The 61,040-nt window shown below is 40.4% G+C and overlaps 1 protein-coding gene and 1 pseudogene across 2 annotated transcripts; one reads left to right on the forward strand and one right to left on the reverse strand.

Annotated features, from left to right (window-relative positions):
* Window positions 1–25,783: 25,783 nt before the first annotated feature.
* On the reverse strand, window positions 25,784–52,064 carry FAM161A (FAM161 centrosomal protein A). Of its 2 annotated transcripts, XM_030310672.1 has the most exons (7): window positions 51,848–52,064; window positions 40,573–40,811; window positions 37,430–38,590; window positions 36,908–37,075; window positions 34,795–34,894; window positions 26,801–26,955; window positions 25,784–26,361 (listed from the first exon to the last, which is right to left on the reverse strand). In XM_030310672.1, the coding sequence occupies exons 1-7, from the start codon at window positions 52,031–52,033 to the stop codon at window positions 26,223–26,225; spliced, it is 2,148 nt and encodes a 715-aa protein (XP_030166532.1). In that variant the 5' UTR covers window positions 52,034–52,064; the 3' UTR covers window positions 25,784–26,222. The 2 variants fall into 2 exon arrangements, with proteins under 2 accessions (XP_030166532.1, XP_030166533.1); XM_030310673.1 differs by lacking the exon at window positions 36,908–37,075.
* A 1,618-nt stretch (window positions 52,065–53,682) lies between these two features.
* LOC115511242 lies at window positions 53,683–60,718 on the forward strand (annotated as a pseudogene).
* The last annotated feature ends 322 nt before the right edge of the window (window positions 60,719–61,040 follow it).

The raw sequence follows: 61,040 nt of genomic DNA on the forward strand, positions 1-61,040 counted from the left end.
ACGCCTGGGCAGCCCAGTTGGTTAAGCGTCCAACTCTTGATTTCTGCTCAGGTCGTGATCTCACAACAACGTGGAGCCTGATAAGGATTCTCCCTCTCCCTCTCCCCTCCCCACACGTTCACTCTCTCTCTCTATCAAAAATAAATAAACATGTAAAAAAATTTTTTTAAAGAATGAAAAAAATGGAAATGCTGAATATGTCTGTCAGGCACTGCATCTGGATGCATGTAAACAGACACCCAACTACAAATGGCTTTACCAAATAGGGATTTGTTTTTGACATGGTAAGAGTTAAAATGTGGGCAGTCCAGTCTGCTACAGCTGCTCAAGGAAGTCACTAAGGGCCCAGGTTTCTCCTAGCTCCGTGGTCCTCCACTCTTAGGATGTTTCTCTCATCTTGTTGGTGGCAAGATGGCTGCTCCACTGTCAAGCATCATGTCCATGAGTCAGGCAGGAAGAAGAGGGGAAAGGCAATGGGTATGTCCCCAGTCCACTGTTTACAGAATTGAGAATTGGCCAGAACCATGTTATATGGTACCCACAACTACCAGACAGTCTGAGAGTTCAGTATTTTAACTGGGCCCAGAATAGAATTGTACTGTGAATAAAAACAATGGCTATTGGGCAAGCCACTTACAATGTTTGCCACACTGGCATAGTATGTATCTTAAGGATGCTAATCACAAATCTCATATTTATTGAACTCGAATTTCTTAGGAGGACTTAGGGTAGAAGCTCACAGGACACATTAATTCTTCTCATTGGGAAACATTAAAGAACACCACTTCAAAAATTACCGGAATACATTCTGCAGACTCAACTAATGTTGATAAGAGACTTAGAGCAGTGTCACCAGAAGGACTATAGGAATGTAACATAACTTTAAATTCAGAATCGAAATGACACACAAAAACTTGTATAATTTGCATTTTCCCTACAACTCTGTATTTATGAACTGTATTAAACTGAATCAAAATACATAAGATACATAAATCAAATTGAACTTTCAACCAGAATAAAACTACTAACATGTTCTCTGGGTAAAATTTACTAATCCCTGAAAACTTGCTATAAAATGAATTTCTGGGGTGCCTGGGTGGCTCAGTCAGTTGAGTGTTCAACTTCAGCTCGGGTCGTGATTTCGCAGTTCGTGAGTTTGAGCCCTGCATGGGGCTCTCTATTGTCAGAGCAGAGCCTGCTTTGGGTCCTCTGTCCCCCCTCTCTCTCTGCTCCCCTCCCCCACTGGCTCTCCCTCTCTCAAAAATTAATAAAAAAAAAATTTTAAATGAACTTCTCAAATGTAACTTTGTTATAGCATGTTCCCTTAAAACAAACTACATTTGATTTTAAGAGAACTAGATTTGAGAATCAGTTGGTGACTGTAGGGGACACAGTACTGACCCAGGATGCATTCTCACCTTGCTCTATCCCAGTAGCACCCCAGTCTTAGGCATCTGTCCTGCCCCTCCTGTGCAGCCCTGGTGCCTTAAGAGCAGCCGACTCCATGCCCAGCACCATGAGTGGTTTGGTCAGAAATGGGCATTTGTCAGTATAACAGGATTTCTATTATTAGTGGCCAAATACACTCTAACTAATAACATGAATGTTGAACAAATTACTTAACTGCCTAGCATCCCAATGTTTAATCTCTAAAATGGGGGTGATATTGTCTTCCCTATCTATCCAGCATAATCACTGTAAAAGTGCTGTTTTATTTTTAAAAAATGGACTCTATCTAGAAGGGGGTATTATGCCAAAATAAATAAAAATAAAATTAGATTGCGTAGCTTGCAGCATTTCCTATAAACTATCATATTATTACTGTACTTTCAAATTATGGAAACTATTTTGAAAAACAAGTATTTCAAATAGATGCACTAAATGAATGTCAGGATCTTTGAATTCGTACCACTGTGGACGTTTGCACTTATTTATTCATTCAACCAATGTTTATCGAGCACCCGCTGTGCACCAGTCACTAGAGTAGGTACTAGGGGTACAGTAATTGGCAAACTGCTTACAGACAGTGCCCTGGGGGAGGTGCAGCTGCCCAGTGAGGCTGCTGCAGTGCCCAGAAATCTTTGGGCACCACAGACTCATCTCAGGGGCAGTGTCTGAGCAAGGCGGAAACACCACCAGTCTCATTATTTTTACTGCTAGGCTTTTTTTGGCTAAGCCAATGCCACTGGTACGATCACCCATCTTATTCACGAGTTACATTTCATTGAAGAGAAGTTGTTATAGAGTTGAATTTTTTCTTTTTTTATTAAAAGATTTTAAGTTTATTTATTTTGAGAGACAGAGCGGGGGAGGGGTAGAGAAAACGGGAGACAAAGAATTCCAAGCAGGCTCCACACTGTCCGCACGGAGCCCGACATGGGGCTCAAACTCAGGAAACCGGGAGATCATGACCTGAGCAGAAACCAAGAGTCAGATACTTAACCGACTGAGCCACCCAGGTGCTCCACTTCGGTCAGTTTTTTTAAAAAAAATTAACCCGTACTCAAAAAAGAAATACGTAGCACTACTGAGATACTCAAAAGAATACACCCTGGGCTCAGAAATCAATTTCAATCCAGAAAGATGTTTCTGTTTTGATCCACAGGGGCTGAAAATATATTGAGGACCATTCTTATGAAGGAGCCACCACTACTTAAATTTAAGTGCATGCTGAGGTTCTATTTAAAATTTTACATAATTTTTCAGTTCCAGTTTACGAATCCGGCATTACTTTACAATGAGTCGGCTTCAGGGGCACCTGGGTGGCTCAGTCGGTTGAGCTTCCGACTTGGGCTCAGGTCCTCAGGTCATGATCTCACGGTCCGTGAGTTGGAGCCCCGCATCGGGCTCTGTGCTGACAGCTCAGAGCCTGGAGCCTGTTTCGGATTCTGTGTCTCCCTCTCTCTCTGCGCCCCCCCCCCCCCCACTCATGCTCTGTCTCTCTCTGTGTCAGAAATAAATAAACATAAAAAAATTTAAAAAAAAAACAATGAGTAGGCTTCAGATGTGGCTCTGACAGTAGTTGGCTCATCTTATTCTATCCCTGTCATTGTGAAATGTTCAATTTAAACACCTGGGAAATGGGAAAATTAACCATGCCTTAAAATCAGGTAAAAGACCAGCAGCCTTGAATATTTAATACTGAGTCTCAGATTTTATTTAGAAGTAAATCTAGGGAAAGAAGATTTTGTGGGTAATTGATATTAAACGGTTTAAATCATGGGTATGTATTTTTCACCTGAAAGCAATTTTACCTTTCACGTCTTCTTGTTTGAAAGAATTGAATCTCACGTTTGTCAGATGAAATTGCTACCTAAATTATCTAAGATGATTTTCACATTCTTTTGTGGAAATCAAATTTTTTAAGGTTGTAGAATTAATTTAGAAATGACAGTGGTTTGTGTTTTCTTCCAGGAGAGCTTGCTAATTGAACTTGAAGCATTAAATGTCCTCCTGAAAGTACTAAACCCAATGAAGTAACAAAAGCCCCGAGGACAAAAATTAAGCAAAGAAAGTTAGTTCTTGAAATGAAACTCTTGAAACCCCACGTTGAGAAAATAAAAGAGCAGGAAAAGAAAAAGAAATTAGAAAAAAAAATGACAGAATATGAGGCACTCATGAAAGGGAATGTTTCCTTGTTTAATTATCTATTTGGCTTTTCGATTACATGCACTGCAAAGATTGTACAAATGGGTTTTGAAGTTGTAAAATGTGTGTCTTTTCATTGTGTCTCTTCTCTCACTGCTTTAAAATGTCAAAATGAGGGGCACCTGGCTGGCTCAGCCAGTAGAACATGCTACTCTTGATCTCAGGGTTGGAAGTTCTAGCCCCACATTGGGTGTAGAGATCAGTTAAAAATAAAATCTTTTTTTTTTTTTAAGTTTATTTATTTACTTTGGGAGAGAGAAAGCACAAGCAGGGGAAGGGCAGAGAGAGAGGGGAGGGAGAGATTCCCAAGCAGGCTCTGCACTGCCAGCGCTGAGCCCAACGCGGGGCTCGAACTCATGAATCATGAGATCATGACCTGAGCCGAAGGCAGACGCTTAACCGACTGAGCCACCCAGGCACCCAGAAGTAAAATCTTTTTTAAAAAATGTAAAAAGGAAAGGAGAACTCACCTTAGTTGTGTCTTACATGTGCCGGATTGCAAGCCCAGATGTCTATTTGGCCTATCCCAGAGACGGCTGTTCAGATTCCGGGCACATGTGGCCACGGAAGGGTCAGCTGCCTCTGGAAACCACTGTTTGTTGTCAGGTGAAGTGTGGGCTCAGCACTGGTAGACGTTTCAGGTATTCAGAAGGATACCGTTTGGGTTTGGGCTCCCCCAAAAGCAAGGCCTGAGACAGGGTTTGGGAGCAAGGGTTTATTTGGGAGGGGATTCTAACAACTTGTGAAGAAGTGGGGAAGCCATGTAGCCGCTGCCATCTGGAAGGAGGGAGAGGGGAAATTGCCTTGTCTTTTCAAAAGAAGTATTTTGAAGGTTCATTTATTAACAGTAAATGTACTTAAAGCTTCTTAGTAATTGTTTACAGACAATGGAAAAAGTTTTCTTCTTTAAAAAAAATTTTTTTTAACGTTTATTTATTTTTGAGACAGAGAGAGACAGAGCATGAACGGGGGAGGGGCAGAGAGAGAGGGAGACACAGAATCGGAAGCAGGCTCCAGGCTCTGAGCCATCAGCCCAGAGCCGAACGCGGGGCTCGAACTCACAGACCGAGAGATGGTGACCTGAGCTGAGGTCGGACACTTAACCGACTGAGCCACCCAGGCTCCCCAATAATGGAGAAAGTTTTCTAAAAATGCTCTGAGCCCAGGATTTAAGGTAGGCTCTTTCTTTCTTTTAGGCATGGTATGTCCTATTCAGCAAATTATAGTATTATTATATCTGAAATGCATGACAAGAATAAGTTTGGGAAGTCATGGAAGGGGAAAGGTAAATTGTTACTCCGGACAAAGGAAGAGGACAAAACCACTTGAAAACGAGGTACAGGGGTCCCTGGGTGGCTCGGGTTATGATCTCATGGTCTGTGGGTTTGAGTCCTGTGTGGGTCTCTGTGCTGGACAGCTCAGATCTGAAGCTCCGTGCTTCAGATTCTGTGTCCCCCTCTCTTTCTGCCCCTCCCCCACTCACACTCTGTCTCTCTCTCAAAAATAAGTAAACATTGAAAAATTTTTAAAAATAAAAGAAAATGAGGTACATAGTTGGCTGGTTAGCTCACTTGGGTAGAATGTGATGCTGACAACACCAACATTGCAGGTTCGATCCTATCCCCAAACAGGCCAAGAAAGGCATGAGTTCAGATCTTTGACAAAAATTAATTTAAAATAAGATGAATTGCAAACAGGATTTGGCAGAATAAATTTGGTGGGTGGTGGTAATACCTGATCACCAACTAATTGTAAACAAGAAATATAATGCTGGTTTTCTCTTAAGTGTGAAATTTAAAATGGTTTGATCCTCCACTTCCTTTGTTTCTTAAAGGTTTTTCCTGATTTATTTAAGGAATCTCTACACCAACACGGGGCTTGAACTCACAGCCCCAAGATCGAGACTGACTTGCTCTTCTGACTGAGCCAGCCAGGAGCCCATGGTAGCTCCTGGATTTAGGACTGGGTACTGTGCTGAATCTGCGGACCTTTGCCCCTCCTTGGCTTCCTTCTCAACTCCATCTTTACATACCTGCCCCCAAATGTAAATGTTCTGCTCATCTCTGTCTTTGAGTTGTAAAATAACTCACTTATAAGTGAGTTAATAAAAATAATGAAGATGGATACTGCTAAGTAACAAAATTCAACCGAGTAAATTTGAAGATCTAATTGGCTGTATTAAACCATTCATGGATCGGGCAGCATCCCATCTAGTGAGTAGAGACATGCTCCAAGGAGTTACACAGAATTGGTTTTTATAGAAAGAAGGTGGGGGTAAGAAAGATGTTTGGAAAAGAAACGAACTGTTCCAGGAGAGGCTGCTTTTTAGAGGGAAAAGCATGGTGTCTTATCATGCAGATGACTTCATCTTCTTTGGGAGATGGAGGGGCCCTGGTGGCAGACTCACTGGCAGGGGCTGAAACATTCCTGGCCACTGCCAACAGGTTAAGACTGTGTTTCTAGGGGAGGTTGAAATTGCAATTAGATTATGTATTCAGGGGTGCTTGGGTGGCTCAGTTGGGTAAGCATCTTGATTTCGGCCCAGGTGATGATCTTAACAGTTTGTTTCATGGGATGGAGCCCCGCCTCGGGCTCTGTGCCGACAGGGTGGAGCTTGCTTGGGATTCCCTCTCCCCCTCTCTCTCTGCACCCCCCCACACTTGCCCACGCACCTGTTCTCTGTCTCTCAAAATAAATAGACATTAAAAAAAAAAAAAAAGATTATGTATTAAGTACCAGTGTGGGAACTCAGACTAAGTAATGCCACTTTGGGCCTGTGGGGTTTTTTTTTAACAATAGAAAATGCTGACACATATGAAACAATGACCCCAGGACACCTTATACAGAGTATATGGAAGCTCCTCCCTGTCACTGTTTCTCTCTCGTCTTGGAAACACTCTTTCCTTGGCCTCTAAGGCACCACTGGCTGCTCCTTCTCAGCGTCCTTTGCTGACCCCTCACCCTCTCTTCAACCTCTCATCACTGGAGTAGCCCAGGACTCAGTCTTCTGACCTCTACACATGTTCTTTCTACACATGTTCCCTTTATGCTCTTGTCCGGTCCCATGACTTTAAATATTTATGTGTATTTCAGTGACTCCCAAACTGAGTATCTCTAGGCCAGACCTCTGTTCTGAATTCCAGACTCATATATCCACTGCAAATTCAAAATCTCTCTTTGGATTTCTCCAATAAGCATCTCAAACTTTGCATGTCCAAACCTTTGATTCCTACCCACCCCATCTTAGTTTTAATTCCCCAAAGTTCTGAAGACAAGAACTTAGAGCAGTAGCTGACTTGGGGAGTGGGGAAGATGGGTAGATTGTTTGCAAAGATCATGATCGTGATCCCTTCCTGTATGTCTGCTCCTCTGCAATGTGACTCTGACGTCCCTTCCATTAAGAAGTGGGATTTATCACTTCACCCTTTGAATCTGGCCCTGCATTGTGACTTGCTTTGACCAAAAGAATTCAGTAGAAGTGACACCATGTGACTTCTGACCCCAGGCCTCATGATGCTTTGTGGCATCCACTTTTGACCCCTTAGGACGCTGCCCTGAGACTGCCACGTGAAGAATCCCAGTCTATCTTTTAAAAAGTTTTTTTTCCCAATGTTTATTTATTTTGAGAGACAGAGCACACACACACGGGGGAGGGGCAGAGAGAGATCGGCGCTTACAGAGCCCAATGTGGGGCTTGATCCCACGAACTGTGAGATCATGACTTGAGCCAAAATCAAGAGTCCAAAGCTTAACCAACTGAGCCACCCAGGCGCCCCAAGTCCCGGTCTATCCTAGTGGAGGATGAGAAGGCATGGGGAGTAGATGAGCCACTCAATCTGAAGCCTCTTAAATCAACCAGCTGACAACTAGCATCTACCATCTACCAGCAGAAATCATCTTAAACTATTCAAGCTGCCAGATGATTGTAGGCATGAAGTGACCTCAGCAAGGCCAGCAGAAGAGTCACCCAGCTGAGTCCAGACCAAATTGCTGATCCACAGAATTGTGAGCAAAAATAATAGTTTTAAGCCATTAAATTGAGGCAGTTTGTTATGCAGCAAAAGCTAACTTATACAGGAGGTTATCTCAGGATGTATAAGCAAAGAAATAGAGGAAATAAAAAAGAGGAGTGAGAAAAGTTAATAAAGGGTGTTTTAAGGAGCAGGTTACTACTGTGGGCAATTGAAGCTCAGCCTAGCTGGACACCCTCTGAGGAATCTTGTAGCAGGCATCTCAGAACTGTCCCATCCAGGAAGAGAGAAGCTAGTTTATTTATCCAATAACCCCTTTCCCATTCCTCACTGGTAGAGGCATGCCTGGGAGGTTGAGTTCCCCAGCACTTTAGCTAGGCTGAATAAGTTCCCCGGCAACGGAGGAGTCCCTGAGGCAGGGAAGTAGAGGGGTGAGGGCGAACTGTGTGCCAAGCTGCAAGTGAACTCAGAAGTTGGCCAAGGAGAGGTGGAATAGGGCATCAATAGGGTCTAATTCCCCAAACCCATTTCTTCCCAAATCTTCTCTAATCCAGTAAGTGACAACTCCATCCTCCTGTTGCTCAAGGTAGAAACTCCATCCTTGGACTCATCAATTTATTTCACACTCCACACTAGAATCCTTTTAATGTTACCTTTAATGGATCCAGGATCCAAATATTTCTCATTATCTCCCCAACTACAACTCTAGTCGAAGCCACTATCATGTCTCACTTGGATTATGGCAGCTACCATCTCAGTGGTCTCCTATGGAACAGCCAGAATGACCATTTAAAGATGACCCTGGGGCAAGGAGGGAGAGTCCTAGGTTGATTCTACATAGGCCTGAAATCTCTTCACTTTCCAGACAATCAACATTTTTCCTCCCTCTAGAGATACATGGGGGATTAGCACACTATAGCTATAAATTATTGTTCTCTGGTAAGTCACACCAGGTTCCGGGGGGAACTTTCTCAGATTCCATAGAATTACAAAGTTATGTGGAAAAAATTTTGTCCACAAACCACCACACCAGCGTGCTGCTTTACCATGTGCCGGGAGAGCAGAAGGGAACCTGTCTGTTGAACAAGGGGATCAGTTAGGACTAACATCTTGGAGACCAATTGTCCTACCCCAGGAGAGCACTCACAATGGGTCCAGAAGCCTCTCCTCTCTGAAGCCATGTGCCCACCCTCTGAAAGGTGTGTGTGTGCGTGTTTCTACATCTATTCAGACATTTGATGATAAACAGATCTTTCTGCAGAGAGTGGAAACCAGGTGGTAAAATCCAAACACTATGTACTATATTTTGTGTAGGTAAGGCAGAACAACTGAGTAATCCTTTGACTGGTCTCTAGGTCTCATGCTGTCCTGAAAATTCTACCATATTATTTTTCTTAAGGGAGATGGTGGGGGCAGGGGGGAGAAAGAACTAAATTAGGTTTAACTGAGGAATTTTGGCAAGTGTTTATAGATTACCTCCGTGGTGGAAAAACACACACAGAGAGCTCCTGACAAGGTTTAAAAGGTTCTTTTCCAAGTAAAGTAGAGCAGGGAATGGAAAATCAGGCCCTAAGCCATGCTGTCTTGGATCTGTAAATGTTGGTTCTTCAGCTTTTCTTTCCCTTATTTCCCAAAGTCCCTCCTTTAACCTCTCCCTATTTGCTGTCCCTTCTTCCCTCCTACACCCTCTGTTACCCAAGGCAAAGCAGTACTCCCAACAAAAAATAATGGAACTCCTATCACCTTCTTTCTTCTGTCTTGCAAATTTTGCATCCTTGGGCTTCTCCTGAAAATCAGTGTCTTCTCCTGAGCCCTTAATCCCATTTCTTCCAGATCTACAAAGAGGAAAGGGGAACTCAGGCTTTGCTTCTTCTCCCACACCCACCTCTTGAGGAGGGATAAGCTCTGGATCCATTCCACGTTGGCTTTTTCCAGAGCACAGACTCAAACACCTCTCCACACCTAAAGACACATGTTCTTCTGAAGACCCACAAAGAAGTCTTATTCCTATCAGCATATTTCCTCATCACATTACTTTCTATTTGCCCTCCCCCTTGCCTGGGTCACATTAAAGCACTCTGACCTTGAATGGCAACAAAGGCCTCTTTTCATTCTTTGCCCAAATCCCTAAGTATCACCAGGATCAGGGGTGGACTAGGGAGCTCTGGTTGACCCTACCTCTACGCTGCCCCATTGTAAACTGGGTTTATCAGCAACTTTGATGATATGCGCACCCTCCTTGACTTAGAACAAGTGGCTCTTCATGGTCTGCCCCATTTGCTTGGCAACCACATTCTTACAATCACTCTTTATGCCAGCCACACTGACAGCCAGAGCAAGAGAGAAAGCAGGGGCCCAGACCAGTCACTTCCAAAATGGGATGCACACACTGGAATGGGGGGAGAACAAGACGCCCCACAGGTGCAGAGAGAAACTACTGCTAGAAAATTTCTACTAATTTTGTCTTAAAAAGAAATAAAGCTTTACCAAAACTTAATATGTGGATTATCATTGGCTCCTCACATGATCCGGTCCTCGGACACCTAGAGCCGCAATGGGACAGGACCTTTAAATTTTGTTCACGTGGGGCACCTGGGTGGCTCAGTCTGTTGAGCATCTGACTTTGGCTCTGGTTGTGATCTCGCAGTTCCTGAGTTCAAGCCCCACATCGGCTTGCCGCTGTCAGCCTGTCAGTGCAGAGCCTGCTTCAGATCCTCTGACCCTCTCTCTCTGCCCTTCCCCCGCTTGTGCTCTCCCAAAAAATATAGAAATATTTTAAAAAATTTTGTTCACGTGGAACTTGTGGCTATGTGTCTTAGTTTGTGTGTGCACTGTTAGGTAGCTTCATAGATTATATTAGCTGCTTTCCAAAACCAAGCCTCACAAAACAGACAAGCAGCTTTAAAAGAAAATCCTGCAAAGAAACCTCCAATTAAGGATAATAGTCTTAACACAAGCACAAAGGAACAAGAAAATACCAGAGTGTTTCCCCTGTACCTAATATGATCTCTTAATCAGCCACATAAGGGGGGAAAAACAATGGTGATCTCATCAGTCTTTCTTAGAGTAAGCCAAAAAATTCAAAATTATCAAGAAGACTAGTGAAATAAGGAGTCATATCCACTGTAAATAACAAAATTTATCATATGTGAATATTGGATACTGAGCATTGAGCCTTATAGGGTATCTTTCTTAGCAAGACAGAAATTTAAGCCCAGCACTGAGATGCACTCAACTTGGAACCAATCTTTTAAATTGTTTTGTCACTAAGTATTCAACCAACATTTCCAGAAATAAGGAACCATATTCAATCACCTTCCTCTCACAGAGCAAAAGTTTTTACATGATTATTACATTAAAAAATTACTTTTAGGATAATGTTATATTCTAATCTTAATGTTTTAAATATCTATTTGTACACATTTCATAATTATATGTTAGCATAGTAGCACACATGCTAAACATTATATAAAAATATAAATATATAAAATAGGGGCACCTGGCTGGCTCAGTCTGTAGAGCATGCAACTCTTGACCTTGAGGTTTTACGCTCAAGCCCCATGTTGGGTACAGAGATTACTTAAAAATAAAATCTGAAAAAAATATATAAAAAATATTTATAAGCTTTAAGTATGAAATGAAATGTAATATTTAAATGTAAAGTTATATAAAAATGAAAATACATTGGAGATGCATGGAGATGGAGATTCCTTTTCCTCATAGGGCCCACAATCATAAAAGGCTGCATTCCACTGCTGTAGGTGAGAGGTGACAATGATCTGGACTAGAGCCAGAGCAGTGGAAATGGAAAGAAGCAACCTGATCTCAGATATATTGTGGAGGGAGTTCCAATAGGACTTGCTGAAGGCCCGGATATAGGAGGTAAGAGAGAAAAAAGCAGGAACCAAGGATGAAAATTCCCAGGTCTCTAACTTGAGCAACTGGGACGATGGCAATGCCACCTAATGGAAAAGCAAGAAAATCTGAATTAGTTTTGGACATGTTGCATTTGACATGTATTTGAGTCATGAAAAGGTAAGGCTCTGGAGAGGGGTCTGAGATTGAGGTACAGATTTGAGAGTTTTCAACTGTAGATACTATGGGAAAGGACAGTATCACCTATGGATACAAAAGAGGGCAAAGAAAGCAGAAAACCAGGACAATACCCAAGAGAAGAGAAAAATATTATGGAAGGAGAAATTCTTTGGCCATCTGGTCTCCTGAAACTCCACCAAAATGGCATTAAAGGAATAAAACAAGTATAAAACCACAAGAACAAAGAAAGCAAGAAAAGAAGCAAGTGGGGATGAATGTAGATAGACCTTGATAACATTTGGAAAGATGTAAACAGAAAAGAGATGTAGCAACTAAGGTAGAGGTCAGTAGCAGTTGTGGTCTTCATAGTGTGGGGTGCAAATGAATGATTTTGGTATTTCTAAGTGAGGTGGAAGAGTGGAGTCTCAGGGGGTGAGGCAGTGCAGGTCTGAAGTCTAAGAAGTCTGGGAAAGGACAGGTGGTCTGCAAAGAGGTGACATCTCTGAGAATGATGCAGATGTTGGCAGGTATATACAAAATCTGACATCATTCATGGGATATAATATAGAATTTATACATTATAGAATATATTACAGAATATTTATATAAATATACATAACATTTCTGGAAGAGTACACACAAAGATGTTTTAAAAACTTAGACCCTTCTATATTATTGAGAGTATTTACCATGAACATGAAGTATACTTTTTTAAAAAAGACTCCTAAATACTGAGAACAAACTGAGGGTTGATGGGGGGTGGGAGGGAGGGGAGGGTGGGTGATGGGTATTGAGGAGGGCACCTTTGGGGATGAGCACTGGGTGTTGTATGGAAACCAACAGCACGGTAAATTTCATATTAAAAAAAAGTATAGCACAATAAAAAAATAATAATAAATAAAGTTTATAAGTGATCTCTATGCCCAACACGGGGCTTGAACTCACGACCCCAAGATCAAGAGTCGCATGCTCCACCAACTGAGCCATCCAGGTGCCCCCCACCTCTTTTTAAAAGATGTTATTAAGTAATCTCTATGCCCAACATGGGGCTCAAACTCACAACCCCAAGATCACGAGCTGCATGCTCTACGGACTGAGCCAGCCAGGTGCCACCTAGGATACTTTTTAAAATAATAAGTTTTTCAATAATTCCTCCTGATAGTTTTCGTATCATGACTGTAACAACTTTCTTACTTTTACCTACCTAACATTACATTTGGGGTAATGTGTAATTTTCTAGATTCTGAAGCTTTTGAACACACAAGTTCCTGTATACCTTAAGCGGGATCTATTCTATAGACCAAAAAAACCTGTACCTTCCTTGAACAAAACTATTGTTCTGTTTCTAAGTCAACTTGGAACATGAATTGATTGTGTCTTCTGTTTTGAGGGTAACATTCCTTAAAGTGTAGGGTAGGGCAGTTGACCCAGCAGAGGACTCTGGTCCAGGTTTTGTCATTAACTAGTTGCATAATATTGCCTGGGTTATTTAATTTCTTCCTCTGCAAAATGGAAAGGATACTCTACCTGCCCCACAAGTTGGATATGAAAATCCATTGATATAATGTGAAATACTTTAAAAACTACAGTTATACAAACAAAAAGATTCTTGTTTCTTATTTGCTGCTTTTAAACTCTCCTTTCCTCCTTTCTTAAAATGTCTACTTTCCAAGTGGTTCCAGAAGTGATGGTAGGGCCTGGAGAGCCTTCTCAACTACTGAACTCACCCAGGTGGTCTGGGATCAGAAACTAGGAAGGTTGGAAAGAGGTGGAACTAACAGCAGAACAGCATGAAATATTGGTTCACAGTCTCCTTGTGAGAGAAAGAAATGCTGAGGCAAAATACAATTTCTCTCCACTCCCCCAAGAATAAAGCAAATTGACAAGATCTCATCAAAAATATAGGACAAAGAGAAGTTCTGAAAATGTCTTGACGAGCAAGGAATAACAAAGAAAATGAATTGTATGGCACTCATTATTAATTCCACGAATATGTTCATAATGTCATTGATGTTACCTTTATTTAGTGGGCTGTTTTATACTGGTGAACATTTTTAGAAATGTACTTCATTTGGCTTCCTCCTGGCCTATTTTGGTTCCTCTGTCTCCATGTTTCTCATGAAGTATTTCAGTCCCTCATCCACACTTTCCCTTGGCATGGTTTTTAGGAACATAACGTTTAAGGTTGGCAAAAGGACACTGTGGCTTACTCAATCCATCTGAGCATTATTACAGTGCCGCAGGATAGCTTATTTCCATAATAAAATACACCATGCTTCTCTTTATTAATAACTCAGGATGATCAGGGGCACCTTGGCTGGCTCAATCGGCACAGCAGGCGACTCTTGATCTCAGGGTCGTGAGTTTAAGCCCCACACTTGGCATAGAGATTACTTAAAAAATAATAATTCAGGAGGAAGGGAAATATTTGTTTGAGAAGGGCTCCCTTATTGTTTTTCTTCGTAATGTTGATTTCCTGTTTTGCATTTCTTCTCTCAAAGATAAACATGGGGAATACTTTTCTTCCTGGAAAAAAGCAAGCATTCTTCAAGCAGAAGTAAAATATTGACCTCAGTGTACATGTTTAACATCACAGGCATTTGTAGCTTGTGGCAATTCAGAAATGTTACTTCTTTTCATAGTATATTTAATGGTGGGTTGGGTATATCTCTTGAATTAGGAACTGTGTTCTGCTACATTTAAGACAAAACCCAAATGACTGAGGCTTAAACAGGAAACAACAAGGCTTAAACAAGAGTAACACGGCATCTCGAGGTTAGCAGTTGCTTAGTTGATGCTGTGGCTTAAAGGTGTGAGGACCTGAGTTTCTCAGATTATCCTTGGCTTTTTCCTCATGACACGATGATGACTATGCTGGCTCTAACCATCACATTCAAGTTCCAGGAAGGGAGAAGAAGAAGAAGAGAAAAGAAAAAGAGCAAAAGGCCAAGCCAACCAAATCTTTCTCTCCTGAAGGCCTTTCCTAAAAACCCACTCACTTCTCTCTGCATAGGACGGTATCACATGACCACCTAGCTGCAAGGAAGGCTGGCAAATATGATTCTCTTTTGTCTCATTTTCACCTGGGCATATTGCCACCTCCAGCAAAAGTAGGGGACTAATAATTAGGAAGAAAGGGAAAATACTTGGCCAAACAATTGGCAGTTTCTACCCTACCCTCTTTTTGGAAAAATATCATTATTTCATGACCATGTCTACAACCTAATAGTTATCTTCTAATTATAGCAACTACAAAAAATAACCTTCACAAAATGGTCTGCCTGCTGCTTTCAGTCCCTAGTGGACAGAGGTGTAGGGGCTGGTTTGAATTTCTCAGTGCTATCACTAAAGCAAGTCAGTTATCCTTCTTTTTGAGAAATGGTTTCTGATGGAAAAATTATATACTCAAAACTCATCAGTGGGTCTTAACAGGATTTTTGTTTTTCTTTTAAAAGGATATTTTCATGGCTTATTTGTAATAGAATAAGCCATTCTGGGGGGAAAATAAGCCATTTTGGGGGGAAAAAATAACAGCCCATACGTTAGAAGTAAGAATCTCCCTTATGAGCGCTTTGGTACATAATGGAAGAAGACCTGGCTTTGAAATTAGACACACTTGGATTTGCACCGTGGGCTATTTACAAAGTCTCATAAGTGACCTTCCTGCTTTTACCCTTGCCACTTACAGACCACTCTCATCCAGCTGCAGAATGACCCTAAATGCTGTCATGTCATTTACCCAGTGGCTCCCCATCTCACTCAATGCTTCCAAGATCCCCTCCTTCTCTGTGCCCCACCCCCTGCCCCACGTCTTTCTGATCTCATCTCCAGCCTTTTCCTCCTCTTCCTCTGCTCCAGCCACCCTGGCCTCTTGGCTGTTCTTCAAACATCCAAGCACACTCCACTCAAGAGCTCTGCACTGGCTCTTCCCTACCTGCAGTACTTTCCCGGCTGAAAACCCCTGAGCCACCCCTTACCCTTTCAGGGTTTTGTTTGAAGGTCACACAGTCTAACCACTTCATTTAAATTTGTAGCTTGAGGGGCACCTGGGTTGCTCAGTCCATTAAGTGTCCAACTTCGGCTCAGGTCATGATCTCACAGTTTGTGGTTCCAAGCCCCATGTCAGGCCCTGTGCTGACAGCTCAGAGCCTGGAGCCTGCTTTGGATTTTGTGTCTCCCTCTCTCTCTGACCCTTCCCAGCTCATGCTCTGTCAATCTCTCAAAAAAAAAAAAAATTTAAATTTAAAAAATAAATAAATAAATTTGAGCTCCCCCTCATCTCCCTTCTCTGCTTGTTACCTATAGCACTGGAATTTATCACCATCTTTCATTTCATTTCAGTGGTAAAAGGTGACCAACACTTTTACTCCAGTCCAGTATCTACTTTTAATTATTTTTTTCTAAGTAATACAGTAAAAAAAAAAAAAAAAAAAAAAAAATCAAACAGTTCAAAAAGTACACAGGGAAAATGGGTCTGGAGAAGAGGTAGTGGCAGTAGTCTAGTGTTTAAATCTTTCCATATCCACCCACATAAATTTTTTTTAATGTTTATTTATTTTTGAAAGAGAGAGACAGAGTGTGAGTCGGGGAGGGGCAGAGAGAGAGAGAGGCACAGAATCTGAAGCAGGCTCCAGGCTCTGAGCTGTCAGCACAGAGCCCGACGCGGGGCTAGAACTCACAAACCATGAGATCATGACCTGAGCCGAAGTTGGACGCTCAACCGACTGAGCCACCCAGGCGCCCCCCCGTATCCACCCATATAAACAGACAATGACAAAACCAAAAACCTTCAGCTAACATCTACAATAAAATCAGGTGATAAGATACAGTCACAGATTCCAAAATGGAAAAAGAACCTCGTGTTGTCAGGAAGACTGTAAAAGGAAGTAGAGAAGTCAAAGGCACTTTTGAAGGCACTGAGGATCTGAGAGTCCTAAAATTGCCATCAGGTACTTACCTGACAATTGAGCAGGCTGTTCTGAGAACAGCACAAGAAATGAGGACAGAATTTGCAGGCTCCCATATGAAGGTAAGTACGAAGATGACAGGAAGGTCTGAGAATGCTGGAGTGATTTGCGGGCCCGATATGACCAAAGGATTCTCCCAGGAAAAAGTCCCACATTGAGGAGAAAAAAATTTAAGTAAACGCTACCCTTGATGTGGGGCTTGAACTCACCACCCCGAGTCCTATGCTCTACCGACTCAGCCAGCCAGGAGCCCGAGGGGAAATTTTTATGAGCAGGGACAACAGGAGCAAAGGAAATAGAAGATCCAGATGGAAGCTCATGGGTAAGCAGAGTAGAAAATCTCAGAGAATTCAAGCCCTTATTTTATTTTAATAACATCACACAAACAACAGAGTTTAAATCTGTTGGAGGAGGCGATCTGCCCCGGGCCCTGAGTCCAAACACATTCTTACTAGACATGCCAGAATGCAGCGTCCTGACCACTCTTTACCCGGGTCATTTTCTCAGGGTTTTGTTTGCAGTAAGCAACCTTGAGGGGTGAAGTAATGTCTCTCCCACTCTACCTCCAGACAAATTACAGTCTTGTTTCCACCTACTACAAAAGTTGCAACTCCCCCAATGTCAGTGTTTTTCTCTTATAACACGGGCCACTGCAATGTGAAGGTACACAGAATGGTCCCTCTGCATCTTCCCCATGGAACTTGGGGACAAAGGGAGCCAGCTCAAATGAACATCATGCTGACACTTCAGCTATTGCTTGCACCATGAGTAACAGTCCATTCTCTTTGACCCAGGATTCTCATGTCTTCTGTCAACATCCATGAAATTGTGACATGCTAACTCATTAACATATAAGAAGGGTAAAATCCTAGACCCTGCACAGTTCTTAACAGAAGCTAGAAAAGCTGTCCTGAGTTGCTTCTCTCTTCTAAGAGTATGGTATAACTCATGTCACTTAAAATATTAGCAAAGGAAAAGGATCACAATTGAATCCTATTCAAAGTTGTTTTTTTTGTTTGTTTTGTTTCATTTTAAATAAAAGAACAAGAGAAGAATAATGTCTCTTTGGACGATAAAGGCACATGAGAAAAAAATACACATTTCATTTCCACAAAGGAAATGAAAACTATAGCCATCATATTTCAGAATGAGCTAAAAGAAAATGCTAAAAGCTATAAGAGAAAATATTAATTACAATGAGAAAAATTCTGAAATAAAGTGATATGAAAAAAGATTTTTTTTTTTTTAAATGTTTTTATTTATTTTTGAGACAGAGAGAGACAGAGCATGAACAGGGGAGTGGCAGAGAGAGAGGGAGACACAGAATCGGAAATAGGCTCCAGGCTCCGAGCCATCAGCCCAGAGCCCGACGCGGGGCTCGAACTCACGGACCGCGAGATCGTGACCTGGCTGAAGTCGGACGCTTAACCGACTGCGCCACCCAGGCGCCCCTGAAAAAAGATTTTAAAAGAAAGGTTAAACACCCAGGAAACATCAGAAGTAAATGAAAACAATCATTTCAAAAATGAAGACTAGAGAGAATAAATACAAAAAAATAATGTGTTAAGGGGCACCTGGCTAGCTCAGTCAGGAGAGCATGTGACTCTTGATCTTGAGGTTGTATGTTTGAGCCCTGTGTTGGGTGTAGAGGTTACTTAAAAATAAAATCTTGAAAAATGTATTAAAACAAATAGGAAATAAAAATGAGAAAAATGTTAAAAATAAACTGGAGAAAAAATAAAAAATTCATGAAGAAATGAAATCTTTAGAAGGTGTGCGCGCGCGCGCACACACACACACACACACACACACACCCCAACATATATAAAGAGGTTTTTTCCCTTTCTTTTTGAGAGAGTGAGTGGGCAAGAGGGACACAGGGAGAGCGCGCGCGAGAGAATCTTAAGCAGGCTCCACGCTCAGCACGGAGCCCAAAAGGGGGCTTGATCCTAAGACCCTGGGATCACAAAATCGAGAGCAGGACACTCTACTAACTGAGCCATCCAGGCACCTGTATAAAGAGGTTCTTAAAGCAATGGAATAGAAAAAATATTAAAAACCATAATCCAAGAAAACTTCTCTGAGACAGAAGAAGACTTGAAACTAAATACTAAAAAGGTACACCACAGGGGCGCCTGGCTGGGTCAGTCAGAAGAACATGTGACTCTTGAGTTGTTGTGAGTTTGAGCCCCAGGTTGGGTACAGAGGTTACTAAAAAAAAAATAAACTTAAAAAAAGAAAAAGGCACACCATATACCTGGGGAAACTGGGTCAGGAAGCCAACACTGAGACGCAGTATAGTAAAAGTATTGGACTTCAACGAAAACAAAAACTTTGGCTATCAGGCAAAAAGACAAAGTTGTATACAAGGGCAAGAAAATAAGATTTCTATCAGACCATATGATATTTTATTCCAGAAGACAACAGAGACATATTTAAGACACTTTATGAGATAAAGCTTTTATATCCAGCCAAATTGATTTTCAAATATGAACACCATAGACAAGCAGTTGCGAAAATGTTCAGGAATCAGAGAATATTCCCTCCATAAGCCCTCCCCTAAGGAATCTACCAGAGATGAGAGCTTCAGATAACCAAAGCAAGTGAAGAGACAATGGCATGAGGAATTGTAGCAACAATCAGCAATGGTGGATCACACTGCCAAAGGAAAGATCATTAGATATCACCACCACCTATGAAGTATTCTTGTCAAAAACATCAAATATGGGGCTTAGTCGGTAGAGCATCTAACTCTTGATTTTGGCTTACGTCATGATCTCACGGTTCATGGGATGGAGCCCAGCATTGGGATCTGCGCTGACAGCACGAAGCCTGCTTGGGATTCTCTCTCTCTCCCTCTTTCTCTGCCCATCCTTGCTCACACACACATACTCTCTCTCAAATTAAATAAACATCAAATATGAATCTGATCAAGCCTAGATGTAACTACTAATTTACAGGAAAGACAAAGAACAAAGGAGCAGGGGTGCCTGTGTCACTCAGTCAGTTAAGTGTCCAACTTCATCTCAGGTCAGCATCTCACAGTCCATGAGTTCAAGCCCCGCACTGGGCTCTGTGCTGACAGCTTGGAGCCTGGAGCCTGCTTCAGATTCTGTGTCTCCTTCTCTGTGTCCCTACCGTGCCCATGCTCTCTCTTTTAAAAATAAATAAAAACATTTAAAAAATTTACAAAGAACAGAGGAACACATTAAATGACAAAATTCATAGTGGGATACTCTACAGGACAAAAAAGGACCTGGTCTCTTCACCAACAAAATTGTAAGTAAAAAAGAGATGTATTTAAAAGAGACTTCTATTAACCAACTGCAGTGTTTGGATCCTGATTCAAACAGACTATAAAATGTGTAAGACAATAGGTTAAATGTGAACACTAGTAGATAACTGGTATTAAGGACTTATGCATTTTGTATGTGTGTTAAGGCATGAGAATTATTTTACAGGGAGAGTGTTTACCTTTTCAATTTTGAAAAAAATGTTTATTTATTTTTGAGAGGGAGAGGGACACAGTGCAAGTGGGGGAGGGGCATAGAGAGAGGGAGACAAAGAATCTGAAGCAGGTTCCAGGCTCTGAGCTGTCAGCACAGAGCCCGATGCGGGGCTCGAACCCACAAACTGCGAGATCATGATCTAAGCTGAAGTCAGATACTTAACCGAATGAGCCACCCAGGCGCCCCGAGTTTTTACCTTTTCAAGATACATACTGGAATATGTACACATGAAATATGACTATGATTTGCTGCAAAACAATTAGGGAGTAGTAGATGGGAGTATAGAAGAAATAATTGTGAGTGGATAATTATTGACAATTGGTTGATGGGGATGTGGGGTTTGTGACCATTCACCCCACTTTTGTATATGCCCAAAATATTTTATAATAAAGTTTTTTTTTTTTTAGTACCAAGAAAAGATAGGTGTTTTACTCCTTTCTTGATACCAGGATACTCTAAATCTATGACTAGAAAATCGCTTCGAACAAGGATAAAGACTCATTTATAGGGGCGCCTGGGTGGCGCAGTCGGTTAAGCGTCCGACTTCAGCCAGGTCACGATCTCGCGGTCCGTGAGTTCGAGCCCCGCGTCAGGCTCTGGGCAGATGGCTCGGAGCCTGGAGCCTGTTTCGATTCTGTGTCTCCCTCTCTCTCTGCCCCTCCCCCGTTCATGCTCTGTCTCTCTCTGTCCCAAAAATAAATAAAAACGTTGAAAAAAAAATAAAAAAAAAAAGACTCATTTATATTTTTCTTCAATATATTTTGAAAAGGAAAAACAAAACAAAACAAAAAAAAATAAGTCTTTCACTGCCCACACCCAGACTGTTTCCAGAGGCAAATTCTGCTACCACTTTTTGGTAATACCATCTTTTCAGAGTTAAATATAAACACGTATATTATTTCTTGACTCTTGACAGCTTTATGTCAGATTTTATTATTTTTATTCTCAAACTTTTATCTCCTTCTCTTATTGAGATTTAGAACTTGGTAAAGACCACAAAGTCTTGGTTTTTACAGAAAGGACAAAAGTAGATGGTGGGGGAACTGGAGAAAGCCGGTCAAAAGGCACAAACTTTCCAGGGGCACCTGGGTGGCTCAGTTGAGTGTCCAACTTCAGCTCAGGTCATGATCTCACGGCTCGTGGGTTCGAGCCTTGTGTTGGGCTCTCTGCTAACAGCTCAGAGCCTGCACCCTGCTTCAGATCCTTTGTCTCCCTCACTCTCTGCCTCTTCCCCACTCATGCTCTGTCTCTCTCTCTCTCAAAAATAAATAAATATTAAAAAAAAATTTTAATGTACAAACTTCCAGCTATAAGTACTGGGGATATAATGCATATGGTGACTATAGTTAACAGTACTATATGGTATATTTGAATGTTGCTAAGAGGGTAAATCCTAAAAGTTCTCAACACAAAGAAAAAAAAATTTTTTTTTTTTTTGTATTCATATGAGATGAGTGTTAACTAAACTTATTGTGGTAGTTATTTCACAATATATGGAGGTCATTATGCTGTATACCTTAAACTTATACAGAGCTCAACATAGACCTTATTACAATAAAACAAAAAAGACTAAAAAAATAACGAAATAACTAGAGAAGCAGATATTCTAAATATTAACATATCTGCTCTCAATGTTAGGAAATCTTACAAACCATGGTTTTGTTCTTTCATTTATTCAATCTATATTAGTTGCTAAGCAGATTCTGGATATTGGGATTTTTTTTTTTAAAGTAGAATTAGAAGAACATACTGTATACTGGGACCCTGGATTATTTTCCTCTGTAGAAACAAACAAAAAAATGTCTATGAAAGTTACCCTTTTAACTTTTCTAAAAGATGATACAGGTAAATTGGCCAATCACAGACCACATCAGAACAACTCATAAGCTGTAAAAATTGAGAATACCTAGAGCATTTAGGACAAGGTAATCACTTTCTTTAGACCTTAATATACTGATAAAATTTTACTGACTAAAAGTTCATTTCATAAGACGTTTCCTTCTGAAACAACCACTGAGACACACATCTACACATAGGCACATGATGGTGGAGAAGGGTAAAAAAAAAAAATTTTTTTTTAAGCAGTAAGGCAATATTTTAATATATAATCATATATAATTATGATTATAAAAAATTTTTTTTGTAATGTTTATTTATTTTTGAGACAGAAAGAGAGCATGAGCAGGGTAGGGGCAGAGAGAGAGGGAAACACAGAATCTGAAGCAGGCTCCAGACTCTGAGCTGTCAGCACAGAGCCTGACACGGGGCTCGAACTCACAAGCCATGAGATCATGACCTGAGCTGAAGCTGGATGCTCAACCGATTGAGCCACCCAGGTGCCCCAATACTTATGATTTTTATTGCCTAGGTCTAAATATTGAAATCTTTGCTACTCTCAAATTATTAGAGATAACTTTAAAAATATTGTCCATGGATAGAATGCCTGATATCCTTAAAGGTATGTGAATTTGTTTTATTGTATAGTCTAATAAAGGGAGTAAAAGTAATTTAAAAAAATATATTTTTGAGAGAGGAGAGCAAGCGCAAGTGGGAGAGGGGCAGAGAGAGAGGGGGACAGAGGATCCAAAGCAGGCTCCACACTGACAGCAGCCAGCCTGATGCAGGCCTTGAACTCACGAACTATGAGGTCAGGACTTGAGCTGAAGTGTGACATTCAACTGACTGAGCCACCAGGGGTGGCTAAAATTTCTCAATTTTTCTACGTACATATACATCTACATATGTGTGTGCCATACAGTATACACAGTATAAATTTAAATATACTATATATTATATGAATATAAAAATTTAATATGTATATTTAAGTATATTAATTATATTAAGTGTATGTATATATATACAGAGAGAGAGAATCACTTAATCCTCCATTACCCAGATGATTTCTTCTGAAGAAATATGTGTTTGAGGTCAGTAGGTAACCCAGTAATATTCTTCTTATTTAAGGGGAAAAGATCACCTTCTTGATGCTAGGCTAATCATGAATAACAGACAATCCTATAAGTGAATAGAATTGTGGAGCAAATTCTGATGATCCAAATGCACAACATTTCCAGTTACCTACCACATGAAAACTATATTTGACTTAATCATTAAGACTGACTCGTGGGGCACCTGGGTGGCTCAGTTGGTTAACCGTCTGACTCTTGTTTTCAGCTCAGGTCATGATCTCACAGTTTCTGAGTTCAAGTCTCGCGTCAGACTCTGTGTTGGCAGCACAGAGTTTGCCAGAGATTGATTCTGTTTCCCTCTCCCTCTGCCCCTCCCCTGCTCTCTCTCAAAAATAAACAAACAAACAAAATTTATATATAAAGACTGATTTGTGCCCATCACTGTGTAATGCCACACACTAAAGAAATCTTCCAGCAGCTATCAATTTGATGTTTTCTAAAAGAAAAACTGTGATTTTACATACAGATTTGAAACTGCCAGTGTCTTTTAAGTTTGGCTCCATGTTTACCAGACTACTGTCTTTAAGAAAATGGCTCAAACATTTTTTTTTTCAAGTTTATTTGTTTTTAGTCATCTCCACACCCAACATGGGACTCAAACTCGTACCTGAGATCAACAGTTGCACATTCCACCAACTGAGCCAGACAGGCACCCCCAAACATCATTTCTAATACAATACTTAAATCATTTTGTAGCTAGTTGAAACAAAAGTATGGTTAGTTAAAAAGTTTATTCAGGAATATTCTGTCTTCTGACATTATCATTTGAGTAGCCTGGTTTCCAAAGAGCTTTTTCCATACATGATTTCATCCAATCCCTCCTACAGCTACCCAAATAGACATTATTCCCATTTTTAAAGAAAAGAAAGCTGAACATTGGTACTAAAACCAAGTCCCACAGTGTCCCCATGAAACTGAGAAGGGACAGAATGAGGAGAAAATCCTTGGAAGCAAGTCATGTTTTAAATATTACAACATGTGGATTGTGTTTCACAGGCTTTCAATAAATTAGAAGGGAGATGCTTTAAATCCCTTGTGTACGCATGCCAAAATAATTATAATTAAAAACCATATTCATCTACTTATTCAAGCCTTTATTAAGTGCTTACCATATGCACAATCCTGTACAAAATATTAAAGGAATACAAAATGAATTTTAAAATGGTGCCAACTCTCAAAGAGTTTACAATCTAATTATAGTGACAAATAGTTTTGGAACAAATGATAGGAAAGGGATTATAAGTAAACATGTGCCCTTGAGAAAAATCACCTTATTTTTTAATTAAAAGCATAAATTTCCAGTTGGGAATCACTGCTATTCTATACACCTTAATTAGTTCATCTTTAAAAAAAAATTTTTTTTAATGTTTAATTTTGAAAGAGAGAGAGACAGAGAAAGAGAGAGAGACAGAGAGACAGAGTATGAGTCGGGGAGGGGCAGAGAGAGAGGGAGACAGAATTTGAAGCAGGCTCCAGGCTCTGAGCTGTCAGCGCAAAGCCTGACACAGGGCTTGAACTCACAGAGTGCAAGATCATGACCTGAGCCAAAGTCGGAAGCTTTACTCACTGAGCCATGCAGGCGCCCCTAGTTCATCCTCTTTAAAGGAGGTTGTTTTTAGAAAAGAAAATGTCTTATCCTATCACATCTTTATGTCTGGTTTGAAGTTTTAAAACAAAAACTTGCTTAGAGAAGAAAAATAATAGATTCATAAACTCAAATTACCATAATTACAGAAAGACAAAATATGTTTGCAATTGTGTATATAAATTTGAGAACAACTGGGTCAAGTATTAAAGAGTTAAGTCTGGGGGTACCTTGGGGCGCCTGGATGGCTCAGTTGGTTGAGCGTCCAGCTTCGGCTCAGATCATGATCTTGTGATCTGTGAGTTCAAGCCCCATGTCGAGCTCTGTGCTGACAGCTCAGAGCCTGGAGCCTGTTTTGGATTCTGTGTCTCCCTCTCTCTCTCTGCCCCTCCCCCACTCATGCTCTGTCTCTCTCTGTCTCAGAAATAAACATTAAAAAAAATATTTTTAAAAAAACCTGGGGGTACCTGGGTGGCTTAGTCAGTTGGGCATCCGACTTCGGCTCAGGTCATGATCTCAAGGTTCGTGAGTTCAAGCCCCGCATCTGGTTCACTGCTGTCAGCACAGAGCCCACTTCAGATCCTCTGTCCCCTTGTCTCTGTCCCTCCCTGACTGTGCTCTCTCAAAAATAAATAAGACATTTAAAAAATTATTTTTTTAATAATAAAATAAAAAAGAGTTAAATATGAATTTCTTTGGAGATTTTCCTTGAACAAGTTATTATGCACAATTTCATCATATACACAATAGGGTTGATATTTACCTTCAATTAAGATTATAACTCAGATGCTTACAATTATTTCCATCATAATACACAGAATTAAAAAAATACTGATATAAAAACTTTTCTAATAATTTACACATCAAAAATAATTTGGAATAAGACTAGGGATAAAAAGAAAAAGTAATGATATAGTGTGGATAATTTAACAGCAAACTCTCAGTGCAGAAATGTATGCAAATTTGCAAGTATGTATTTTTTCTGTGTTTTATTATTTTTAAAAAAATGGCTCAGATAAGACTTAAAATACCCAGTAAAACAAGTGTGAGGATTCATTTTGTGAGATGGATTGCAGAGGAAAAGAATGGGCAAATAGTGTAATTTTAAGATATTTATTGATTCAGGCTTCCGAGAAAAATGTTTTCAAATCACCAAAAGCCAATACTTCTCTCTGCTCTCAATGCTAAGCCATTTTTTTCCACCCCAAATAAGGAAGTAACATATATTTTTATAACTAATCAGTTTGTGACAGCTGTGATTCTCAAATGCTTTTTAAAAATACAAGTGAGATCAAAGTTACACACAGACTATATGTAGCGATTAAAAAACCTGAATAGCCAAAGCTTTACTCTAACTGACCCAAAAACCATTCATTTGGCTGGATTTGGCCTTTTCCGGCTACACATGACTTTGCTCAAGAGCCCTGTACATATCACAAGGTTCCCACTGATGTTCTGAACACCACGAGCATGGATGCTAATGCCCAAGGCTGTAATTGACTGCAGGGGCTCAGACAGGAGACCCTACTGATTCCATGTTACTCCTTGACAGATTTCTCCTCTCCACTCTCTTCATCAGCTTCCTCTTTTTCCTTGTAAGAATCCTGGCTGTTGGTATCAATAAAATAATTTTCTTCCCCATTCTCTCCTTCTTCTGTTTTTTCTTCTTCATTAAGGCTGGAGGAAGAAATGTATCAATCTTTCACAGGAAAAATGATTTGGTTTAAAGGTCAACAAACTCTTTGCAATGTATGCCATCAAGTAGTCAGTCTTCCTCAAGTGTACGAACTCCGATTTATCAAGAAAACTCTATAGAAGTGTCAATTGGGAACTAACTTATTTCAAACCTTGATTGACTCTCAAAACTCCATTTGAAAGCATCTTAACTATTTTCATTATTTATGTCAGTCAGAATTTAAATTATTCTGCTTTAAAAACAAGATACCTCATCACCATGTAATGTTCTGAATGTGTCAAATGTTAAAATATCAATGTTTTACAACAATTCACATATGTTAGGTTAAGAGATCTTTTAAAAATACAGAACAGTTTTATGCTTTCCAGTAGGTAAGAATTATTTCAAAGGTAAACCATTTAGACATCTTATATATGTTACCTTTCTTTATCTTCAGTGAAACTTTTCATCTCTTGATTGCTGAAGTACTCAAATATTTTTCTACTTTGGCCTTTCCTTGAAACAAACTCATCAGATAGTCCTACTGCTTTTAGGGTGTTAGAATAATGCTTTTCTGCTGCCATTCTTGCATTTTTCTATAGGAAAGACAAACCTTTTTAGATGAGAACAAAAGACTTTAAATTTCCATTAAAGATGTATGGGTTAAAAGCTCCGGTGAAAATTAAATTCAATAATCACAGTTGGCTGGAAACAGGCAGACCCTCTGACGAGCAAACCCACTTGCAGGCATATTTCCAGAGAAAGTCCTATAGATGTGCCCCAAAAGACATGTACAAAAACGTTCCAGATAATATAGTTTGTAACAACCCCAAACCAGAAACAACCCAAATACCTATCAATAACAGGATGGCTAAATAGTGGTCTATTCACACAACAGAGTAAAATAAAGCAATGACGATGAGTGAACTCTAGTTGTCCATGACAACATGGATTGATCTCACAAACATAATACTAAGCAAAAGAAGTAAACCACTAGACAATACATACAGAACGTATGATTCATTTACATAAAGTTCCCAAACAGGCAAAACTAAACTATACTTGTAGGGATAGGTACATAGGAAGGTAAAACTGCAAAAACAAACAAACAAAAAAACACAACAACAGTAATGACAAAAACAAGGAAATGCTTATCTCAGAAGTTACAATGGTGGTTACCTCCAGGGGAGTGGGGGAGGGTTTCGATCTGGGAAGGGCACACAAGGTTTCTGGGGTGCTGGCAACGTTCTATTTGTTAAGCTGGGTGGTAGCCACATGAGTTTTGACCTATAGTTATTCTTTACACTATACCTGTTTTATATATTTTTAAAAATAGGCTTTTATGTTCAAGGATATCTGGAAAAATCAGGAAGAAAAGAAGTTCGTGATAGTTGTCAGAGGTTTCTTTCATTTTATGTACCTCCTGTAATTTCTACTCTTTACATGCCACATCTCTAATCCATCAAAGATGATAAAATCATCACTGTTCTTGTCTTTACTCTGGAGGAAGCAATGGATACAGCAAGAAGGATAAGAATTTTGATCTGTGTTCAAATCTCCAGAAAGTTGTTTCCTGGCTTTGGGACCCGTGGAGCTGAGCTAAGATGACCCTCTCATACCTGAAGCAAGTTAGGAGTCATCACAGTTCCTGAGACCACAGGCTTTCCAGGGTCACAAGATGACTGGGGTTCACGCTAGTGCCTCAGTTTTAGTCAACTTTTACCTCCTATGAGCGGATATGAACTAGTATAGGGCCAAGAATTGCCATCTGGGGGGGTGCCTGGGTGGTTCAGTCGGTTAAGCAACTGACTCTTGGTTTCAGCTCAGGTCATGATCTCACGGTTTGTGGGTTGGAGCCTTGTGTCAGGCTCTGGACTGACAGCGTGGAGCCTGCTTGAGATTCTCTCTCTGTTTCTCTCTCTCTCCCCCCTTACCCATGCCCTCCTTCTCTCAAGAAAAGAAAAGAAAAGGAAAAAATTTCCATCTGGACCTCCAACTAAAGCAAGGTGACTAGGAATACACTAGTTCCAGTGCCCCAGTGGCATCCCATATTGGAAAGAGTGTGGGAGAGTACCCAGTCTTACCCCCAAATATATCAAACAAAGAAATTAAGACACTCCCTCCACCCCCACTAAGGTTAAGCAGTTTGCTTAAGGTCACAAGGATAATGAGTGATAGAACCAAGTCTCTTGACCAGTTCCTAGGTCTGTTCCACTCCACCATGCTGCTTTCTCTAAGTAATAGTGGTCATCCTGGAGTTTGAAGGTGGCTTAAACCTGACTTCAGCAATGCAGGTGTCAGTATTGATTTGCCTAATCTACGGACTCCAGCATAATGAGGGAACATGGCGTCTAGTGTTCCGTGGGAGGAACCAAAATAGCAAAGACCGATTACAATGGATAAACCACCACCGGTGATTTCCTGATGCTCTGAAAAACTGAAAAAGCACTACTAAATCCACCCACTATGAGTAGCAACAATTTTTGGAAAAGTAAATAAAAACGCATTCAGAGGCTATGAATATCAACAGACAAGCCTCGAGGAACTGAAAGTCATGGCAAAGTGAGAAGAACTATGCCCCCAAGAATGTAAAGCAGAATAAGGAAACCCCAGACCTAACTTTAAATGCATTAAGAACAGTATATGCTGATCTAAACAAATTAAATATAAGAGATATTAAAATGATACCAAAGTTAGTACTCATAAGTCTTCATTTGAATTTGGCTTAGAATTTAATTTAACATCTACTCAGTTAATAAACCCTGTGATTTCCAAGAAACAGGACAACACGGTTTGTTCTGTATTGGATCATAGGCTTACTCTGCTAGAGAATAACTCAACAGCAGCAAGACCACAATTAGCCCTAACAAGGGGATAATGCATAAAGTTGTGAGTGAATTTATGAAATAACAGCTGTTAATTAGCAGCAAAAGTCACAGCAAAACAGGCTGTGAGAAAAAAATTGTACTAATTTATGTTAACAAAACCAAAGCAGTGGTGAGTCACCGCCAGTCACTCTATATATAGAATTAATTACCTTTTAATATTTTATATCATGGTGAATAGTGTATAATTATTCTTTAAAAATTTTTTTAAGTTTATTTACTTATTTTGAGAGACAGGGAGAGAGAGAGAACAGGGGAGAAGCAGAGAGAGGGAAAGAGAAAGAATCCCAAGCAGGGTCCACACCGCCAGGGTAGAGCCCAACATGGGGCTCCAACTCATGAACCACGAGATCATGACCTGAGCTGAAACCAAGAGTCAATTAACCGACTGAGCCACCCAGGCACCCCTAGTGTATAATTGTTCTTAATTGAAACAAACATTTCTGGGGCGCCTGGGTGGCTCAGTACATTGAGCGTCTGACTTCAGCTCGGTCACGATCTCACAGTCTATGAGTTCGAGCCGCATGTCGGGCTCTGCACCAACAGCTCAGAGCCTGGAGTCTGCTTCAGATTCTGTGTTTCCCTCTCTCTCTGCCCCTCCCCCTGCTCATGCTCTGTCTCTGTCTCAAAAATAAATAAAAACATTAAAAAAAATAAAAAAATAAATTTTGAAATAAATATTTCTTCCTTGCATTTCACCATGCAAAAGAATTATAGACAATGAAATAAAAGGAGCAATTAAAATAACTATGATTATTTTATTTTACTACCAAATACTGCAAAAGAAAACTAGTGTTTCTTCCACAGGAAACCAAAATAACATGCAATGATGAGTTTGTCTACAAATCAGTGCCCTCATTTGAAGGGGGGAAAGTACTTATTTTTCATAACCATAAGTTTCATTTATATCAATTATATCATTTATTTAATTACTGAATACTTATTTTGTAACAAGTCCTCATGGAAGGTAGTGGGTATAGACACAGGAAAGTGTTTTGGACAAAGGGAACAGCATATGTTAGGGCCAGAAGCGGCAGAAGTAGCATCAGCTATGAAACTGACCTATGTTTTCAACATTTAAAACTTCTTCATGGGTTTAATTTCACATGACTACTTACTTTGCTTCATTTTCTCTGTGCTTAGAAACTGGGAATTCAAAGCATGGCAAAACGGCTTACTCACGCTGAGACTCATCACTAATAGGTCAGGGCAGTGCTCGCAGCCTGGGCTAATCCCCCCCCCCCCAAATGAGAAGTCATTATCTGGCTAATTTGATCATGACAGTTCAGTTTTGGTTCAACAAATGCTTAACATCTCTGTGCCAGATGTTCTCCTAGGTGCTGGGTGCTGGAAATACAAAGATTTGACCACAACCTTCAAAAGTAACTAGCTAGAAGGGAAGAGAGATCCTGAAACAGATAATTTCCCACACAATGTAGCAGGAGCAAAGACAGAGGTATGCTGAGGGTAATAAAAAAAAAAAACAGAGGAAAGGGTACTCAATCCAACCTGGGAAACAATTCAAGAAGTGATTTTATAGGAAGACTTGAAAGATCAGGAGGAAAAATAGGAAGAAGCTCTAAGAGTGTTCAGAAACAGCATCAACGAAGATTTCAAGTTTGAAACTAGTAGTCTGGTATGATCTGAAAGAAAAGTTTCTGAAAGAAACTAGTTAACCTCTTTAGAGGTTAACAGGGATCAGAAAGTAGAGGATCTATACATGCTAAGACTCATGGGGTTATCTTCTGGGAGAAAGCAGGACAGCTTAGTGTTAAGTGCTTGGAAGGATTGACTTGGGTCCAACCCTAGTTCCATTACTAACTATGAATCTTACTACTTACATTCTTTGAACTTCAGCTTTTTCCTCTGTAATATAGGAATAGCCACTTTGGGAGGCCAAAGCCTCTGACTGGCTCAGGCCATGATCTCACAGTTTGTGAGTTCGAGCCCCGCATCAGGTTCTGTGCTGACAGCGTGGAGCCTGCTTTGGATCTTGGGTCTCCCTCTCTCTCTCTCTGCCCCTCCCCTGCTTGCATCTCTCTCTCTCAAAAATAAATAAACTTTCAAAAAAGGAATACCCACTTTGTAATATTGTTTGAAGAAGTCAGTGACAAGATTTCCTTCTTCTTTTTTTTTTTTTTTTTTTAGTTTTTTAAAGTTTATTTTGAGAGGGGGAGAGGGCACAAGCAGGGGAAGGTCAGAGAGAGAGGGAAGAGAGAATCCCAAGCAGCCTCCACACTAAAGTGCAGAGCCTGATGCAGGGCTCAAACTCACAAACCAGGAGAACATGACCTGAGCCAATACCAAGAAAGAGCCACTTAACCCACTGAACCACCAGGTGCCCCAAGATCTCTTGATACCATTCACTGAAAATGAGAATGAGTGGAATCAGTGAAAATGGATGATCATCATCGTTATCAGAGATTATTCACTACATATTCAGGGTTAAGATTTGGCAAGGGAACGGGAATAGTAAAGTGAAGATATAATGGGTGGCTTTGCAAAGAGCAAGGCAGGAAAATGAGTCAAACCATTACAATAACTCACACAGGAGACAACAGAGATTTCACCTAGCATTTCACCATTGGGAATGGAGAAAGGCAGGTCCAAATATTATTTAGGAAGAAAACTTTCCAGGTCTCTCAGTAGCAACTGAAAGAGGGAGGCAAAGTGGTTCCCAATCACCAAAACTATGGTCCAATAAAAATAGGAAATCAAAGAGGAAGATCTAGTTTCAGGCAAGATGAATGTAAGATACCTGTGGGAAATCTCTGTAGACAGAGCCACCAGACAAACAGACATAAAAACCTGCAGCTGGGAGCTGGAAATAACTATTTTAGGAGCTAAAAGTCAATCACTTTATGCTAAATAGAACAGCTTATGATGATTTTTCCAAGTTGAAACTGAGATTTTAAAAAAAGAAACCCACCCCTTAAAATGAAAAGCATCACATAAAATTATATACAAATCTGTAAGTAAAGGGTTCCCATAACTTTGAGAGGCTGTAATGTGTAAATTCAGTTACAATACATCTCTGTCCTCAGTGAGTCACTGAGAAGAAGAGTTCCTATAATGCTAACAGGAAGCTCCAAATGTAACAGGTTGAAATTCACAACACCTGTAACTTCCAGTGATTCTGTCTATTGTTAAGCTATGTCACCCATTAGAACACCTCCCTTTTGAGAGGGATGTGAAATTGACAAATATTTTTTAGGGGGAGATTATAAAACCGAGTACAAATTTAGTAAAATCAGGGTTCATTGTCCATACGATCTAATTATTTTTCCAGTGAAAAGGAAGCGCTTTCAGTAATTGTAGGTAAGAATGAAAATTACAGACTCACTTAAAAAAAAAATCAACAAAATGAAAAGGCAATGTACTGAATGGAGAAAATATCTGCATATCATTTATCTGATAAGGGGTTAACATTCAAAATATATAAAGAACTCATACAAGTCAACAGTAAAAAAAACAAATAATCCAATTTAAAATGGGCAAATGATCTGAATATTGTTCCAAAAAAGATATTCAAATGGCCAACAGATATATGAAAAGATACTCAACATCACTAGTCATCAGAGAAATACTAATCAAAACCACAATGAGATACTACCTCACACCTGTCACAATGGCTATATCAAAAAGACAAGAGATAACAAATGCTAGTGAGGAGGTAGAGAAAAGGGAACCCTTGTGTACTGTTGGTAGGACTGTAAATGGAAAACAGTACAGAGGTTCCTGAAAAAATTAAAAATAGAAATATGAGGGGCACCTGGGTGGCTCAGTTCGCTGAATGTCCGACTCTTGACTTCAGCTTAGATCATGATCTTGTAGTTTGTGGGTTCGAGCCCCATGTCAGACTCTGCACTGACCATGCAGAGCTTGCTTGGGATTCTCTGTCTCCCTCTCTCTCTGCCCCTCCCCTGCTCTCTCTCACTCTCTCAAAAATACATAAATAAACATTAAAATAAACAAGACAGAAATAGAAATATGATAGAATCCAGCAATGTCCAACTTCTGGGTATTTATTTGAAGGAAACAAAATCACCATGTTAAAGAGATTATCTGTGCCCTCACATTCAATGCATTACTATTTACAATAGCCAAGATATGGAAACAAAATAAGTGTCCATCAAAAGATTAATGGATAAAGAAAATGTGGTATATATGCAGTGGGATACTATTCAGTCATAAAAAGGGAAATCCTGCCATATGCAACGATATAGATGGACTTTGAGGACTTTATGCTAAATGAAATAAATCAGAGGAAGACAAATTCTATATGATCTCACTATATGTGGAATCTAAAAGCAAAAACAGAAGAAACTCATAGAAAAACAGATCAGATTTGTGGTTACCAAGGGAGTTGGATGAAAGTGGTCAAAGGTATAAACCTCTAGTTTCAAGATAAATAAGTACTGGGAATGTAATGTACAACATGATGACTCTGTTAATACCACTGTATGGTATATATGCTAAGGTATAAGATGCTAAGAGGGGCACCTGGGTGGTTCAGTCTGTTAGGCTTCCAACTTCGCCTCAGGTCAGGATTTCGCAGTTTGTGAGTTCGAGCCCTGCATCAGGCTCTCTGCTGTCATCACAGTGCCCACTTTGGATCCTCTGTCCCCCTCTCTCTCTCACCCTCTCCCCTGTTCACACACACTCTCTCACTCTCTCTCTCTCTCTCTCAAAAATAAATAAACTTTAAAAATATATATATTTTTGGGGCGCCTGGGTGGCGCAGTCGGTTAAGCGTCCGACTTCAGCCAGGTCACGATCTCGCGGTCCGTGAGTTCGAGCCCCGCGTCGGGCTCTGGGCTGATGGCTCAGAGCCTGGAGCCTGTTTCCGATTCTGTGTCTCCCTCTCTCTCTGCCCCTCTCTGTCTCTCTCTGTCCCAAAAATAAAATAAAAAAACGTTGAAAAAAAAAAATTTTTTTAAATATATATATTTTTTAAAAAAGCTGCTGAGAGAGTAACCCCTAAAAGTTTAGATCTTAGTAAATCCTAAAAGTTTGGTGACTACATGAGGTGATGGTTATTAACTGAACTTGTGGTGGTAATCATTTTGCAATATATGTATACCAACTCACTACGTTGTACACCTTAAATTTATACAGTGCTCTAAGTCAATTATATCTCAATGAAACTGGAAAAGAAACTGGCAGAAATAAATCTGATTCCATTAGCATTTTGTTTCATTTTTTTAATTCTTCAAAGACTTACAAATTGTATCATGAAGGCTCACCTTAATATCCGGCTAAGTTGGTATTAAAAAGAAAAGACCAGCCATGAAAAACAGGCTGTGAAACATTTTGAATACGACTGGATTAGCAGCATGTTATCAAGCTGACATGTCTTATCAACGAGATTCAATGCTCAGATTTGAGCAAAAACTTACTTGACTGATTTGATGAAGCTGTCACAGAAACAATATGTCTCAATAAATTGTATACAACATATAAAAAAAATGGACTGTAAATTAGGAGCTAGAGATGCTAAATTAAAAAAAAAAAGGCTGACAGTAGCTCTTAAATTCCAACAAACACAACCTGAGCAACTCTTTCAAATAGTAGCGGCCTGTTTTTTAATTTTTCTTCTCTCTCTTCTAGTTCTCGTTGGTATTCTCTCATCCTTTCCTTTTCACTCTTTCTAAAATCAAATAAAAGGAACAGCATTTTAAAAAGAAATAATAACTTGCACATATAACATTTAGCTTAGACGACAGATCAGAAGTTAAATTATGAGCACAGCTTACAGTTTACCACAATTCCTTTCCTAGACTGGTAAATTTTTATGGACTGCAGAATAAAATCCTAGGTTGTGAGAACACACCTTTACATACTGGGAACAATCTGGATACTCTGATGTTTCTGAAATCTTCAAGATTTAAAAAAAATTATGTATTAAAATGCTTCAAACTGGCCTGAAGAGATGAATGAACACCCTCTTATCTCATTTGTAAGTGAAAAAAAACAAGAAAATTTAGTTCAAATTAGATATCTTTTCTTTAAGGAATTTCTTCTGAAAAACAAGACCTTGCTCCTTCTTTTTCCTCATAAGTGAGATCTCCTATAAATCGGTGGCAGAGTGAATTAAATGGGAGCAGGTCAGGGGAGAAATGGGGACTATGGGAATAGAACATATAGAAAAAAGGAAGCAAAATACATAAATTCACAATAAATGTACTTACTACTTGGATAAGATCCTATAATGAACTAAATTATGCTATTTCCTCTATGTAAAATATACTAACTTTACCAAGATAATAAGATTTCATGGATTAGAGAAAATAATTGTACTATAAAATGCTAATTATCCTTAATTATACACAAGATTGGTATTATGAAAAATCCAGTTTTTCTTTCTTAGGGTGAACAGTATATTTCTAAAAATTATTGCTCAAGTTCATCAAATTAAGCTCCCTCTATCACTGAATTACACTGATATATATTATAAGGGATAGAAACATAATATACATTATAAAAGAATATAATTATTATTATTATAAATAAAAATTTACAATTAAAAAGGAATACTCATAATTAAAAGCAAATACAGGGGTGCCTGTATGGCTTAGTCGGTTGAGTGTCCGACTCTTGATTTAAGCTCAAGTCATGATCCCAGGGTTGTGGGATCGAGTCCTGCATTGGGCTCTGTGCTGAATCTGAAGCCTGCTTAGAATTCTTTCTCTCTGCCTCTCTTCCCCACTCCTGCACTCTCTCTCTAAAATAAAATCATAAAATAAATAAAATATAAAAAATAAAAGCAAATATAATTTGGGGGGTACTTATAAATCAGATTAAAAATTAATTAATCATATTACTTACCCAGCTTAGGGGGAGATATTTTCCTACTTAAACATGAACATTTTTACATAAAAATGTTCCTCTGGAACACTGGTTTTCAAACTTTGTGCTGCAGAATTCCAGTGTTCGTGAAGGGGTTCTGCAAATATTTTTATTTATTTATATTCAAACTGCAACGGAATGCAATACACACCACTAAACATTTATACACACGTGTTAACTGACACACATAACTGATGTTATTTAACATCAGTGTGTTAATTTGTGATATTAGATTTCATGCAGACCTCAGAACAAAGCTCTGTGACATATCTATTTATTGAAGAATATTCTTAGATTACATGGCAAGCTATTAAAAAAGAGCTTTGTGTGAATCAAAATTTTTCTGTTTACTGAAATTAAAATTAAAAACTTAAAAAAAGATTTTTCTCAAAATTAGTACTGTGCAATCAAAAATAGTATAAAGAAGGAGCACCTGGCTACCTCAATCAGTAGAGCATATGACCCTTGATCTCAGGGTTGTATCATGTTCAAGCCCAACAATGGACATGGAAACTACTTAAAAAAAAAAAGTATAAAGTATAAAAAAAAGTATAAAAAAAGACTAGATACTAACATAAAATTACAACTATGAACTATGGCCACAATCAATATGAAATGTTTCAATTCATCAATATGGCTTTATGGTCCTTACCATGAGGTGAGTGTGAATGAGAATGTGTGTACGTTGAATTTAAGTAACTGATGGCAACTTAATCTGGAAACTAAAATACTAATCAATCTGTTCATATATCGTATCCACTGAAAGAAAGTTTGAAAACCAGTGATCTGGAGGTTCAGGATTCTTTTATGATACCTGAGAGACATGACTCTGGATTTAGACATTTGAGCTAAACTTTGATGTGAGTCATAAGCCTTAGCCCGGGTCATCAGGAGTTTCTGCAATTCTTTCATCCTTTGCTTCTGCTTAGTTAGGATCCGACTTCTCTCTTCTTCCAACATTTTCTTTTCCTCAAGTGATCTCCTGAGGGCAACAAACTAAGGCTTAATTCACTTTAAGCCAGTGAGAATGCTGTTTAGCAAAGATTTAACACGGGAAAATTCAAAGGTTGAAAAAAGGCAACCTTTTGTGAAGGCTCTGACTTGCAAAACTAGAAATCAACAGGCTAACCTTTTCTATCCCCAAAGATTCATAAAATACAAAATACATTCATTTCTTAGCAGAACACCCTCTGGCAAAATACTCTATATTATACAGTAAATATATCACCAAATATAATTTTTTCACATTTTCAAATTCACCAACATAAAATCAACAGAGCTGCAAACACGATTTTAGCAACCGCGAGTCAGCTGGTACGATATCCTAGTTATTTACCTTGTGGCTTGTTCTCTTCCTCTGGAAGACACTGTGGGCATTGGAGGGTTGCAGTGACAAGGCACAGGCTTTGCACTTGCACTTCTTGCTGGTGACTTGTGCCTTGGAGACAGATAAGCCCGTGTTTCTTTTAAATGTTCTTCATCTGCTGCAACGTCTGCCAAAATTTTTTCTCTCTGAGTGGATGCATTGGAGGCTGCGTGAAGATCAGATGGTTTACGGACAGTTAGGAATTTTGAAAACTTCTGTTTCGAGAGGCGTTTCTGATATCTCTCGGGAAGGTCTTCAAAATCAGCAGTTTGCCACCTAAAGTTGTGTTTACACTTCAACTTTTCAGCCTGTTCAGGACCCTTGAGCTTCCTTGCAGCACAACTTCTGTGACCTGATCTGCGAGGCAGAGGGGATGAATTCTGTAAAAGCTCTTGGGCTCTCAGTTGCATCCTAATGTTTCTATACGGCTCTTCTTCTAACTTTCCATTGGTAACTGAACCATAAGTAGACCGAGGTATAGGTCTGGCCTTAAATCGATTTGTTTTCTTTTTAGACTTAAACAAGTCTCTCATCTGCTTATCCCGCATTGCTTGCTTCTGTTCCTCCCTTGCGATAAACTTAAATGGCTTTTGTGAGGCCAAAAGAGCTTCTTTGTTTTTCTCCTTCATATATCTCCTGCGTTCTTCATTTTGCTTGACTATGTCATGATAAAGGGGGAAAAAGACAAATGCAGGAACTGGATTGGCTCGGAATTTTTTCTTACACTCTGATTCCTCCTCTTGTTTTTTGAGCAGTTGGTGTACCATTTCAATATCTGGCTTAGATTTCATGTTTGCTTCTTTTTTCCTCTGTTCCCTAATCATCATCTGAAAAGGTTCAGGTACTGTAACCTTTGGTACCCATTCTCTTGGTTTCTTCTTTGTTTTTTCAACTGGGAAGTCAGCATGTCCACACTGAATATAATCTTCAACAGAGAAGTTTGTCCACATGTTGTTGATCAGTTCTTTAGCATAGCTCATCACTCTCTTTTTCTCAGGACACTCTTTTTCTAAGTTGGGCAACTCATCTTCAGAGGAAGACATAATCAAGGAGGAACATTGCCCTAAATCAGGCTCTGAAAAGGATGTCATTAATGAGATACGGTGATAGGAGTTCTTTTCTGATTCAGACCTAAATGAGAAGAATAATTAGATTATGCTCTCAGTTGCATGTGACCAAATATACAAATTAAGAACTAGATATTTTGTTTTTTCTTTTAATATAAAACAAATTTTTTTAAATGTTTAATTTTGAGAGAGAGAATATGAGTGGGAGAGAGGCAGAGAGAGAGAGGGAGACACGGAATCTAAAGCAGGCTCCAGGCTCTGAGCTGTCAGCACAGAGCCAGACGCAGGGCTCGAACTTGTGAACTGCAAGATCATGACCTGAGCTGAAGTTGGACGCTTAACCGACTGAGCCAGTCAGGCATCCTGAGCACTATATATTTTCTAAGATCAAGGTATAATCAGTTAGAAGATAAGAGCCTATAGATAAGGCTTCTAATTATCACTTTTATTTAGAATAGAGTTAAGAGATGCCTATAAATTATCTAAAATTCAACTCCCTCACATTACAGGGGAACCTGAGACAGCAGAGGCTCCTTGGGTGTAAACTTTATTCCATTCTCTACACGTTTTCCAGAGTCACCATCTTAAAACATACATATAATCATGTCACTCTGCTTCTTGAAACTTTTCTATGATTTGTCATTGTAACAAAGTCAAGTCTAGATTATAAAGCCCTTCAAGGCTAGCCGCTGTCTGCCTTTCCGTTTCACCTCCTGCTTCTCTCTACTTCCAGTTTCCAAACATTTTTTTCTTAATGTTTGTTTTATTTTCCAGAGCGAGAGACAGAGTACAAGCAGGGGAGGGGCAGAGAGAGAGGGACACACAAAATCTGAAGGAGGCTCCAGGCTCTGAGCTGTCAGTACAGAGCCCGATGCAGGACTCGAACTCAGAAACCGCGAGATCATGACCTGAGCTGAAGTTGGACACAACCAACTGAGCCACCCAGGTGCCCCTCCAGTTTCTAATCTTAAGTTATATCCAATCACATGAAGTTCTTCACACACACCGTGATTTCTCATGCTGCCACGCCTCTGCACACATGGTTTCTGTTGCCTAGAAGCCCACTCCTGGCTTCCCACATCTGCTACAGCTATGCCTCCTTTAAGACTGAACTTAGATATGACAGGTCTGTAGAAAATTCCTGCCTGCATTCCTCTACCAACACCATAACATAATCAATTGTTTCTTCTTCTGTCTCTATAACACTGTTACATCATGTTGTATTGTAATTTTTGGTTCTCAGCTAGTTCTTTGAGCTCCTCGAGGGCATCTCGATTTTGGCTCCTCAGGGGCCAGGCAACGCCTGGCACATGGGAGATGCACAATTAGCACTGACCAACTGGATGAGTTAAGAGACTTGCCTCAAGTTTCAAAACAAGAGAGTTTACAGTAGAAATGGGTCCAGGAATTACAGACTATTTTGAAAACCTGAATAAGATTTATATCTTAGATCTGAACACTTTGTACTTTATATTTATACACACACACACAGATATACACATACATATTATAAATATATATACATATATATGTGTGTGTATATATATATACATGTGTGTGTATATATATGTATATATATATATATATACACATACATATATAACTTTTTTTAAGTACCAGAAGCTGGAAAGTTTATTAAAGTGAAAAGTATACTCTTGAGATATTAAGGGGAGGGGGATAAAGAGAGAGAGAGCAGAGTCGTACTTTGTATTTTTAATGATCTCATGTTAATCCACATACTGTAAACGGCTTTTAAAATTAAATTTTAATTTTTATCATTTAAAAATGGCCAGACTAAATATTTTGATACATAGCTACAGTTCTGTAAGTGGCAGGTCAGAGAGAAAAGACTAAATGACCACCAAATGACTCTCAAAACAAGTAGCCATTGGTGGATAAGCCATTACACATTTTGAATAAAATCCAACCTCTGTATATCATTAAAAGTACAAAGGGACAGTAGAGAGAAGATATTCTGAGATAGTTTTGTTCTGCACTTTTAAGTATACATTTTACAGCCCACAAATAATACATGTACAAACTTACCTGGAAGAGACACTAGAAGCTTCTTCCCTAATGATCACTGGCTGAACTTCCTTTAAATTTAATTTATTCTGGTACATTTTCTCTAATTTTGCCATAGTTTCCAAGTGGGCAGCTTTCAGCTCTTCTAGTTTCCTAAAATAGTCTTCATTAGAGTGGTAAACATCAGAGAAGTCCACAATGTCCTCACCACTTATATGTGTTTGTGCATCCACCTCGGAAATGTTAGTGTTAATATTAGTCTGGTAGGAAGGAAAAAAAAAAACCTGTTACATGGTATTTCGAATTGAAAGACAAATTAAAATGACACCAATTCCCAATGCTGCTTCTTAAAGTGTACACTTAATTAGGTTATATGTTACTTGTGGGCTACATACATATAATGGATTCTAAGTTACTTGTGGGCTATGTACATTTTCCCCTAATGACATTTTATTAAGAATGAGAAAGAGGGGCACCTGGGTGGCTAAGTCAATTAAGCATCTGACCCTTGATCTCAGCTCAGGTCATAATCTCAGAGTCGTGGGATCTGGTCCTGAGTCAGGCTCTATGCTGACAGCGTGGAGCCTGCTTGGGATTCTCTCTCTCCCTCTCTCTCTGCCCCTCCCCTGCTCATTCACACGCACTCTCTCTCTCAAAATAAATAATCATTAAAAAAAAAAATGAGATAGATAGATATCAAATTGCCAGAAAATAAATGCTATTTAATTCATTTTATAAATGATGGTTAGATTCCTAGGTCATGTACTAACTCATATACGATAATAGAATAGAACCAAACCATCCTTTATAAACAACCTCCTTCTGAATTATACTTTTTTTTTCTCAAGGAAAGTCCTTTATTTATTATTTTTGTTTTTTAGAAAGAGAGCATGTGAGCAGGGGAGAGGGGCAGAGGGAGAAAGAGAGAGCATCTTAAGCAGGCTCCACACTCAACACGGAACTGATGTGGGGCTCGATCTCACAGGATCAGAAGCCTGGAAAGAGAGGTTAGGGTAAGCAGGAAATGGTTCGTTCCCACTTCTCATGACCTGAGCCCAAATCAAGAGTCTGATGCTTAACCAACTAAATGAGATGAAGAAAAACAGTTCTTCCTGCTGCAAACCAGCCAAAACAGCCCCAAACCCTTCCCTAGCTGGGCTCCTACAGTGTTGGCCCTGAGGGTGTGCCTTTGGAGAAAAGATAGGGAAAGGGAAAAGTCAGGGAAATGGGAGAATGAGGACAGGGGAATGGAGGGAACTTCTCATTGGTTCACTAAGAAGCCAGAGAGAAGGACACCTATATGCCTCAGGACAAAACAGGAAGTGGGGGGCGGGTAGGAGAGACCATCAGAACAACAACTTCTGTGGGCAACAAAAGCAATAGCTCCCATGGGTGACAGGGACTGTCATAGTGACAAGAGAACAAGAGCAGTATAGTATCATAACTACACATAGCACAGCTATGCTATATACAGGTCATGCCTAGAAGGGTCTGACTGGTCTTCCTCCCTCACTCTTTTCACACACCTTCCAAAGTTCTTTAACTTCAACAACTAAAAAGGTAAAACCCCATTTTCTCTGTAAAGAAAATAATTTTAATATTTCTCAGTTGAGATACAGGTGAAATTATTTATGATGCTATGCATAAAAGACTGCTGATCATGGTTTTAAATTTAACCCAGAGCATGAAATAGACTGAAAGTGAAAAAAGCAGGTTTGCCATAGAAAACTATAGATCAAATCTGATAAGATTCTAGAAAAGCGAGTAGCTTCTCCCAACAGAAAAATTCATAAAATCAGCTGTCTACAAATAGTTATAGGTATGGGCTTTTTTTTAATGGACTAAAAACAGTGTACAAGAGGCCAGTGCTGTACCACTTGGGGTAACCTAAAACAAATGAAGGAAAACAAGTTTTCTTTGAAAGAATTGGTAAGCAGAAATTCATTACCAATGAATTTATGACTCAGAGAATTGCTTTATATATACCCTACAACTCAAGTAAGAGAGTTTTCTGATATCTTCTGCTGTTTCTGTATGTGCTCCTCACCATTACTTAGCTGTGGGGATGAGAACTTTGTTAATTTCCTCATTCATTAACTTTTTGGAGACAACCAGCATTCAGCTGGCTGCTAAAGATACAAATCAGATAAAAACTCTACCTTAGAGAAGCTTCTGGCTAGTTTACCAGAGGACATGTACATAAATCAATAGCAGACTGAATGAGACAGACAGAACTCTTGACTCCTGTTCAGTTGAACAGGGAGACAGAAGAGTCACCATGTATGTCACTCTATAAGACACCATGAAAGCTCACAGAAAGAATGCCTAATTCTGACTAGGGGGAAAGAAGAGGCAGAATTTGCAGAGGTGAGCCAGACTGGAGACATAAAATTGGATGAGGACAAAGTGTGCCAGAGACCAAGGAAGCAGTGAAAGACAAAGAAATCTGAGGCACAGTGCTAGAACATTCATTGTATATTATTATACCCTGTGGCAATGCAACTAGCAGGTAGTATGATCTCAAGGAAACCAAGGCTCAGAGGAGTTAGGTGACCTGCCTGCAGTCACACAGCTAGGAAGTAGCAGAGCTGGTATTCAATCCCAAATCTTTTAGGCTCCAAAGGCACACCAAAGTCCTCCCAAGGACAGGAGAGGTTTTTTAGCCACAAGAGGAAGGAACAGGCATTATGTGTTCAGAGAGGGAGTCTCAGCAGGGGTGGGAAATTGGGTATATGGAGCCCAAGGGAGGGTGGGAAACAAAGTGAAAACGGCAAGTTGAAAGCCCCAACCAAGAGTCCAGGTTGCCAGGCCATAGCCAAGAGGAGCCTTGAAGGATGTGAGCAGAGGAGTAACACCATGATGATCAGGAGTCTTCGCAGCAAGGAGGAGGGAGTGAAAGAAAGCTAGGTTGGCAGCAGTTAATGGGCTATTGCAAAGGTCTGAGTTAGAGATATTAAGGGCAAAATGAAGGGAGCAGCACCAGGGACAAAAGAAAGGAGGCTTGATAATGGCCTGGATTGTGGGCAAGAAAGTAAAAAGCTTTCTGTGTGGAGTGCTGTCTAGGTACATGACGGTGCTGTCATTCATCAACACAGGGAATACCGCGGCAGACAGTGTTTTAGGGAAAGGGAACTAATCTCTGTCTTAGACACACTAAGTTTGAGGGGAGAGTTGGGCAGCCAGATGTCCAGGAAACCACAATGCACACAGAAGTGACAGGTACAGCCTTGGATGTGGATAAGGTTGCAGAGCGATGAGAGACAAGAACCTGAGGATGGAAATGTTGGCAAACACCAACATTTAAATAAGCAGGGAGAGGAGGACTGACATAAAGGAGAAAGTGACACAAAGACCAAGTGATAAGGGTATTCAAATAAAAGGAGCTTTAGTTTGGTTTGAGTTTGGAAGATAAAGGAAGGCTTCCTGGAAGAGGTGATATTTGAGATGAGTCAAAGAATGGAAGAATCCAGAGGGTCAAAGACAGTGAAGGGGGGAAAAGGAAAGGGGTATTCCAGATGAAGTTAAATGACATTAGCCAAAGCAGCAGGGGTAGGTGACATGGTGGGGAGCAAAGTGCAGGATAAGAGGGGAGTAAAATGCATAAAGCAGTTTTGGGGACAAAGCATGAAAACGGAGGTTAGGGTAAGCAGGAAATGGTTCCCACTTCTCATCTAACTACTGGCTCCTAACCACTCACTGGTCACCTGGTTTCAGCCCCCCTATAATCCTTCAATAAGAAACAGTTGTATGGAAGTTAAATAACTTCAGTTTTATCATGCCTTGGGAGAAAGATTATAGGCATGGTGTCAGAATTCTCATCCAAGCCTAGGTTCTGCACTTCTGTGATATGGGCACTATCAGTTTTATGATACATAAAATAGATGTGCCAGGTGTTAAAACTATTGTTTCTTGGCTCCAATGCCACCCAGAATTCTATACCCTGTTATGTGATGCTGGGGATGGGACTCCACAAAGAATGTTTCTGCTTTGCCAGCTGTTCCCCAGTAGACTCTAAATAAATAAATAAATAAATAAATAAATAAATAAATAAATAAATAAATAAGACTAGAGGGAAACTGCAAAGCTGGAGGAGGAAGAAGGGACTTTATCCCTTTCTGTTAGTTCTCTGTCTGCTGAGTCTCCCTAGCAGCAGTTCATTCTAGCAGCGGTAACTGACTCCAGTTTGCAGTTTTTCCAATGTTCACAGAATCAGCAAAATCACCTCAGGACCTTTGCACTTGGTGTTCCTTCTCCCTGGGATGCTCTTCCTTCAGGTATTTGCACAGCCCACTTGCTCACACCTTCAGGTGTTAATGAAATGTCATCTTCTTAACAAGATTTCACTGACTACCCTATTTGAAATTACAACCTCTCCCCACCCCCCCCACTCATTGTCGGCCTCCCTTTTCTGCTTTATTTTTGTCATAAATATTCACCTCCAACTGACATCTACATGAAGTTGCTTATTTGAGTACCATATACCTTGCCTCCCTACCAAAAAATAAGTATCCCAAAGGCAATGATTTATCTGTTTTGTTTGTGGCTGAGTTCCCAATGTCTAGAAAAGTATTTGGCCAATGGCAAATACTCAAGAAATATTTGTTGGATGAATGAATATAAGCCAAAAAAAAAAAATAAAAAAAATTAAGTTTACACAGAGGGAAGACAGGTATTCCCTCACATAGGACTGAATCATTTGAAGAAATACTGGCTGCCCTAAAGAGCTATATTCTAATCCACATTAAGGAAAGGGCTTATTTTCCAAAGACTACAATTAATATTCCAAAGAACTATTTTTAGGCAAAAACATCCGTGTGCTCTTCATTCATTCTTTTAGAACGTGCCTTAAAAGGAGGCCTAATAAGAATCATTTTCACAAAAAGGATAAAATGTATTTGGACCTGGAAAAACTGTTTGAAAAATTATAGAAGGATTAACTAGCTTCTAACAAGATGGAACCGTAATCTCTACAAAGTAATCTCTACAAAGTATACTTAGGCATTGACTTTGGCATACTATCCACTCCATTTCAGCTTAATACTTCAAACTTTTCAGATAAACTGATCTCAAAACATTTTATCTAAAACAGACAAATGGTGGGGCGACTGGGTGGTTCAGTAGATTAAGCATCGGACTTCGGCTCAGACCACGATCTCACAGTCCATGAGTTTGAGCCCTGCATCGGGCTCTGTGCTGACAGCTCAGAGCTTGGAGCCTGGAGCCTGGAGCCCAGAGCCTGCTTTGGATCTATGTCTCCTCTCTCCACCCCTTTCCCAGCTCACACTCTGTCTCTCTCTCTCAAAAATAAATAAACATTAAAAAAAAATTTAAGACAAAAACAGATGAATGGTTAATAAGCAACTTCTAATCATCTCCATACAATATTTGGTATATAGAAAATATTTAGTAAATCAAATAACCTAGGCCAAGGACATTATTTTCCAAGAACCTAAAATAGTACCCTTTCCCTTTAATTGTTCAGCTTTCTATGGAATGTTGTACATGCAGCAGCCACCAGATTAGAGGATAATCTTCCCTACATTGGCTTGACCTATTTAGATGATGACTCCTTGTAGCACACGTTGCTTCATCAGTAACTAGCACTGTCAATTATTTTTGTGCTATAATTCTATCTAGTATCATCTGCAGTTCCGGAATTTTTATTTAAAAACTTTTTTGCACTGAAAAGATTTCTAAGGGATAAGGTAGATCTATATATGCTAACATGGATAAACCCCCCAGTAAATGTAAGAGAAAAAGCAAGCTGCAGAACAATATGTATAAATAAAACGTGACCATATAGGGGCGCCTAGGTGGCTCAGTCGGTTGAGCCTCCGACTTCAGCTCAGGTCAGGATCTCACGGTCTGTGAGTTTGAGCCCCGAGTCGGGCTCTGTGCTAACAGCTCACAGCCTGGAGCCTGTTTTGGATGCTGTGTCTCCCTCTCTCTTTGACCCTCCCCCATTCATGCTCTGTCTCAAAAATAAATAAACACTAAAAAAATTTTTTTAAAAATGTGACCATATATTAAAGTATTATGTACATAGGAGATAGGAGGAAGCCCAAAAGACTATACATCCAGTTTTATTTTTTAATTTTTTTAATGTTTATTTTGACAGAGGGAGACAGAGCGTGAGCAAGGGAGGGCCAGAGACAGGGAGACACAGAATCCAAAGCAGGCTCCAGGTTCTGAGCTGTCAGCACAGAGCCCGACCCAGGGCTCAAACCATGAACCGTGAGAACATGACCTAAGCTGAAGTCAGACACCTGACTGAGCCACCCCAGGTGCCCCAACTATACATCAGTTTTACAACAGTAGCTACTAATGGGCGTTGGGGTGGTCAGATTTTCTTTTTGGGGGGAGAGGTGTTAAAAGGGCCTACACCTTATTTGTAGCATTTGATAGACATATTTTTTTTTTAATATTTTTTTTTCAACGTTTATTTATTTTTGGGACAGAGAGAGACACAGCATGAACGGGGGAGGGGCAGAGAGAGAGGGAGACACAGAATTGGAAACAGGCTCCAGGCTCTGAGCCATCAGCCCAGAGCCCGACGCGGGGCTCGAACTCCCGGACCGCGAGATCGTGACCTGGCTGAAGTCGGACGCTTAACCGACTGCGCCACCCAGGCGCCCCTAGACATATTTTTTAAGATATTATTTTTGGGGCACCTGGGTGGTTCAGTCAGTTAAGCATCCAACTTTTGGTTTCAGCTCAGGTCCAGATCTCGTGGTTCGTGGGTTCAAGCCCCACATTGGGCTCCCTGCTGCCACTGCCGATGTGAAGCCTGCTTGGGATTCTCTCACTCTTCACTCTCTCTCTGCCCCTCCCCTGCTTGCATGTGCTCTCTCTCTCTCAAAATAAATAAATAAACCTGAAAAAAAACTTATTTTTAAGTAATCTCTACACCAAACATGGGGCTCGAACTCACAACCCTGAGATCAAGAGTTGGATGCTCCACCGAATGAGCCAACCTGGTGCCCCTGTAGCTGAAATTTTAAAAGGAGAACGTGTTCATGTATTACTTCCATAATTAAAATGTAACTTAAAAAAATAAAATGAAGGTTTTGTGAATACTAATACTAGAGTAAAACTGGACAATTTCTAATGGATACTTGGTGTGCCTGGCACCTCCACACATACTCCTGGAGCAAGACTCCAGTAATTGTCCTCCCCCAGCAATACTGCTTACCTTTCTTTCCCTTGCTCTTCTACTACTCTCACACCCAGCCCCCAACTACCCATGATAACTCTTCTATTTCTTTGAGAGGACAGAAACCATCAGAGGGAAGTTCACTCATCTTCCCACCTACAAGACTGCCCACTTTTGTGCCCTTTTTCTCCTTCGCTCCTGTTTCAGGGATGAAATTTCCCTTCCCTTAGCAGCATTTAACCCTTTCCCTCATCACCAAAGCCAATGAATAGGAAACTTGCACACCTTGCTGACCACTGTAGCTGGTCCTTAATCTCTTTTGCCCCCCTTTTCTCTACCTATCAAATGCTAAGTTCTTTTTTTTTTTTTTAAGTTTATTTATTTATTTTGAGAGAGGCAGAGACAGCATGAGTCGGGGGAGGGGGAGAGAGAATCCCAAGCAGGCTCTATGCTGTCAGCGCAGAGCCCAATGAGGGGCTCGAACTCACCAAACTGTGAGATTATGACCTGAACCCAAATCAAGAGAGTTGGAGGCTTAATCAACTGAGCCACCCAGGTACCCTTGTTTAAAAAAAAAAAAAAATATATATATATATATATATATATATATATATTTTTTTTTATACAAAGTCTGATTTATTTGAGAGAGAGAGAGCATGAGCAGGGAAGGGGCAGAGTGAGACAGTGAGACAGAGAGAATCCCAAACAGGCTCTGCGCTGTCAGTGCGAATCGTTGAGATCATGACCTGAGCTGAAATGAAGAGTCAGATGCTTGACGGACTGAGCCACCCAGGTGCTCCTTAATATATATATATATATATATATATATATATATATATATATATATATTTTTTTTTTTTTTTTAAGTAGGCTTGTGAGAAGGGAGATGATTCATTTTCAGAAATACCAAATAAAAGCTGAGCTGTCTAGTTAACAGTAGGTTTACAACCTATCGAAAATATGTACGAACCCTCCCCCACAATGGAGTCCCAAACCTTCACTTCACTTCATGGTTCTTTTTCCCTTCTCCATTTCATGGGCTTATTTTCACAGGCTTTACAGTGAGTATGTGCCAAAGAACAAAGGGAGGAGGGACTGAAAGTCTCTGTGTCACCTTAGGGAATGTGCATTTGCCCCTCCCCTGGTGGCACTCTGTCCCTCTCTCTGAGGGGCAGAGAGAGAGGGAGACTTAGAATCCAAAACAGGCTCCAGGCTCTAGGCTGTCAGCACAGAGCCCGATGCAGGGCTCGAAGTCACAAACCGTAATATCATGACCTGAGCCAGTGGATGCTGAACTGACTGAGCCACCCAGATACCCCTTAAATGCTAGGTTCTTAAGAGTTCTATACCAGGCCCCTTCTCTTCTTTCTCTGTACTCTCTCCTTTAGTGACTTCATCCATTCCCATTGTCTTTAAAATGCTGAAAACTCCCAGACAGAAATCTATAGTGCAGACCCCAGGACTATGGTTTCATAGGCCCAACTGCTTCCTACACATTTCCACTTGGTAGTTTCACAGGCATCTCAGAATCAAGGAAATCTCAGTTCCCACCCAGCCTGTACACCTATTCCTCTCCAGTTATCCCCAATTAAATAATGGCATTCCTTTCTATACACCTGGTCAAACCAGAAACCTGGGAATGAGCATTCTTGATTTCTTCCTCTTCCTTAGCTTTCACATCCGATCTAACAGTAAATCCTATCCATTCTAGAGAAATCTGTCCACTTCTTGCCATGTCCCCCGGCCTAGGTCCAAGCTACCACCTTTGGCCCCTAAATCACTACAACAGCCTCCTAACCAATCCCTTACTTCTGCTTTGTCAAAGTCTCCAATAATTCTCCACAAAGCCACCAAGTCATCTTTTAAAAACGTAAAAAGAAACATGCCAGATCTCTTAAGTCTCATAGGACATCCTGCTGTACCAACAATAAACACTAAACTTATCTTGGTCTAAAAGGCCCTGAATGATCAGGCCCAGCTAACCTCTCCAACCTCATCTCTCCTTGCCTCTCCTCTCCTCTCCTCTCAGCTCCCCTCCCGCCTCCCACTCTCTCTTTTCAGATCCTTAATAACACAAAGCTCTTTCTCTTTCAGTCTCAGGGCATCTGCACATGCTGTTCCCTCTGCCTGGAATGAATGTTTTTTCTGCCCCTACTCTTCAAATTGTTGCTCTTTCTCATCTACCAGGCATCAACTTAAATGTTAACTCGTTTAAGCAGAAGCAGGTGCCTGGCTACTTCTTTTTTTTAATCATAGAAGCCTGTTCATTTCTTAGCTGGTATTTCTCATCTTATAATCATTTGACTATTCATTTTGTATTTGTGACAATGTGATCTATGTCTGTTTCATTCACAACTAAATAGTCAGTGACTAGCACTTAATAACTGCTTGATATTTTTTGAAAAAGGTTAAATGTGAATTAAAGAATATTGTTTTACCCATGTCATCATCAATCACATAACAGGGCCTATGAAGTGCTATCTCCAACTGAAGCTAGATTCAGAGAACTGGCCTCAGAGCCCAATATGGGCACAGGAAGTATACCTGCAACTACAGAAATGACTGACTCCTATACCACAGCAAGCCAAAGGAGAATTTAATCTTTGGGCAAGTTGTTCAAATGACAGTCTCACCGGAAGTTGTTATTATTAATACAAATTTACATAAATCATTCTTTAGATATGACACACATTTTCTCATTGGTTCTCCTAATATCCTGGTGAGACAAAAGAGATATTATAGTTTTTTTACATACAAGAAAGAAAGTTACATTGTAATATCACTTAGCAAATGGCAGAGAATGGATCCTAATCCGACTCCCAATCCTTTTCCTCTATTCAAATCTTTTCCCTCCATCACTTTGCTCCCTTTGCTGGCTACTGAGATTTGTGTTGTGGGGAAACTTTATCATGAGTGAAACTGTTCCCAGGACTCTGACGCTGGTTTTGTTCAGGGTCTTAATCTGCTTTACTTTACACCTCAAGTAGTTTATATGTTGGTGAAATACTGACCATAAAAGATGTTGCTACAGATTTTCTTTTCTTTTCTTTTTTTTAAACATTTTATTTTTTTTTAACGTTTATTTATTTTTGAGACAGAGAGAGACAGAGCATGAACCGGGGAGGGTCAGAGAGAGGGAGACACAGAATCCGAAACAGGCTTCAGGCTCTGAGCTGTCAGCACAGAGCCCGACGCGGGGCTCAAACCCACGGACCACGAGATCATGACCTGAGCCGAAGTCAGCCGCCCAACTGACTGAGCCACCCAGGCGCCCCCATATTTTCTTATTAACAGTTTTAGTGTAAAAAGGTTAGAATTCCAAAATATCCAGTGATTTTCATTAGTCATAGGCCATAATGTTTTGTATCTGAGAATCTTTAGACAAATAGTGCTAAGAATCATTAACTGGGGGTAAGGAAGTTAATATCTGCACATGAGAATTAAAATTCAATGTTCCAGTCTTTTAAGCGAAGAGAATAAATGGCAGACTCGGCCCTCTACCTGATGGGCAGGTTCAGGACACATGTGACGCTGAAAATTGGTCAGTGAAAAGCCTGTCTCACCCTGAGGAGTTGTTTAGGAAACTAGAACCTCGGTAGTTTGCTTCTCTGGATGCTTAACTTTAATCTGTATATGATCTGCCCACTGAACTCTTCAATGGTTTTAAACACCGCCTCTCATGGGCAGTGTTACAATGCACTAATAACCAAGACTTTAAGGCGACAATTAAACACACCTGACAGCACAGCGGATTCACCTGAGTTATATGGGTTATCCGCTATTGCGAACATCAGTTTTCCCCAAGTTGAAAAGAAAAAGAAATAACTATGCCCAACAGATGCTGGAGCAAAAGGAATAAGCTTCTGTACTTTGTACTCTCTAGAAATAAAGTAAATGCTCTCCAAGAAATTTTTACAACAACCTCTTCGGTGAAAATTAAAAGATTTCCCAACGCCTCGGTTTAGAGTATTTTCCGGGGGGGGGGGGGCAGAAAGAAGGTGGCGGGCCAGATTTACTGTGTAGGGAGGAGCTGGACAGGGCGCAGCGTTTCCCAGCCTGTCCTTCACCTTGCTGGAACGCCAACCAACCCCCACCTGCACCAGGCGGACGCCCAGCCCCCGCCACCTCCCGCCCCCGCATTACCCGCGCCCGCGCCGGCCGCACTGCCTTCTCTTCCTCTTCGTCTTTCTCCTCCTCCACGGCCTCCGCCCCCAGAGCCTCTAAAGGTTCTTCGCGTTCGTACTGGGCGACCTGCGCTCCGGTGCTGGGATTTACCGGGGTTTGGAGACTGGAGGCCGCCAGCTTCGCCGCTCGGTGTGAGGCGGCCATTCCCTCCCCGCTGAGGCCTGTGCGCCCGCGCGGGCCTGCAGTGGGGAAGCTGGCGCGGCCTCCGGCAACCGGGCCGCTCCTTGGGGCGGGCGGTTACTAAGGGCTCGGTAACTAGGGACGCTACAGGGACCGCCAGGGGCCAAAAGTCCTTCAAACTCCCCTCTGGCTGCGGGAAATCCGAGACGAGCGTCTCTGGATAGTGGGAGTGAGTACTAAATCTTTGAAGGTTTAGAGGGTTGGCGGGCAGAACAGGGCATCTCTTCGCCAGCTTCGCGCTTCACCGCCTAAATGCACACTTCTCACATTACACCAATGAACCAGCTCGTTTTGTAGGAAAAAAAAAAGCGCATTTTCATTCATTGAAATAACACTTTAGGAGGAGACGGCGTCTGAAGAGGAAAGCAGAAGATGTTATTGTGTGGCAATCTCAGAACAGAGGCAAGGTTTGCATCTGTTAATCTAACACGGCTCCCCTGGGAGCCAGAGACTGGGAAGGACTGAGGTATATTCTTTGATTGACTTGAGCGCTAGCAGCAATCAACCAATCCGAAGGAGGCTTCTGGTTACCACATGGGTTTTTTTCTTGGTTTGACCAATAAAAGTCCAGAGTTGGGTGGGGCCTGGCCCACCCAACAGTGAGTGGTAGTGTAGGTGTAGGAACCAGGTGTTCGCTGGTTGGTTCCATCCCCCTCATCGTGGTGGGGTTGAAGGGTGCAAACGCCGAACACTAACCACAAACACACCCCATCAACAGCTCCCACTTGGTATTTGGGCATTTCAAATGGTGACTTCCCTCTACGTCAGGTGGCTGTAAGAGAGACCTAGCCTTAAAATAGCAGGTGTGTTGAAGTCTAAGTCCTTACTACCTCAGTCTGAGGCTGCTCCTACCCTCACCTCCCTATCCTTCAGCCTCCTTCAGCCCCAGCCCTACAACCAGCTATAGCCACCATGAAGTTAAGGTATAGTGATATCTAGAACCTACGTATCTCTAAGGTCTGAGCCCTGTTTTTTAATCTTTTCTTTCTTTCCTTCATTCCTTCCTTTTTCTTTTTCTTTCTTTCCTCCTTCCTTCCTTTCTTTCTTTTCTCTTTCTTTCTTTCTACCAAGCTTTACACCCATCGTGGGGCTTGAACTCATGACCCCAAGATCAAGAGTGGCAGGCTCTCCTTACTGAGCCAGTGTCCCTGAACCCTTTTTAACCAAGCCTTTCTTGTTGACGGGGCTGGAGTGTGAGCACCTGCAAAATCCCCCACTTTCCCACCTCCTTCAGGCTGTTCTTTGTTTTGGCTAAGACTTGCTTTGCACACTGGAACAGATGCTGGCTGGATTCTGAGCAGAAGCCAGAGCTAGAAGCTCATAAGGTATGGACGCCCCAAGTGACCAGAATAGGGACTTCTAGTCATTCGCATGCAGATGGTTCTATGGCCACAGGTGCCCCTTTCGGGATTTGGTGTAAGCCTGACCCCAAACAGCAAGACAAGACTCCATACCGAAGCACAGCAAGTGGAAGATTAGAATATAATAGAAGGAATGAGTGTGGAGGACACTGTCATGTATCTAAGTAGAAGAGCGGAAAAGTTTCCACTCACCAACAATATTCTAAATTTGAAGATATCTAATGATATAGCTGCAAAGTATATAGAGCAGAAATGGACAGATCTACAAGAATAACAAATCTTACATCATCACAGGAAGAACTTTCATACTTTTGTATTGAGAGGTAACATACCTAGTGAAGAGAATAGATCTTAATGCATAGTTGGATGAATTTTGACAAATGCATACACTCATGAAATCATACCCCTATTAAGATATAGAACATTTCCATCATCCCAGAAAGCTCTCTTGTGCCCCTTCCCAGCCTATTGTCCATTCCATCCCCTTGACTGTTCTAGAACTTCATATAAATGGAATCATAAAGTATGTACTCTTTTGGGCTTTCAGAGTTTTTGCTCAGCATACTAATTTCTTTTTAAATTCATTCATGTTGTGTATATGAGCAGTCTGTTCCTTTTAAAGTGCTGAATAGTATTTTTTACTGAAAGAGACAATAGTTTTCCAATACTGGAAGTATTTTCATTTTTAAATTTTTTTGTGCTGTCCATAATGTAATAGTTACAGATAAGGAATATTCTTAAATTTAATCTGCACTATTAGCATTGTCTTTTTTCACTTTTTAGGGGTTGTTTTTTGTTTTTTTTAAATAAATTTGTATGCTTTTCTTTTTTTCCTAAATGTTTATTTTGAGAGAGAGAGAATGAGCAGGAGAGGGACAGAGGGAGAGAGAGAGGGAGAGAAAGAATCCCAAGCAGGCTCCTCGCTGTCAGCGCAGAGCCTGACTTGGGGCTTGATCCCCCAAACCATGAGATCATGACCTGAGCTGAAATCATTCAACAGTCAGACACCCAACCATCTTAATCATCCAGGAACCCCTGTTTTTCACTTTTTAAAGTTTATCCATTTACCTGTTGATGGTTACTTGGGTTGTTTCTTTTTTTTCTCTCCTAGCTTGGTTCTTACAAGAAGCAGACACCAAAAAGGAGTTAGAAATGCAAGAGATTTACTGGGAAAATTCCTATGAAAGATAAAAGAAGGAGTAGGAAAAGTCTTCAGGCCAAGATACAATCTGATACTTTAGGAAAGAGCAGGAAAGGAGAATAATTATGTAGGAGGAGTTTAAAACTGCAGTGTAATGCTGAGAAAGTCTTAGCCAGCTAAAAAGAGAGCTCCAGCATAAAGATTGTTCATGGAAGAGTTCTACAATGGTCAGAAATGACCAGACCCCAGTAGTCCTGCCACCTCAATCATTGGCTAGAGCTCCCTGGAAAGAGCACGTTTTGGGATCGAACACTTTGGAGAATCGTTAAGCACCATGGCTGGCTGCAAGCTGTCAGGAGTGGAATGCTGATAAATGGTTAATGACTACCTGTCTGGGGGAAGGTGAGTAAGTGATTGAGTGTGTGTGTGTGTGTGTGTGTGTGTGTTTTACAACTTTTATAAATTACAGTCCTGCATTGAGCAAGTCTGTCAGCCATCTTCCAACAGCATTTGCTCACTTCCTATCTCTATGTGTCACATTTTGGTAGTTCTCACAATATGTCAAACTTTTGAAACTATTATATTTGTTATGGTGATCTGTGATCAGTGATTATAACTCCATGAAACCTTAGATGATGGTTAGCATTTTTTAGCAATAAAGTATTTTTTAATTAAGGTATATACTTTTTAAAAGACATAATGCTATTGCATACTTAATAGACTACAGTATGGTGTAAATATAACTTTTATTTATTTATTTAAATAAAATTTTTATATGTACTAGGTAGGAAACCAAAAAATTCATATGACTTGCTTTATTTTATTTTTTTTTAACGTTTTTATTTATTTTTGAGACAGAGAGAGACAGAGCATGAACGGGGGAGGGACAGAGAGAGAGGGAGACACAGAATCAGAAGCAGGCTCCAGGCTCTGAGCCACCAGCCCAGAGCCCGACGCGGGGCTCGAACTCACGGACCGTGAGATCGTGACCTGAGTTGAAGTCGGACGCTCAACCGACTGAGCCACCCAGGCGCCCTGCTTTATTTTATTTTAATATTTGCTTTTTGCAGTGGTCTGGAACCAAACCCCCAATATCTCCAAGGTATGCCTGTATAAAGGGTTGTAGCCCATAACTTCTAAATAAAATACACTATACTCTTTAATATTACTTTCATTTTTTTTATATTGAATTCTTTTTATTTATTATTATTAGTATTTTTAAATTTACATTCAAGGTAGTTATCATATAGTGCAACAATGATTTCAGGAGTAGATTCCATAATGCCCCTTACCCATTTAGCCCATGCCCCCTCCCACAACCCCTCCAGTAACGCTGTTTGTTCTCCATATTCAAGAGTCTCTTATGTTTTGTTCCCCTCCCTGTTTTTATATTTTTGCTTCCCTTCCCTTGTGTTCATCTGTTTTGTATCCTAAAGTCCTCATATGAGTGAATTCATGTGATATTTATCTTTCTCTGACTAATTTCACTTAGCATAATACCCTCTAGTTCCATCCATGTAGTTGCAAATGGCAAGATTTCATTCTTTTTGATTGTTGCGTAATACTCCATTGTGTGTGTGTGTGTGTGTGTGTGTGTGTGTGTGTGTGTGTATACACCACATCTTCTTTATCCATTCATCCATTGATGGACATTTGGGCTCTTTCCATACTTTGGCTATTGTCTACAGTGCTGCTATAAACATTGGGGTGCATGTACCCCTTCGAAACAGCACACCTGTATCCCTTGGATAAATACCTAGTAGTGCAATTGCTGGGTTATAGGGTAGTTCTATTTTTAATTGAGGAACCTCTGTACTGTTTTCCAGAGTGGCTGCACCAGTTTGCATCCCCACCAGCAGTGCAAAAGGTATCCCCTGTCTCCCCACATCCTTGTCAACATCTGTTCTTGCCTAAGTTGTTAATGTTAGCGATTCTGACAGGTGTGAGGTGGTAGCTCATTGCGGTCTTGATTTGTATTTCCCTGATGAGTGATGTTGAGCATTTTTTCATGTGTCTGTTGGCCATCTGGATGTCTTCTTTGGAGATGTGTCTATTCATGTCTTTTGCCCATTTCTTCCCTGGATTATTTGGTTTTTGGGTGTTTGATAAGTTCTTAACAGATTTTGGATACTAACCCTTTATCTGATAGGTCGTTTGCAAATATCTGCTCCCATTCCGTCGGTTGCCTTTTAGTTTTGCTGATTGTTTCCTTAGCTGTGCAGATTTTTTATTTAATGAGGTCCCAATAGATCATTTTTGCTTTTGTTTCCCTTGCCTCTGGAGACGTGTTGAGTAAGAAGTTGCTGAGGCAAAGGTCAAAGAGGTTTCACGTGGTTTCTCGTCAAGGATTTTGATGGCTTACTGTCTTACGTTCAGGTCTTTCATCCGTTTTGAGTTTATTTTTGTGTATAGTGTAAGAAAGTGGTCCAGGTTCATTTTTCTGCATGTCGCTGTCCAGTTTTCCCAGCACCACTTGCTGAAGAGACTGTCTTTATTGCATTGGATATTCTTTCCTGCTTTGTCAAAGATTAGTTGGCCATACATTGTGTGCCCATTCCTGGGTTCTTTATTCTGTTCCATTGATCTGAGTGTCTGTTTTTGTGCCATATATTTAACTCTTCTATCTGTAGCCTACCTACAGTTGCAATTGATCAACAGTGTAGTTCCAAAATGAATGTTGGTTGATCCTTACGTTTAATGAGATGAAAGTGAACCATTCAAGATGTATGTCACAATTTCACTTGTTTGGCAAAGTTGTGAGAACTTCTTTGCTGAAGTAGATTAAATACTTTTCTAATACTGGAAGAATTTTCCTTCATTTTGTTTGTGCTAATCACAATGTAATAGCTGCAGTCACCACAGACTTTTAAGTTTTTCTGCATTATTAGCATTTTCTCCATCACTTTAAGTTTAAAAGACCAATTCATAGGGGCACCTGGCTGGCTTAGTCAGTAGAGCATGCAACTCTTGATCTCTGGGTTGTAAGTTTGAACTCCACATTGGGTATAGAGATAGATAGGTGTAGATTACTTAAAAATACAATCTTAAAAAAATTAGGGGCACCTGGGTGCCTCAGTCGGTTAAACATCCAAATCTTGATTTTGGCTCAGATCATGATCTCATGGTTTTTGGATTTGAGCCCCAACATTGGGCTCTGCACTGACAGTATGCAGCCTGCTTGAAATTCTCAATCTCTCTCTCTGCCCCTCCCCTGCTGATGCTGTTTCTCAAAATAAATAAACTTTAAACAAATTGTTTTTTTAAAAAAAAATTAAAATTGTTACCATAAAAATGTTACTGTAAGTTAATATATAATTATATTAATATATTAAGTGGCTTTAAACCAATTAAAATATACACTAAATAAATATAAATTATATATTAAGTATATAAAATAACTTCAAAAAGATCTAGCCTGGTGCACTTTGGAATAGGGGAGTGGTGTCAGAACAACATGACCCTGCAATTCTGCAGAACAAGTGCAAAGTAAGATCTTTGCTTCAGCAACAAACAGAAGCTACTAAAGTAGCTGAAATGTGCAATATGCCTAGAAAAATTGGCAGATATGAGCAAAATAAATTTGGAAGTTACAAAGGCTTGGAGAACAAAATGAGTAAAAGAAATCCTTGGGTTTGATGAGAATGTTGTAACTGAGTTGAGCCAATCGATTGGAAGTGAAGTACTGAACCAAAATGGAAGATATTCCTTGCACCTGAAGTACATAGTACCATCACTTTATTAGGTTATAGCAGAGTGAGCATCCCATTGTGGCTCTGGCCCAACTCCCTTGGGTATATTTGGAGAATCCAGAACCCAGAATTATGAAAATCAACCTGATGGAGCTTTTGAATGGAAAATAAAGTGCTAGAGAGTTAAGTTTATGGGAGAACTGTGGCCCATCATCCTACAAGACCATCTGCTTTCCCAGACCTAAAGAAGAAATAAAACAGAGACAGAATGAAAAACAGGCATCTATGAAAAAGCAAGATGAAAACAAAGATAAGAGAGATAAGGAAGAAAAAGCAGCTGAGGGATGCCTGGGTGGCTCAGTCAGTTAGGCACTCTACTTCAGCTCAGGTCACGATCTCACAGTTCACAAGTTCCAGCCCCACATTGGGCTCTGTGCTGACAGCTCAGAGCCTGGAGCCTGCTTTGGATTCTGTGTTTCCCTCTCTCTCTGCCCTTCCCTAACTCATGCGTGTGCGCGTGCGCACACACACACACACACTCTCTCTCTCTCTCTCTCAAAAATAAACATAAAAAATTAAAAAAAAAGAAAAAGCAGCAGAGAGAAAAGGGAGAGAATGCTTCTTGAAACCCGGAAAGACTCTAATCCATGTCTCCTTTCCCTAGAAGACAATACTGCCCAGTCATGAGATAACGTGTAGTCATGTTCAATCTCCCCATCAGAACCAAGAGCCAAGGACCAAGAGTCCTTCCTTGCTCCAGGAAAATAGAAAACTCCAGCACTCTCAGAACCTTTAGGAACAATAAAAAGAACCTTCAGTACAAGTCACCACTTCTACTGGTGACATCCTAAAGTTCCCCTGCCGAAACCTGTACCAGAGCCTATGAAACTTTTCAGAGGGGTGGGGGAGGAAAGGAAAAGGAAAAAAAGACGACTTGACCAAGATCTCACTCTCCTCATACTCCACCTAGAGGGTGCACAGATCCCATCACGATTATATTCATCTAGAAGACCGCCATGCCTGAGGAGGTGGCAATCTATTTCCTTGAAGAACTCCACCAAGGCTTAGAAGGGAAAGCTCTCCAGTGAGACACAAAAAAGGATTCATCAGCATCCTTGTCTAGGAGTAGCTCATTGTCCACTTTGTCTTGTCCAATCAGAAAGAAGCCTCCCAAGAGAGCATCCAGGTCCCTCAAAAACTTGTAGGTTATATCCTTCAGCAAGCCCTCCAACGTGAAGACACCGGCCAACACCTCCAGCAACTCCACCGCCAAAAATTCATCATTCTCCAACACCCCAGCAGCCAGGCTATATCAGAAAAACTCGTGTTTCTGTATCTCCAAGGAGAACTTCAGGTAAAGTGACAAAATATAAAGGTAATAAGCAAAGAGGCCCTCTCGCCAGCCCCGAAGTGGAGAAAAGTAGAATTTTCTGAATCTAAACACTGTAACAGTGGCGAAACGGCTGCTGCAGATTCTGTGCAGTAGAGACACCAAACCAGATGACAAAACCAGCAGTCTTCATCTGACTCTGTTCCTCCCCTTCAGAAAATAATGATGAGTTACTTACTGAAGAGGTCCCATTTGAGAAATGGTGAGGTAGGTGACTTCGAGGAAGGCCTTTCTCACCACGAAAGCAAAAGGGGAAGGAAGAGGGTTTCCTTGAAGTAGAGGAAGTCCCTCCTCATCACCCAGTAAAGGAATCCATTTTCCTTCTCTCTCCCCTCCTCCTCAGAGGTGCTGGTCTTCATAACACTACAAAGGGAAGCACCCCCTTCTCCTACCCCACATCAGTATTCAACATTCCCAAGAATGGTCTCCTCTAAAGCACAGGAGATACTCTTCTTCTCCACATCTTAAAAAAGGGCATCACTATGTCCACCCAAAGCACAGGGGCTCCCATTCTTCACCTCTCAAAGAAGTCACCACGAGACTTTGCATTGGTATCAAAGCATAGGAAAAGGTCTTCCCTGAGCCAATCTACCTGGGAACAGCATTCCATCTCCTGGTGGTCTCCAGCTCTGCAGACCTCAAGTCCTTACCCCCATTTGGCTCAGTCTCCTGAGCCAGTAGCTAAAAACCCCAAGCACCTCCATTCCCTGTCCAGTCTTAGTCACCCTAAGCACGTCACCTTTTGTTACGGATCAAAAAGACTAAAAGCCTACCATCAGACCCATCACTGGCAAGGAATTCCAAAGAAGGGTATAGAAAGAAAAAAAAGAAAGAGAAAGAAAGAAAAAAAGGACAAGAACCACAAAAGGATAAAAGGAGCAAAACAAGTAGGAAAAAAACAGAAGGAAGAGGCTATGGCTGCAGCTCCTACAGCTATTTTAATTCCTGCAGCCATTGCTGTTCCCACAGCCACATCAGCACGGGAAGAACGAGGAGCAGAGCCAGAGACTAAGGAGACTTAAAGTAAAGCTGAGGATAACCTTGATAACTTTAAAATCACCTGTGTAGGCCCTGAGATCAATGTGGAAGGCTCAAGTGTCTTCAGTCATAGATGGAAATGTCTGTCATTACGTAAAGTTTATTTGGTCTGTATGCAACTCAATACTGAAATAGCAAAAATGTGTTTGAACTTTATAACATTTGTTGTAATAAAGGCTAAGTTGAAGTCAGCGATGTTAATTCAGGGGGGGAGAGGGCTCCTGGGTGGCTCAGTCCATTAAGCCACCACTGATCATGACCTGAGCTGAAACCAAGAGTTAGATGCTTAACCAGCTGAGCCACCCAGGTGCCCCAACATCTATATATGTTTAAAATAAAACTCTAAAGAAAT

This window comes from Lynx canadensis, chromosome A3 (assembly GCF_007474595.2).
Source record: "Lynx canadensis isolate LIC74 chromosome A3, mLynCan4.pri.v2, whole genome shotgun sequence".
Lineage (NCBI taxonomy): Eukaryota > Metazoa > Chordata > Mammalia > Carnivora > Felidae > Lynx > Lynx canadensis.

Coding starts and splice junctions, on each gene's coding strand:
- FAM161A (XM_030310672.1), bottom strand. CDS start 52,033: ATGGCCGCCTCACACCGAGCGGCGAAGCTGGCGGCCTCCAGTCTCCAA. Junction 40,812..51,847: donor TGCGGCCGGCGCGGGCGCGG/GTAATGCGGGGG, acceptor CCTTCCTACCAG/ACTAATATTAACACTAACAT. Junction 38,591..40,572: donor GCTTCTAGTGTCTCTTCCAG/GTAAGTTTGTAC, acceptor CTTCTCATTTAG/GTCTGAATCAGAAAAGAACT.